This window comes from Protopterus annectens, chromosome 12.part0 (assembly GCF_019279795.1).
Source record: "Protopterus annectens isolate FY-2018-M chromosome 12.part0, PAN1.0, whole genome shotgun sequence".
Taxonomy (NCBI): domain Eukaryota; kingdom Metazoa; phylum Chordata; order Ceratodontiformes; family Protopteridae; genus Protopterus; species Protopterus annectens.
Window position 1 is genome coordinate 723,626,945 of NC_056746.1, and position 72,089 is coordinate 723,699,033.

Here is a 72,089-nt window from a genome sequence, read left to right on the forward strand (position 1 = left end):
TCATGTGGCGGGAACTGTTAATGAATGGCAGGTTGACCCAGAACCTACATTGATAGCATGATACTGGTATTCCCTGGTGTCAGTGGCATCTTTCCATACAGGGCATGTTTTCAGACATGGTATGTCCTTTGTGGGTTACATTTGAAGGCACCACAGGTGTTGCAGGTATTCAGTGGGGAACATGGGGAAGGTACACTGCTGGCATGTGCGTGCCTATTGGACTGATGGTCGGGGTGCCTTACCCACTGTAGCCCACTCCATTCACACCATGGTTACTACCAACATAGCAGCTGTTGCCTAGGCATGTGTGTGTGTGTATGAGACATGGGTTGAGAGTGTCATCTGGGTAATACTAGGGTCACTCACTTTGTTTGCCTGTTTTGATGTCACATGTAGGGGTATGGATATGCACCCCAACCTCTCAGCTGTTTCACATCTGTTATTCCTGTACAGTGGACATTGTGATATATACTAGGGCCACCATATAAGAAATTTGCAAAACCCACTTCCCATTGAGTCCACTTGTTACACACTCACCCCCCTTCACACAGAATATGAATTACAAACACAGACACACACACCTGTCATGTCAACTCCTACCTAACTAGTTTATTACACTACAGCCCTACGCAGTCATATGATGCACCACATAGATTACTGGAGTACTCCTTCCCCAAAGGTGTATATCACAGTGAATGACATCAGCAAGATTGCCAAAGCAGGGCATTTGAAGTGTAGTTAGTGTGATTAGCCTAAAATGCATTGCTCTCTGCCATGTGTTGGAATAGTACCCCTACCAGGGTTCTATAATATACTATAGCATGATGCTGTTACAGGACACACCATGGGGTTTGCTGGAGTGCCTTTTCCCCAAAGGTTCATTTCACAGTGAATGACATCAGCAGGATTGCCAAAGTAGGCCATTTGAATTGTACTGAGTGTGAGTAGCCTAAAATGCATTGCTCTCTACACAGACATAGAAACACACACAAAACATCCACAACTTCCAAGTGTGGGAATAGAACCCCTTCCAGAGTTTTATGTCACACTACAGCATGATGCTGTTATAGGATGCACCACAGAGATTGCTTCAGTGCCCTTTCCCCAAATGTTTATTTCACAGGGAATGACATCAGCAGGATTGCCAAAGTAGTCCATTTGAATTGTACTGAGTGAGACTAGTCTAGAATGCATTGTTCTCTAGACACACAAACACAATTGCTAAGTCTGAGATTAGAATGTCTACCTATTTAATCACACTACAGCAGCACACAATTATGGTACGCTCTATGGAGATTACTGGGCTACAAACCTTCCCAGAGGTGTATTTCTAGCTGAATGACATCAGCAGCCTTGCCAAAGTAGAGCATTTGAGTTGTAGGGAGTGTGACTACCCTAAAAAGCATTGCTCGCTACACAGACATAGCCAGACAGACACACATCCACAGTTGCCAAGTCTGGGATTAGAACTCCTACCTAATGATTTTATCACACTACACAGTTATAGGATAAGCCATGGAAATTACTGGGCTACTGTTTGCCCAAAGGTGTATTTCACATTGGAAGACCTCAGCAAGCTTGTCATAGTAGGGCTATGGGGAGGGCAGTGTGTGTGTGTGTGTGTGTGTGTGTGTGTGTGTGTGTGTGTGTGTGTGCGTGTGCATGGGCCATAACCCATTCATCTAGATGTTAATACACCACATGCGGGCACACACAGGGTCATATTTTACAGGTACTTGTATTCAGCTGCTAGATTACTACTGCCTTGTACAGTCATGTTGCACAGCTAGCACTTGCACCACATAGTCTGTAATGCTGACAGATACCGGTGGCTAGTATCTAAAGTGAGTGACATCTGAACCTCATGTGGTTGTGGCTCTTTGGCTGTGTGCTGGGTGGGACAGGCCTGGATGGCTCCTTGTCACAGTCACCCTCTTCCACACATATATGTACATCTACCTTTGGCTTATTATAGTTTTTTGTCCTTAGATATATGTCTGTATTCTTATCCACTGTGTGTGCAAAGCATGAGTGGTGCATACTGAGGAGTGTCTGCACTAGCATCTGCAACTGCCAGATATGTCTGATCCACTGATGTTTGCAGACATGGCCTTCATTTGTTTAAGTTTGGGAGCATGCCCAGTATGACCTTTCAGTATGTTGTTGACTGACATTGCCTACATTTCCCTAAGTGTGTGAGCATGCCCAGTATGCCCGTCTGTATTGAATGTGTGGATCGAGTCCATCTACAGGTAGCATACTGTTTCTACAGGGTATCCGTTGATCATTTGGCAATATGTGGACAAACTGTGCAGGGGATAGTGTGTACTGTAGGTGATTGTGTCTGTGCTTCTTTGGCTGCATGGTACTGCTGTTAGCAGAGATATTCAGATGTGTACTGTTATACACAGTGATGTTGTCTGCCGTCATGTACTGTCATGTGGACATTCTTGCTCACAGTGATGTCTTGGGGGACAAAGGTGATTGTGGCTGTGTCTGGTATTGTGGGCAGACATCTGCGCATTCAGGGTGTTATGCCATTCTGAAGGGGGAGCTGCAGACACTTGGTGCTGGGTATGTGTATCCGGTTCAGCACCTTGATACAGTACTGGCAGAGGATTCCATACTTGTATGCCCATCAGCATGACAGTATGGGCTGATCTTGCTGTGGCAATGCCTCACAGCTGTACAGATTTGCACAGGTCAGCCAGGGGCAGGGGCCATGGGTCAGGACATATACCCTATGGTGGTGTACGGGCAGGTGTGTAGCCATGCATGTATGTGTTTGCAGCCAGGGATAGTGTGTGCATACAGCTTGGTGTCAGACCCTGTACATTCCATGCTGCCCATGCTCCCAACCCCTCCTGTTATTCTAACCTCTTCTGTACACTATGCATACATTCTCTGATACTTTCCCTAAGGGTATTGCCCCATCATGGGTGTGTGTTAGTGTTGGTTCACAGTTCATGCAGTGGGACATAGTGGACATGTTACTGTGGTTTGCCCACATGGCCTCGCATATGGCTTATGTGGGGTGTGTTATGTTGTTATTTGGGTGTCTGTGACATAACATGCATTGGCAATACATGTGAGACACAGGCCTTTGGCAGATGCCTGTGGGGCATTAGGTGTTGCTGCATGCCAGATGTGGCAGGACGTTGCATTCTGTCAGTCCTACAGTTCCAGACCACCATACAGTATATTTCCCTGGGGTGACAGGGTAGGTGTGATAGGTGTTCATGCCAATACCTCCTGATAGTCTTGCTCAAGTGGTGTGAATGCTGGCAGGGTGCTACCTGCAACTAGGGACACACCTGCATGGGACACCTGCACTACATGCTGCAGTCTTCTGCTATTGCCCTATACAGGGGGTCTTACTGTACCCATTCCCCTTAGCAGGGATATGACCAGAGAGGTGCCTGTGGATGGTGTCTGCATGAGCTGAGTGCATGTGTGCTATGGACACTACTTGCATCTGACCCACAGATATGCATTGGGCAGTCCAGTTATGCTTGCATGTGCAGGTACATCAGCTGTTTCTCAATACATCAGTCCTACCTCCTTTGTGATCTGCAAGTGTTTAGACAGACAACACCAGTATCCCCCCCCCCCTACAAGATTGAATGATGTGATGCATACCTGTATGTATTTTTCCAAGAGTGTGTCCATTTCACAGTGACACAATATATACTGTATGTCTGGGGTCATTTCCCCTGTGTACTGCTTGTATATGTTGACCAACAGCCATGCCATGTCAAGTCTTTCAGATGGTGACACATATTACCACCATACATTTGCAATGGTTTACTGCTACCTTGTGTTGTACTGATGGGTATTGTGTATGGCACTGTAGTTGTGAGGACTTGTCCCTGTCATCAGCGGTAGTGGGCAATGGCCACCAGGCTTACCTCAGCATGCCTAGATACCGACCACTCTCACATGATATGGGACACACACCTACCTAACACACATATACCTGCATATTGTGCAGATGCTACAACCTATCCTGCTACCTTGGACACCTCTGTGCATCTGTGCTCCACTGGTATTAGACCTACACATACATGTTATTACATTTCTACATAGGCTTGTGGGGGGCACATCTGACTGTTATGATGTGTGTACATCACACTGGGGAGGGGGCACATCAGACCATTACTACATGTGTATGTAGGGTTGAGGGGAGCACACCTGACTGTTTCTGCATTCCTACACAGGATTGGGGGGCACACATATTTCTAACTTTCTACACAGGATTGAGGGGCACACCTGAGTCTTACTACATTTCTACATAGGATGGGGGGGGGGCAACTGACTATTTCTACATTTCTACACATGATTGGGGGGCACACCTGACTGCTATTACATTACTACATAGGATGGAGGGGGCACACCTGACACCTGTACACATTTGCTGTGACTGTACTGGTATGTCAGGTACTCCATTTCATTCTGTATTCTAATCTATCATGCTGACTAGAGGCATACCAGTGTAATACAGATCTTAGCTTTGATTTCCCTACATATTAGTTTCTGACTTTCTACCCTTCAGAACTAATGTCCCACTGCCTGACCTGCTGTGGTCTGTCTGTCTCTCTAGGCCTGGGGGAGGTTACCCATGGGCATCATTCAGAGGCCATAGCACAACCTTTGTTTGTGTTTGTCTACACCTGTCTACACCTGTCCTGCTGGCTATGACTGTTGTTGGGTATGTGAACCCCCTGACTGGCATGTGTGAGTCACTTACCTTGTGGCTGTCCCAGTATTGGGGGTGGTGCTGCAGGGCTGCCTATGTCGGATGCACAGAGTACACTCCCTATTCATGGTTGAGCACAGGTAGTGTCATGTTTGGCATCCCTTTTACTGTATGTGAGAGTCAAAGAGAGGTGTTATTCACTGGGTCCCTCCTGTGTCAGTGTATGTGCTATGCATTGCCTCTTTGCCAAGGCCAGGGCATACTGGGCATGCCTCCTTTTGCCTACTGGAGCAGGCTCAGGTTGTTCCTCCTCTTAGTCACTCTGTGCTTGTGCAGGCCTTGGCAAAGGTGGAGGGCTGTGTGGCCCTGCCCCATGCTGTTCCAGCTGCAGCTGTTTCTGCTTGATCATATTGTGTAGCATGGCACATACAATGACAATTTGGATATATGTAGCTGGTGAGTACTGGAAGGCTTCACTGGATGTATTCAGGCACTGGAACCATGACTTGAGCATCCCAAACACATGCTCTACTATTATTCTGGTCTGTGCGTGTGCCTCATTATGGTGTTCTTGTTTGGGTGTGTGTGCATTTCTGAAGGATGTCATCAACCATGGCTTCAGTGTGTATCCAGCATTCCTCACTAGGTGACCATGAGGGATATCCCCATTGGCAAATATCTGGTACAGCTGTGTCAGATGCCAGATGTGGGAATCATGGTAGCTTCCAGGGCAGCCAGCACACACATTCATTATTATGCTCTGGGCATCGCACATGACCTGCCAATTGATGAAGGGGAAGCCCTTGCAGTTGATGTAGACCCTATGCTGCTCACTGGGCGGTGTCATGATACATATGTGTGTGCAGTCTATAGCACCCACTACGTCAGGGTATTCTGCTATTTGGTGGAAAAGTTGTATATTGCTGGCCAACGTCTCACGGGTGTTGGGGAAATATACATGCTCACCGACATGTGCTGACATGGCATCCAGGAACTGGTGGAGTACCCTGGATGCTGATGCCTGTGAGATCCCCATCATATCCCCAGTTGGCATTTGGAAGGTACCTAGTATTCTTAGGCCTACACATACTTTAGTATTCACTGGGATGGGTTCCCCTCTGTCAGTTCTGTGTGTGAGGCATGGCTGGCACAGCTTGACAATTTACTGTAGGAGGTCCCTGTCCACCCTATAGCGCTTCACTATTTCCAGCTCATGTAGCCTCTGGTAGGTTACCCTGGCTCTGTACACTCTTCTTCATCTCCTCACTGTGGGTTGTTTGACAGCAATCATATCCTCACCACCCTCAGCCTCTTCCACAAGTTGTTGTATGATAGCTACTGCAGCCCCTATCATTTTGTTGTTTTGATTGTTAAAAGTTCCCCACTTGTATACATCAGTGGTGTAGAGTATTGGAAAACCAGAGGGGGAAGGTCTTTGCATAGTTTATAGTTGTGTTCTGGGCTGGGCTGGTCTGCTGCCTGTGTAATTGGCTGATTCTGATACATTTCACCTGCCAGCTATGCCAGTTCTCCCTGATTACCTTCCTACTGCTGTTTTCCCTTCCCATTGCCTTCCTGTTTAAGCCCAGAGGCATGCTACGCAAACAGAGTGCTCAAATGTGCACAGAGCTGCCATTTCCTGGTTTAACATTTATTTCTTCCTTTAAAACCCAGTGCACTGCGCGCACACCCGTTTAGGCAATGTAAAGAGTGCTAGGCAGCTTCAGACACACCCCCTTGCTTAGCTGTGCCAAGCTAGGAGCAAACCCGAGCCACAGGGCTCCAGTCCGCTTACAGTATACCTGACACACACCCCTATGATGTCTGCTACCACCTAGGCTTGCACCAAGCTATTCCTACTCTTACACTGTTGGGACCTGACAAGCATGCTGGGGAAAACTGGGATTCATTATCATTATCCTCATTTGCATAGGAATGCCTGCTAATGCATAGTTACATGTCTCACACTGAGCCTCCCCCCTTAGTAACCACTACTCACTGGCCATGTTGTCTTCTGCCTGCCATTGACTTGCATGGCAAAATAGTGATTTTAGTTGGAATGCTTATTTTCAGTTTATTTTATTATTTTCCCCCGATCCTATTTGAGCGCTGCTGCCCTATGCTTAAACAGCTGAGATCGACTAAAAGAAAAAGTAGATTTATTTTTATTTATTTATTTATTTTTTTATGTTGTTTTCAGTGCCAATGGTCTTATAATTGGCCATTGCCATGCTTCCTCACTGATATGCAGCCTTTATTTGGAGCTGTCACTGCTCCGTTTTGGATTTTGCAGAAATGCACTTGGTTACTAACCGAGTACATTTCTGCAGATTGCACTAGTACTGCGCCGATTGCAAGCTTCCTGGATCGCAAATTCACCTCATTTGCATGGATTTCTCCTGCAAATGGGGTGATTTGCATACAGGGGCTTAGTCCATGCAGGACTAGTGCAGGAGCGTTTGTGCATGCCCCTGCAGGCTGTTCCTGGATCGCACGGCAGACATATTGCCTGCTTGAGCTCCTGCACCAATCCTGCATGCCATGCAAGGCATACAGAATTCAGGGGTCTATGTAAAAGGCAGATTTTGTAGTTACAAATACATGTCACATGCATGGGTTACATTCCATACATAGATTACATGACATACTGTTCTACACACATAATTATTATATGTGATGACTCATGGTAATTTTAATTAGATATTGTAAACTTTATACCTATGCAAGTGCATTTTAGATTAACTATCATCATTACCATGCTCTGCATAATTTACACACTTAATATTTTAGTTATGTAGCAATCATTAATGATAGCTGTGTTGCCAGATTCATGATTGCAAATGTCATTTGTATTGAATGTTACATTAATAAAGAAACATAAAAACAAAATGCATCCAGCAGAGGGTCCTCCAGGTTAAAATCCACCTTTAATTCAATTGCCAAATAAAATACAGTATTGATCACTTTCATCCCTACACATCGGAGACTTCATCAGAATGCATATTTACATAGTTTCTAAAACAATTTAAATATCCTAAAGATGTTCACAATTACACTGCTCAAAAATGGCCAGGAGGAAAAAATATAAAAGTAAATTAAATGAAATAAAATAAATATAAAGACTATTTTTCTTTTTTATAAAATTTTTACCATTCTCCTTGATATGATATATAATATAATGTTCTTACGTGGTTTTACTTTGATCCTGGGGAATGTTTTTTACATGTTACAGCATGTCAGCTTTTTCGTTCAATATAGATGCTATAGATATGGAATTGTTCAACCCAGGAGGGAACATAGCGACTAATCTAAGGTGGCAACTGTACTAAAGGTGAATTTTAACCAGGAGGACCCACTGCTGAGTGCATTTTGTTTTCATGTTTCATATTTAGTTTTCTATTATTAGCACCACACCTATACTATTGTTTTTACATTAATAAAGAAAATCGAATGACAGTTATTCATCTGACCTCTTTAGTAAAATTATCTGTTAACTGGATTCGGACCCTGCATTACCTGTGCTCCTTCTCCAAGCTCACTGTAATTACACCTTGTGCCACAGAAACAGGTAATTGAGAGTTGCATTTTCTTCACTCAGTGCAGTACTGTCTCTAGTTCTGCTGGCAGCAGAACAGTATCAAGCTCATTTGCACAACTGAAGTCAGCGCAAATTAAGGTTTTTGTCTTTAGATATGAACAGTCATTGGGCATTACAAAGCAGTGCACAAGTGCAAAAGTAAAGAAAAAATTCTAAATAAAAATAAAACAATTCCAGGGTGTATATGTATGTATATATATATATATATATATATATATATATATATATATATATATATATATATATATATAAACATAGCAGTTATGGGATTAACCTGACGCATTCATCCTTTTAACATCTTTCTACATCATGTTTTGCATTTCTGTTACACATCATCAAACCTTCAGGTAATGACAATTATTGAGAAAGGGGACACACAACAGATGACATTAGTTAATTTTTGACAAAGCATATGCCAGTAATAATAGCATATATTTAAACAAAATGTATTGCTCTCATAATTACTACTTAGGAAATATAGATAAATAATCCAGTACATATTATACATATTTCCACATTACTCTTCTTACTGATTTTGTGCTGTCACACTTTGCAAACTGTCATATTTTGCATCATGAATATCAAATGCTATTAATATTAAGAATATTTGATTTTTTAACAGCAAAACATTTGTAACAGCAATTCACAAGGACTATAAGTAGCATATTTTGCATTTATCACACAGAATTAGGCTGCTCAATTTGTGTACAAAAAGACTGGCCAATACGTAATCTGACCCCATAAGTAAAAGTACCAGACATCTAGATTTGAACCTAGCACTACCTTTGCTGCTGCCCCAAGCTCAATATATTTCCAGTTTCTGGCACAGAGACATACAGTTGACAGGTGTGCTTTATTTATTCAGTACTGTCTAGAGTGCTAATGGCAGTGCTGGTGCTAGCCTCATTTACAGTACTGCAGTTCAAATTAATATGTGAAGTTTTGTCTTAGGAAGTGAACCATTGTTCACTGCTAGTGATTGCCGACAGTCAACAGTGCACATTGCTAAGTGGTACACTAAGGATGAAGCAAAAAAAAAGTACAACACTAAAAAAGTATCTGTGTAAAGAACATCTGGACATTAAACATCATTACTTTCACACAAACAATGCCCTCTCTAGATCTGAGTCTTGAAACCATGTCATTAACATAACATATTTGAGATTATTTTCACTATTTGCCACATACTCAGACATAAATAAAAAAAAGCAGATTATAATATACTCAAGCTGTGGCATATTTTCACTTTACATTGAAGGTCCAAGATAATGTAATTCTTAGTGATTTACCAGAAAAATGCAAGGGACAAAACACAAAGATGTGATAAAATTAAGGATGTTCTGCAAAATCTTATGCGACTATGAGATATGGTAGACAGTAGGCATAGAAGGAATGATCAGGTACAGAAACATAATTAATTCTAGATAGTTGCTTTGTGTGCACCAAATCCAACAGGGATCCTTGCCATGTGGTGGGCTTGGTCCGGCTAACTAAGTAATTACTTGCACAAAAGTTTGGATAGTCACATGTGATTTCAAACTGCAGTGCTATAGCTCACTTCAGACTTATAAAGTACTGAAAGATCAGAAAATCTATATAAGCAAATTAACCATCTGTACAAGATGCAGTAACAGACATCTCTATGTTAAAGTATTTAATGCAGAAACGAAAGTGAATTCCAGATCCTGTTGCATTACTAGGTCAATTGGGTTTAAATATATGACAATGCTTGGGTAAAAGAAAGCAAACAGAGTGCACTGCAACAGTCAGTGAAAGAAATGTAGAGTCGATTTTGCTTATTTTGAAATTGTGGGTAAGGGGAAAGATCATGAATTCATAGGTTGAAAAATTATTACCTGAGTTATTACAAAGATAGTGGGTAGCAGTTTAGAAGAGTTAAAGTAGACATTAAGTGGCAGTGTAGACATGTAGTACCATAACAGAGGTACACAATACAAATGAATGAAAATATATTTGAAATACAAAGAAAGCTATAGAGAGCATGAGCTCAGCTCTTCCAGACTGACTTGGGATATGGAAGCCAAAAAACTGCTGAAGACTGATTCAGAAAAACTAAAATAATTCAAAACTAATTTAAGTAAATATTCAGAAGTACAATATGGAAATATTGGACACAGTCCTGGTAAAACAGAATCTGTAGGTGATGCTAAATCCAAATTAGTTATCCTGTTCTGTATGAAGTGAGAAGATAGAGCAGGACGTACTAGTGAAACTCCAGAGAGCATCGCTATATGGTTGAACCCTTGCTAGTGCCCCATCATTTCCTCTAAGAGGCACACAGTACTAGCCTGTGATGGATCCATGCTTCTGCATATGGATTGACTTTCAGCTGCTATACTATACCGTGCTTGGTGCACCCATGTGCCTGTTGTGGTCTGAATTTCTGCTGCTGACATGATAACTACCAGTGACAGAAGCCAGTACAGCAGTAGGTCAGTCTGTCGCTCTCCTCTCAAGGTAAGTATGCTGACAGCAGTTACTCACCCCATTTCCTCTCTTTGGCCCCTCTAGTGTCTGAATCTCTACTCAAGCTCAGGCTGCTAGGTCATAAATAAGGATTTCTCCTTCTTCATTATGAAGATGACAAGAGAGAGTTGATTTTTAATGATGTGTAGTTACCAAAAGGGCAAACGCCCTTCCTTGTTCTTTTAAAGTCCACATGTGCAAGCAATATTCTTGTAATTGGGCTAAATCCTATTTAAATAAAGTGCTTGGTATTTTTTATTGGTTGTGGTTGTGCTGGTAACTTTTGATTTGTTTCAGTCATTATTCTTGTAATTGAGACTGCTTTTGTTACTGGTGGCAGCACTTGTGTGTCTCTGTTTTTTTACATAATTAAAAGAGATCGAAAAATAGTTGTATGGACTGCAGCATGTTAATGAAGATGCAATGTGTCCTGGTATCACTATTTCTGTGGGTGCATTGTTTGAAGCTCTTCTTTAATTAATTTGTATAATTAAAAGCTTCACATTTCCCTAAATCATGGGCATAGGGATTTTTTTCTATATTCTATATGTGCATTTGCAGACTATTTACAGTGCAATTGTATTCCTGGAAGTCATTTGATACATATCTATCTATCTGTCTATCTATCTATCTATCTATCTATCTATCTATATATCTGTGTGTGTGTGTGTGTGCATGTATGCATATCTTTATTTATATATATATATATATATATATATATATATATATATATATATATATATACACACACACACACACACACACACACACACACACACTGAAAGACAGACCCCCCCAACAGCTGAGGGGTGTCCAGAGTCTCTGAGAACAGTATAATGCATTAAACATGCATTTGTAGTCAGAGGCATGCTGCCATCATGTATTGACGTTTTTTTTTTCACTCAGTCAGGTGTTCTTTTTATCAGAGTGGAGATGATAGATTAAGCTACAATACAACTATCATGCCTGTCTCTTAATTAGTGAGAGGCTCAATAGATCTAACAAGGTGAAAGGCTCCCATTCACCTGGACACTGACTACATTTACTGACCTAACTATATTACTGCAAAAATGAGAATACACCTGCTTCTTCAAAAGTGAAAATTAATACGTTTTGCTACTAGCAGATTTACCCATCATAAAATGAAGACAGATCTGAAGTGCCCTTTCTCCAGCCATATTTTACTCTCACTCACACACACACACACAGCACTCACTGCAGTGGCTATTTCATAGAGAATAATGCATGTTCCTTCCTTCAGAGACGAGAGACATCAGCTTAATCACCCTGTCAGTTTAAAGCAGCGGCTTCTGCCACAAACCAACAATCTCCCACTAAATACAATTTTCTGCTGAACATGTTGGTATGCAGTCTGAGTCTATTAGAGTGTTCCCCAAACGCTGCTGATGGCTTGCCATATTGATCTCTCACAGCTGTCTATGGCTAACTGAAAGAATACATCTTCAAAGACAGGTTTCCTGCATCTAATATCTTTTCTTGCTGCTTTTGTAGCCTTTCAAAGTGCCAAGTTGCTTTTCAAATCAAGCCACTGATCATTTATCATAAATTTAAAAGTATTCTGTGATATAGTGCTTGTATTGCAATATGACATTGGATTTATTTTCAACTTTATTTGCTTATCTACAGTGTTTCATTTGAGAAAGGACTAGAAGCAGCAAAATAGCTGGAATTTATAAATAAATTACATACAGATGTATATAGAAAAATAAATGAAAAATAAAACAATAAAGAAATATGTTTCCTGGCAAAGCTGCAATATAGTTTGAGATCCTGCTGCAGGTCTTGACTGTTACTGCCAAAATAATAAGGAATAACAGGATTTGTTACACTGCTGTATGAATACCATAGTCTGAAAACTCAATTACAGAGTGAAGAGAAATTTCTCCCATGTGTAGCCAGAAAACTTTTAATTTATAATTGCGTTGTCTGGGATATCTTTTTGTTACTATAATGTATGCATTTCACTGTAGCATTTTTACACTTAATACACAAGTTCTTCACAAAACAATTAGTAAAAAGGATTCAGTAATACAGTTGCCATATGTTAAAATTCACCGACTAGACTAGACTAGCCTGGTGGCAGTATTCTCTATCCAAAATGCATACATTTTTTTTTCTGGCATTTGCCATCTGTGTGATTTCTATTTATACTGTGAGTCTATTTTATAAGCCAAGCAAGCAAGCTTCTGGAAGGAGGATTTTCTTGACTATTTTCCTAAATCCCTGATAATCACATCAGTGACCTTAGTGTACCTTAATGGCATCATTAGCTACCACAGAAACCCCACCAATTGTCATCTGCCACCTCCCATCTCTTAAGGTGAGCCCAGTGGTGTCTAGCCCTATGAAACTTGCATACCTGCATCTGAGCAATTAGCTTTTATGTATTACTGTTCACTTAAGGAAACATGGGACATGAATATTTAGTCATGACATTTTACTTTTAACTTTTTAAGTCTTTGTGGGTACATTCAAAAGGCTGAAGCATGCATGTCTACAGCTAGTGGTGTTGGTGTCATTGGATTGAATGGAACTGCAAAGACTTAAAAGGTAAAAAGTCATGGATATTCAGAAGCCATGCAGCTGAAACAATGTATGTCCTTAAGTAGTCTTTGCATATATCCCATGGGCCTCTACTGCAGCAGGTTTAAGGTATTACACAGTGAAAGCTCTAACTTGACTGGGTTTTCCTTGCAGTTTTTACTGATTTTTTTGTGTGACCTTTTTACTATTTGGTTTGGATGATATATAAGATAATTTGCAGGCACCTTAATGTTTATGGACACTAGGCTTATTTTTTAAACTCTGTGTTGCTAAGGTGTTGTAATGATGAGATCATTAAAAAGGATGAAACATGGATGTGTCCACACAGCTAGTGGGGTTTGGCTTTATTGTCCTAAAAATATTCACAAGAATTCAAAAAGTAAAGTAAAAATTAGTATTCTTTGATTTATATATTAATATGTTAGGGGGCTGGGGAAGTTGGCATAATGGTTAAGGTGTTTATCTCACAGGTAAAAGGTTTGATTCTCACCTTTGAGGAAAATTGGCTAGGCGTAAAATGGCCCACAAGAGTAGCTGGCCTAGTCCCTACATACACACACACACATATATGTGTGTGTATGCATATATATATATATATATATATATATATATATATATATATATATATATATATATATATATATATATAGTTAGGGGTGTGGGGGCACAACCCCCCCAATGGGAGGTGTGGGGGGGCACCTATTCTGGTTTTATATCATCCACATTACAATTCAGTATGTTGAAATTTAGCAATGTAAGATTTCAGTATTATGGGTTTCAGTCAAGTGATTTTTCAGTATTTTTAAATTTCAGTCTTATGGTCTCAGTCAAATGAGTTTCAGTCATATGAGGTTTCTATCATCTGATAGGGATCCATATATATATATATATATATATATATATATATATATATATATATATATATATATATAGTTTACCTTCATAACAGAGAAACACAGTGATGCGATTGCTCATATGAGCAAATCATAACCACGAATTTTAAAACAGCGACAGTTGTACATGTTCGAAAATCAGCAAATCGAAAATCCGATTAGTTGATTTTCGAACATTAATGTCGAAAAAATAATTAGATAAAGTGTAATGCACCTCCCATGTGGGGTCTGTGCCCCCCACACCCCCCTACTTTATTATTCTAACTCTGAGATCACACAACAGTGGGGGAAAAAAAAAAATTCCGACCCCCACTATAGTGCAATCTGCCCTGGGATGTCGAATGTGCAATGAGCAAATCTCACTGTGCATTTGTTCATTGCACATTCAAACATTTTTCCATTCGGCATTTGCAAAGTTTGCAAACTGCCATTCGGAAAATTGCTGTTCGCCCTTGTGCAATACGCACATGTAAAAGTAAACTATATATATATATATATATATATATATATATATATATATATATATATATATATATACATATATACTTACACATATATATGCATACATCTGCTGAACACATCTCTATCAAGCTATCTATCTATCTATACATATATACACATATATTTGTCTATATAGAGTCCTTGTCAACTCACTGAAAACCAATATGGTGAAAGTCATAATAATGAAACTATAATGTCAAAATGCTAAAATGTTATAACTTTGAAATCAAAACATCTACTCCCATACATGTGTAGAGAGCTGGTCTGCCCCACCCCCATTTTTGCAGGCACCAAGTTAGTGCTTGTTTCTGAATTTCACTAACAGAGGACTAATACTGTCTGTTGACTGACTGTGTACTGATACAATGTATGAATGCATATATCTGTGCAACTAGTAGGTATTCAACATTGCAAAGTTTTAACATTTTGACATTTCAGTATTTTACATTTACTATACCTCAATTCAATATGTTGTCATGTACTTATATGTTTATATGTGTGTGTGTGTGTGTGTGTGTGTGTGTGTGTGTGTGTGTGTGTGTGTGTGTGTGTGTGTGTGTGTGTGTGTAATAAATAAATAAATAAATATATATATATATATATATATATATATATACACACACACATAAATAAATCAATATAAATATATATGTGTGTGTGTGTGTGTGTGTGTGTGTGTGTGTGTGTGTGTGTGTGTGTGTGTGTGTGTGTGAGTGTGTGTGTGTGAAGTGTATACAGGTTTTCATATGTATCTCCATATATATATATATATATATATATATATATATATATATATATATATATATATATATATATATATATATATATATATATATATATATATATATGGTTCTACCTTACTACATCGACAATTTAAAACTTCGACAGCCACTTTTCTGACATGAAAACACCGACAGTCGAAATATCTGACAAGTCAAATAAGCGACATTGAAATATTCGACTAACCATCAAAATAATAATCGTAACAGAATGCTATCAAGTGAACTACTCAAATTTATTTAAGTGAAAGTGTAGTACACATAACTAAAGTAGTCAGTATACTCAAATACAATTTTTATGCAATCAAAGCACAGTTGTTTGCAATCAGAGCACAGTTTACACGTACTGCGATCCTGTTCTCACATTTTGATAAGCTACCTTCTAACAGCTTGCTAGCCATCCAATAGTTTGTAGAAACACTTGTCACATTTTCAAAAGTTTTGCAATAGCTTGCACTAACTCTACGTTTGTGTAATTATTCTTACTTGCGAGAACTGTTTCAAATTGCCTTTGCTTTACTAAAGTTTTCCTCCTTTTTGGTGACGAATCATACCCAGTTGACATGCTAACTCTCAGCTCATCCACACGATCCTGTTCATGAGTTAATATATGCATTAAATATCGCAAGTCAGTCCCCCTATCACCGAGCAGGCATTTTAGCCTTCTATGCCACGCCTCTACTGTGTTTTGAGTGCGAGGCAGTGATAATTCGTTTAATTCATAGACATTCCAAAAGGATATTGGAAACAAAGGCGGGAATCTGATAGTTGACGTTAATCTGGTGCTAAACTTACGTCATCTACCATAAACATACCACTCTGAGTAGTCAATAATATCTTTTCCTTCTTTTGGAAATGTGGCTTTTAGTTCTTCAAAAGTTAACTTTACTTGCTGTTCAGGTAGGAAAGCTAGTGCTACCAATGATTTTACAGCAAGTTGCAGTTCCTGTGATGTATTGTACGTAGATGTTAAACCTAGAGATTGCACCTTCCGCCACAAGTTCTGTCCGAAGTGGAAGAGACAACCTTTGGAATAGACTTCTGGAAAGTTTAATCTAATACTCTTTAAAGTGGCAATCTCAAAATCACATAGAAGGAACTTCACTTCCATTTCCAAACTACTGGCTGTCAGTAGAAAGAAGATACCATTCCACAAATAGTTGTATGCTTTCAGTGATTTCTTAGACATTAAAGCGTACACTGGAGGTACAGATCTGATGTATTTACCATAAGTGACAAGTGCGTGTACACTGTATAATTGGCGTATTGTAACACCTTTGCAGAAGAATGTTCCGTCCATTAGCCATATAGCAGAATGGCTTAAATCACATAAATTATCCAAAGTGCTAAACACTATCACTGTAGTATCACTTCCGTTGTCTACAAAAGATTTAGTAACGAATGTACCCTTTTTTGGTTTAAATTTACTGACATCTATGCTCTGCAGTGTTAGTGCAAACTTTTTATTAAGTCCGCATTTCAGGCGTCTGACATGATTCACTTGCTGCACCAGAGCTGCTCTTTGGGGAAGACAGTGAATTGTATTTAGTGAAGTAGATGCTAAAGCATCAACAACTACCAGAGCCGGAGTATCTCTACACATAGCAGCTCGGACTTTTAGGTCACTGCACACAATATAACGTAATTCTCCCGGGTCTGCAGCATGACAATGCGCTGTGGATTTTTCAAGCCTGTCACCTTCGGGTAAGCAAACAGTCAGAGCTCTACCCTTACAATTCTCATTCATTTTGAGTTTACAACACCAATACCTCTTATTATTTTGTGTACGCTCAAGGTAATGCAGGTAGTTTTCCACAATCAACATTGATTTCCCCTTCTGAGAGTCTACAGTTTTATATATGTTTCCCAAAACTCCTGGACAACTCAATTGAATACCTTCCATATTTTACTCGGTAATGAGAAAAGAGCACCTTCCTTAATAGCAATGTTTAACATTTATATCACGTACTTATTGCCTATTAACAGATGTATTTCACAGTTTGATTAATTGTTTCTTGCCCAATTATAGCAGTTAAATAGTGTCGATGTTAGCAAGTGTCGCTAATTTCAACTTTCGCTTATTAGAACTGTCGGTGTTTTTGTGTCGGAAAAAGTGTCTGTCGAAGTTTTAAATTGTCGATGTAGTAAGGTAGAACCATATATATATATATATATATATATATATATATATATATATATATAAAATATATATATATGTATATATGTATATATATATATATATATATATATATATATACATATATACATATATACATATATATGTGTGTTTTGTTCAGAATTTCGAAGCTCAAAACTTCGAATTTCATATGATCGAAGATCATATTCTCGAAGTTTCAAAACTTCAACATCCTGAATGGAAATCGGCATACAGCGTGGACCAGGAGATTTCCCTTGTCCTCGCTGTAATGTGATCTCAGACCTGGTGTATTTAAGTAGCAGGGGGGTGCAGCCCCCCACATGGGGGGTTGCAGGGGGGCTTGCCCCCTGCATATACATGTTTTAGTGTGTTGGGTGATGTTTTGGGGGGGTTTCACAATTTTGAGATTCCAAGATCTTGAGATTCTGAATTCGATATTGTGAAACTCGAGATTTTGGTATTTCGAAATTTCGTAGTGAACCCATATACATACATATATATATATATATATATATATATATATATATATATATATATATATATATATATATATATCTAAAATTAACCGCACACAAAAAAAATTTTTTGAACGAAGAGAAGAAATTTTAACTAAGAACTGAACTTCGTGACAATAAAAGCATTCAAAAAAATAGTAAATCACACCAACAACTCTTGTATAAGTTATATATATGTGTGTGTGTGTGTGTGTGTGTGTGTGTGTGTGTGTGTGTGTGTGTGTGTGTGTGTATATATATATATATATATATATATATATATATATTGATGTATGTGTGTGTGTGTGTTTGTGTGTATATATATATATATATATGTATATATATATATATATATATATATATATATATATATATATATATATATATATGGGTTCACTACATATGACAGAAAGTTCATATGACTGAAGCCCATCTGACTGAGACCAAATGACCAAAAGTTCATTTGACCGAAAACCCATATGACCGAAAACTTATCTGACCGAAACACAGCACTGGCAGGTATATGCCCTGTTCCCCACTGTAGTGCGACCCTGGAGTGAGAATATAAACTTAGGGGGGTGTGGGGGGCGTTGCCCCCCATATTATGCAACCAGTTTTTACTGATGTTATAAGTTTATATGTATTGTTAATGGATACACAGGTATATAATAGTGTCCCCCACACCCCCCTAACTTTGTATTCTCACTCCAGGATCGCACTACAGTGGAGAACAGGGCATATACCTGCCAGTACTGTTTTTCGGTCAAATGAGTTTTCGGTCATATGGGTTTTCGGTCATTTGGTCACAGTCAGATGGGCTTCGGTCATATGAATTTTCGGTCATATGTAGTGAACCCATATATATATATATATATATATATATATATATATATATATATATATATATATATATATATATACATATAGATATATATATATATATATATATATATATATATATATATATATATATATATATATATATATATATATATATGTATATATATGGGTCCACTTTGAAATTTCAAAATACCAAAATCTTGAGTTTTGAGATACCGAGCTCAAAGCATCGAGATTTCGGTATCCCAAAACTCAAAAGTGGGCCAAAACCAAAAAAAAAAAAAACTAAAATAATGTGTTTGCAGGGGGCAATGCCCCCTGCACCCCTCACACCCTCCCTACTTAAATATACCAACTCCAAGGTCACGCTACTGTGAAGAGAATGGATAGTGCAACAGGAGCATTACCGTTCTCTTCACTGTAGTGCGATCTCGGAGTCGGTATATTTAAGTAGGGGGGGTTGGAGGGTGCAGGGGGGCTTATGGCTTTTTTTTTTATGGTCCCCTTTTATGTTTTGTGATACCAAAATCTCGATGTTTTGAGTTCGGTATCTCAAAACTCGAGATTTTGGTATTTCGAAATTTAAACATGGACCCATATATACACACACACACACACATATATATATATATATATATATATATATATATATATATATATATATATATATATATATATATATATATATATATATATAGATATATATATTGCTCCATTACAAAATGTACAATAAACAGTGACCTATCAGTGATAAAAGGGACCATTATAACATCAGATGATGTTAAAAAAACGTAAGAGGAGCAGTCATAATATTTCAAATAATACCCCTTAAAGTGTAACACTGTGAGAAGAAGGAGAAAATAGGGATACAAAATTTTCAGACTAAGTGGCACTTTAAAACAAACCTAAAAGCAATTACTCTCTTTTGGTTAGAATTTCTTTTTCACTTTTTTTCTAGTTTTTCCTATTGTTTAACATATTCTCTTACTGCCTCAAAAATATCAAATGAACATCTTGGGGGCAAAATCTCGGTATGGTACAGACATAAAAATATTTAGAAAGACTTTTCTAGTGTTCGTAGACTTCTTTTCAAAGATATTAAATAAGAGCAAAAACACTAAACCCCGGATTTATGAAGCCCGTTAGAGCATGCAGGATTTGTCTAATTGCTATATTTGGCAATATGTCTGCATGCGATCCAGGAACGAGCTCCCGGGACGTGTACGTGAACTCTTAGACTAATCCTGCACGGACCGAGCTCCTGTATGCAAATTACCCTCATTTGCAGATGAAAACCATGCAAATGAGGGTAATTTGCGATCCAGGAAGCTGGCAGCTGGCAGCTGGCAGTGCAGGACGAGTGCAGTCTGCAGAAATGTACTCGGTTGGTAACCGAGTACATTTCTGCAAACCACAAAACGGAGCTATGACAGCTCCAAATAAAGGCTGCATATTATTGAGGAAGCATGCCAATGGCCAAGTAGAAGGCCATTGCATTGCAAAATGTTTAATAAAAAGGGAATGACACCTCTCTCCGACTCGCACATACAGTAAAAGGGATGCCAAACATGACACTACCTGTGCTCAGCCATGTATGGGAAGTGCACTATGTGCATCCGACATAGGCAGCCCTACAGCACCACCCTCAATACTGGGACACCCACAAGGTAAGTGACTCACCCATGCCAGTTGGGGGGCACATACCCAACAACAGTCGTAGCCAGCAGGATAGGTGTAGACAAACACAAACAAATGCTGTACTGTGGCCTCTGAATGAGCCCTATGGGTAACCTCTGCTCCAGCACTACACAGACAGACTACAGCAGGCCAGGCAGGTGGATGTAAGTTGTGAAGTCTAGGAAGCCAGAAACTAATATGTAGGTAGTGACACCTAAGATCTGTAGTACACTGGTATGCCTCTAGCCAGCATGATAGGTAAGTCCACAGACTGAAATGGTGTACCCGACATATCAGTACAGTCCTAGCAAATGTGTAAATGTGTCAGATGTGAGCCACCATCCTACTTAGACTTATAGTAATAGGCAGGTGTGCCCCCCACCCCTGTGTAGACATGTAGAAACAGTCAGGGTGCCCCATTGCTATGCAGAAATGCAGCAACAGTCAATGCCAAATGACCTATGCAGAAACAGCATGCTACCTGTTGGTGTACAACATACTGAAAAGTCATACTGGGCATGCTCACACACTTAAACACATAAAGGCCATGTCTACAAACACCAGTGGACCAGACATATCTGGCAGTTGCAGTTCTTATTGCAGCCACATGTCAGTATGCACCACTCCTGCCTTGCACACACAGTGGATGGGAATACAGGCATATATGTAAGGACAACACATGATAATAAGCCAAAGGTAGATGGACATAGATGTGTGGAAGAGGGTGACCATGACAAGGAGCCATCTGGGCCTGTTCCACCCAGCACACAGCCAAAGGGCCCCAAACACATGAGGTGCAGGTGTCACTCACTGCAGATACTAGCCACCAGTATCTGTCAGCATGACAGACTATATGGTACACGTGCCAGCTGTGGAACATGACCGTACAAGGAAGTAGTCACCTAGTAGCTGTATACACGTACCTATGGCATATGACCCAGTGTATGCCTGCATGTGGCATGACAACCCCTACATGAATAGGTTATGGCCCATGCACACACCACCCTCCCAATTGCAGTATCATGACAAGCCTGCTGAGGTCATCCAATATGAAATACACCTCTGGGAGAGCTGTAGCTCTGTAATCACCATGGCGCGTCCCATAACTGTGTACTTCTGTAGTGATAAACTAGTTAGGTAGTAGTTCTAACCCCAGACTTGGCAACTGTGTGAGTGTTTGTTTGTGTGCATGTCACTCTGTCTCTGACTGTGTAGAAAGAAATGCATTTTAGGCTAATCACACTCCATACAATTCATATACTCACCTTTGGCAAGGCTGCTGATGTCACTCAACTAGCAATACACCTCTGGGAATATTAAAGCCCATTAATCTCCGTAACACGTCCTGTAACTGTGTACTGCTGCAGTGTGATAAAGTAGTTAGGTAGGTGTTCTAACCCCAAACCTGGCAACTGTGTTGGTGTGTGAATATGTGTGCGGCTGACTGAGTAGAGAGCAATGCTTTTTAGGCCACTCACACTCCGTACAATTCATATACTCAACTTTGGCAATGCTGCTGATGTCACTCACCTGGAAATACAACTCTGGGAAAGTAATAGCCTAGTAATTCTTGTAGAGCACCCTGTAACTGTGTACAGTTGTCATGTGGTTAGGTAGGCAGGTGTTCTAACCCCAGATGTGGCAACTGTGTGTGTGTGTGTGTGTGTGTGTGTGTGTGTGTGTGTGTGTGTGTGTGTGTGTGTGTGTGTGTGTGTGACTGAGTAGAGGGTAATGCTTTTTAGGCCACTCACACTCCGTACAATTCATATACTCAACTTTGGCAAGGCTGCTGATGTCACTCAACTAGAAATACAACTATGGGAAAGTAATAGCCTAGTAATCCCTGTAGTGTGTCCTGTAACTGCATACAGTTGTCATGTGATAAAGTAGTTAGGTAAGTGCTCTAACCCCAGACTTGACAACTGTGTTTGTATGTGTGTGTCTAACTAAGTAGAAAGCAATGCTTTTTAGGCTGCTCACATTCTGTACAACTCATATACTCAACTTTGGCATGGCTGCTGATATCACTCACCTAGAAGTACACCTCTGGGAAAATCACAGCCCAATAATCTCCATAGCACATACTGTAGCTTTGTACTGCTGTAGGGCGATAAAGTGGTTAAGTAGATGTTCCAACCCCAAACTTCGCAACTGTATTTGTGTGCATGTGTCTCTGTCTGTCTTAGACTGAATAGAGAACAATGCTTTTTACGGTACTCACACTCCTTAGAATTCATAAACTTAACTTTGGCAAGGCTGCTGATGTCACCCACCTAGAAATACACCTCTGGGAAGATTATAGCTCACTAATCCCTGTAACGTGTCCTGTAACTGTGTACAGCTGTAGTGTGATCTAGAACCGTGGTAGGGTTCCATCTTTACCCATGGCAGTTCTGGATGTTTTGTGTGTGTTCCAATGTCTATGTGTGGAGGAATGCATTATAGACTACACACTCACAGTACATTTCAAATGCCCTACCTCGGCAATCCTGCTGATGTCATTCATTGTGAAATACACCTTTGGGGAAGGATTTCTCTAGTAATCCCTGTGGTGTGTCCTATAATAACTCCATGCTGTAGTATGATATAGACCTTGGTCAGAGGTTCTATACCCTCACATCAGTTGTGGATGTTTTGTGTGTGCTCACTGTCTGTGTTGGGAGCAATGCATTTTAGGCTAGTCACTCACAGTACAGTTGAAATGACCTTCTTTGGTAATCCTGCTGATGTCATTCAATGTGAAATACACCTTTGGGGAAGAAGTACTTCAGTAATGTCTGTGGTGCATACTATAACTGCATAGTGCTGTAGTGTAATAAACTAGTTAGTTAGGGGTTCAACTCCCAGGCATAACAGGTGTGTGTGTGTGTGTGTGTGTGTGTGTGTGTGTGTGTGTGTGTGTAACTTGTATCATGTGTGCAGGTGGGTGTGAGTGTGTGACATCTGTGGGCAATGTGGAAGGGGTTTTGCTTGTTCCATTTATGGTGGCCCTACTATATATCACAATGTCAACTATACAGGGATAACAGATGCAAATTAGCTGAGAGGCTGGGGTGCAAAGCCATATCCATACATGTGACATCAAGGCCAGCCACTTCTTTGGCTGTGGGGGGATGCCTATTCGTACAAGACGTATAGTGTGTGGGGCTTCTCAACCCCATTAATGGTGCATGTGGACATACATGTATTTGTTAATCTGCTATTGCTATCTACAAATGTATGGCCATATATACCTATACAGAGTTATACATCTGCTAATATATATATAACTATGTCTGTATACACCTACATATATATATATATATATATATATATATATATATATATATATATATATATATATACATATATGGGTCTACCTGACATCATCGACAGCGGAAAACACCGACAAGCGAATCGCGAGCACCAGAAGATCGACAATGCAGAAGACCGATGCGATGGATGAAAACACCGATGCCGAGGATGCCGGCATGGGAAAAGGCTGTGTAAGTATGCGGTAGTGACGGACGTTAGGGTGCGAGTAAGGTAAGTGTGGATATTGACGGTCTGTGGGGATAGGGGTGGGTTAAGTGAGTTAAGGTTAGGGACTGGGTTAGGTAAGTGTGCTATAGTGATAGTCTTTGGGTTAGGGGCAGGTTAAGTGAGTTAGGGTTAGGGCGTGGGTTAGCTGAGTATGCGATTGTGACGGACCTTAGGGTTAGGGTTTGGGTTATGGTTGTAGATAGTTGTGTATGTGTGGTTTAGTGTGGGTTTGTAGGGATTTTGGTGTGCTTGTGTTGTGTGTGTGTGGTTTTTGGACAGGGATGTGTTTTGTTTGTTGATTGTTGTTATTGTGGTGTGTGCAGTGTATGAGGTTTCGTGTTTGTGTACCGTCGGTTATTTCGTTGTCGGGCATGTGAGGTTTCGTGTTTTTGCACTGTCGGTTATGTGGTGTTGGTAATTTCATTGTCAGTGTTCTGGGGTTTCGATTATGTCAGGTAGAACCATATATATATATATATATATATATATATATATATATATATATACACATATATGTATATATATATGTATATATATATATATATATATATATATATATATATATATATATATATATATATATCTGTGTACACATATGCAATGTGCTGTGTATATGTAGACATATAGGTGTAGACACATATGTGTGTCGATTTAAGCATATGCATGTATATATCTGCATATATATTGATATATATATATATATATATATTCATATATATATATATATATATATATATATATTATATATATATATATATATATATATATATATATATATATATATACATATCTAGATATGTTGTATCTGTTTAGATATTAATATAGGTACACACACATACATCTAGATGTTGGTATACATTCTCTGTACTGTTGCATGACTGGAGTGGATGATATGTTTCTGCAAACATCAAACCTCTGTCTATCTGTCATGGCTTAATGGTAAATCACTTTGTCTATGGTGTGCAGGGTCCTTGGTTTGAGCCTTGCAAGAGCTGTTTATTTTGTTGCTGTGCAGAACATGGCCCATTGGATACACAGTGATTAGTGCACTTTAAAGTAGATGTAAGCAGGTTTGTATGGGTTTGCGTGGAGCTAAGCAATGCCTACACTGTTTTAAGCAATTCAGTAGCTAACTCTGTATAAAAAACTGTAACCAGACTTTAGCAGTACTTACCTCTGCACAAACGCACGCAAACCAGTGTACAACTGCTTTAAAGTGCCTTAATCACTCTGTATCCATCGGCCCTTGTTCTGCCTAGCAACAAAATAAACAACATCTGCTAGGCTCAAACCCAGGACCACGCACACTATAGCCCAAGTGAGTTTCTTCTAAGCCATCTCAGATATACATAACTTTGCTGTATTCACAAACATATCATCCAGCCCAGTCATACAACAGTACAGAGAATGTATGCCACCATGTAGATATATGGTGTGTGAAAATATATTAATGTCTAAACAGATACAACATATTGATATATGTAAATATATATACATACATACACACACACAGACACACACACACACACACACACACACGCACACACACACACATATATGTAGGCAGATATACATATATATATCTCTATATAGGTATATACAGGCATACATCTGTAGATAAAGTGGGAACATAGCAGAAACAGATATGTCCACATACTCCATTAATGGGGTTGACAGGCACAAACAACATACGCCATAAAGGAATAGGTATCCCCGTCCACACAGCCAGATTTCAGCAGATCTCATAACCAAGAACTTACACGGCAGGGGCACAAGATGTTAATAGTACTCCATCTCACCTGTATGATGTCATGCTGGTATCAGTAACATTTTATGCAGTACAGTCAGGCTCATAATGACTCCCATTTTGCAGTCATCTGTTACCTTTGTTAGTCAGAGTCCCGACTCCCGTACTGTTGGCCTGTACTTCAGCTATGTAGATGCCAAACAACAGTGGTCCCAGGACTGAACCTGGAGGTACTCCACTTGTCATTTGTCTGGGGATGGATTTGTTGTCAGTTACACCTACAGTTTGGGTTCTGTCAGTAAGCCATGTCGCAAACCAGCAAGTGGCATAGGGATGTATGGCTAGATTAGTATGTTAATCTATGTTTCCAGACTGGGGGATGGTGTTGAAGGGCTTGGCGAGGTCCACATAGGCTTTGTGGACTGTCTTACCCTCATCAACAGCTATGCAGACTGAGTCAAAGCTGTCAATCATTTCAGGAGACAAGACTGGCCCTCCATGAGCCCAGTCTGTGTGGGATCCAGTGTTTGAGGGTTGCCAATGTCTGCGTTCAAAACATCCCTGATAATGCATTCCATGGCCATGGAGATCAGGCTCATCAGACTGATATGACAGTAGTTCCAGGGATCACAGGTGGATCTCTCCTTGTGCAGTGGGGTAACTGCAGCTGTGCACCACTCAGTGGGCACCAGGCCTGATGCAAGGCTATGATTACACATGACAGTTAGATGAGTTGCCATTCCATTTTGTAGTTCACGTAGTACACAGTCCAGGATGTCATCTGCTCCCATGGATGCTGTATTCTTAGTTGTGGGCAGTGCATTTTCTGCCTATGTGGCCATGATTACTGGGCAACGGAACCCTTTCCATTTTGACATGGGCCCTTTTGGGGGTGTGAGGAGGTCAATGTGGCACTAAATTAATCTGCCAGAATATTGGCACATTCCGTGGGGTCAGTCTATGTAATGCCATTCTGTTGCAGCTCAGGGCATTTCTGAGCATTGCAAGTTAGAATTCGGACATAACTGCAGTCCCATGTACTGTTGTGATGGCTGAGTGGTTAATTACTGTGACTGTAATGTACAGGGTCCTGGGTTCATGACCTGCAAAGGCAGTTTATTTCTGTTCTGGCCAGAACAGCGGTTAATGCGTACTGACTAATTAGGGCATTTTAGGTTAGTCACACTCAATACAATTCGAATGCCTACTTTGCCACTTTTGCTGATGTCAATCACTGTGAAGTACACCTTTGGGAAAAGAGTATGCCAGCAATCTTTGCGGTGTGTGCTATTACAGCGTAATGCTGTAGTCTGATATGGAACACTGGTAGGGGTTCTATTCTCACACATGAGAGTTCTGGATGCTTTTGTGTCTGTTCCTATGCTCTGTGTATTGAGCAATGTATGTTTGGATAGTCACACTCACTACAATTCCTTCACTCTACTTTGGCAGTCCTGTTGATTTCATTCAGTGTGAAATAAACCTTTGTGGAAAGAGTACTCCAGTAATCTCTGTGGTGCATTCTGTAATGGCATAGTGCTATACTGTATACTGTAATAACTAGTTAGGTAGAGGGATTCTAATCCCAGATGTGACGTGTGTGTGTGTGTGTGTGTGTGTGTGTGTGTGTGTGTGTGTGTGTGTGTGTGTGTGTGTGTGTGTGTGTGTGTGTGCGCGCGTCATAATGTGCTGATGTATGTCATTCATGTCCTGTCTGAAGGTGGTTGTGAGTGTGTAGCAACTGGGCCCAATGTTGAGTGTGTTTATAAAATTTCTTATATGGTGCCCCTAGCATAAATCACAACATCCACCATGCAGGGATAACAGATGTGATATCAGTACATAGTCAGTCATGGTTTCAAAACCTGTGACTGGTAGGTGTGTGACACAAACATGCTCACCTTTTACTCCAACAACCCACCCTGACTTATCTTTGCCTCTATCTGCCTCTCTCACTCCCTCTCTGGTGGATATGGAGACTTACACCTGCTTTGCTTAGGCAGTGGCATGTGTATTGTCAGTGATGCTCATGATCAGCTGATGGCCTCTGTGCAGATTACAGCCCTCCTCTAGCTGATTGCATGTGGAACAGCTGTGATAACATTCCCATAGCCAATTGCATGGAAACACACTCCAATATCTAGGAACATCTTGTTGGTGTTGGGCCTTTTTGTTCACTGTGAGCAGGAACTAGATCTGTTCTTTGGCAAATAGCATCACAGATGGATTGTGTACTTACCTCTGACAGCATACACTGTGGAAACAGGCCAACACACAGGAAGGGGATGTGCCTGTCCTGACTACAGACTGTAAGTGCTGCTATACTGCAGTTGGAGTACTATTGGTTTAACAGGGTGTGTGTGGATATGGCTGTCCTACATGTTTTAATACTTGTCATGTCAGTGGTATGTTTAAGAGGAATCCCCATCTGTAGGGTCATCTGCAGACTCAGCAGTGTGTGGTGCCTTGTGTTCCTTGTGTTACCCACAGAGCACCTATCTCTAAACTGCAGAAGTTAGTGTGAGGATTGCAGTCAGTAGATAGTGACAGCCGGGAGAGTTACTGACGTCATATCCCTCATAGGACATATGTTGCATCAAACCCTGTTACGACAAGAAATGTATGAGGTCATCACAGTGGCATGTCAATATTGGACCTCTGTTTGTGACTCCAGCCACAACCCTGTCAACCTTTGTTGGCAGACAGTATTTCTTTGGACAATGGTCTTAGAAGCACAGTGAAATTTTGTAAGGGGAATTGTCAGACCAGGATGGTTGTTTACTTGGCAATTTGTGCCCATTGTCCATGTTTTTACGTGGGCAAAACAGAACGGGCACTTAAAGAAAGGATATATGAACATAGAAGCGATATTAGAACTAAAAAGGAAACCAGTGCCCTCTACAAGCATACTTTGGTTTGTCAACATACTCCACATTTTAAATTTGGTATCATTGATTCCGTCAATATCGACCTAAGGGGTGGGGACAATAAGAATTTGCTGTTGCAGAAGATTAAATGGCAATTGAGACTCAGGTCAAATATCTATCCTGGTCTCAATGAGTATATCAATATAAAGGTGATACTGGTAGGTAAAGCTCACAATGTATAAAATTATATCAAAATCATATAAGCATCCAGCCCGATTCTATACCAGATAAAAACAGATTAAAAATAGATTAAAAACAGATTAAAAACAGATTTACATATCTATTTGGTTAGATATGTACCTTTGGGAATTAGGGGTGAGTGTCCAATTTAGTTATGTGGATTACTCACTTATATTATTCATAATATTTTCATCTTGGTTGGAAACATGTATTAAATACAGGAGTTTAGAAAGGACCCAACTTATTGAGATTCAATGTGTCTTTTTTAAAATTTTTTTGTAAAAAACTTTTTTTAAAAATTCTTAATTACTTAATTGTTTGATTTTATTGAAAGATTGATGGGAGGGTTTTGTATATATAAAAAGTATCTGTACCAGTGTGATTTATCTGATGAAGTTTGCCTTGTAGCAGATGAAAGTGCTTATGTTTTATTGTGATCTTCAATAAACAGACTTGTTTTCTCATCTTGGTGGAACGGATATTCACTTATTGATCCTTTCCTGGTCACTTTTTGGTAACTTGTCTACTTTGGTTCAGGTCTGTTTCGCCTCGGGAGAAATACCAGGTTTGGATTTGAATTGATTGTTTTTAAAGTGATTTTTGGCACTGGTATTTTCGATGGATCACTCGCTTAATGATTCTACTATCCTTGGGTTAGACAACATTTTGGATTCTAGTGTTACCCTACTTCAAACTCAAAATGAAGTTTTTCAGCTAAGAGAGGAACTTTCATCCCTTCGTGGGGATTTAACTAAATTAATTGAACTATTTACTCAAAAAGAACCGTCCGAAGGAGCAATTGCCGGTTGCAGGAAAACCTCTGTGGGTCCGACGTTGCCTGTGACGTCATCACCATGTTCCTTTTATGGCGAACCTGGCGAGGGGAGGAATCCAACATGCGGGGACCAGCCTAGGAGGAGACACACGAATCCAGGCGCTCCATTGCAACAGGATGGCAAGGAATCGGTCAATTCTTCGGAAACAGGCAATAACCTTGGCTTCAACCGGGTTACGATTCAAACAGGTACTGTTCCTACCCATTCATTAAATCAGCAGAATCAGGATTCAGTTCCAGCAGTATCACGGACAAATTTGGGTGCAGGTGTTGATCGCCAGGCTTGTTTTTCAGATATTCTAGAAAAGAGATATGTTTTTCTTGATTCCCATGAACACGTCAATGAACATTTTCCTAGGAAAAATACTCATACACATGAAAATCAAGCTCTTACTCTAAGGGACATGATATATGGTTTTGAAAAATCATTGTACAAATATAAATGTTTACAAATTGAAAATAATTATTTACATTTGTGTCTTAACAACAAGATTGTTCCACAAGGGTTACGGGTTTTTAAGTACCCATTTGGAATCATTTATACAGTAAATGTAATGAAGGAGTTTCAAAGCTTTTTTGATGAATGTGGGTTTTCCTTGGTATTGAAACTGATTAAGTATAATGATGTACAGATCAACAGTTTATTGACAGAGTTGAACAGTGTACATCAAGATATTGTTAAAGATTTGTTATTTGATCAGTACCAAGAATTATATGATAAGATTCTTAGGAGAATTGATATCAGGGTTGAAAAAGTGTTTGAAAGAAAACAGAAGAAGTTTTTCAGGGATCAAGGACAGTATTTTGCAGGAAAGAGTTATCCTAAGCCTCTTTACACTACAAACCATGTTTCTGATAAAGATACCAGGGAGGGACAATCCAGAAAGGCAGGCTTTCCATTGCAACATTATAGGTTGCCATCTAAGCCAGAGAGAAGCTTAACACCTAACAGGAACCAACATAGGGAACCAACTGGTTACCATCAAGGGGCACTTGATGAATTGGATTCCTTTCAAGAATCAAATGAAGTTTTTTTAGGTCCACGGAGGTCAGAGCGTTTAGCCAGCAAAGCCCAGCATGCTCCAATGTTGGACCCCCATCCCATTTTCCATGGGAAACATTATGGTTGGAAAGGCAGAGGGAGAAGGGGCAGATAGATTCTATCATTATACACCCTGATGGTATAGTTTCTGAATACCAGGGGTATAAAATCTATAATTATACGGATTTGGTTTTGGATAAAAGGCATTTCCTGTTGTTTTCTAAAGGATTCAAATTTGTTAAATCCTCCAAAGGTGATTTAGCCCAAATATTGATTGACCTTAAATTATATCTTAGGAAATTAAATTTAAGGTTAATTTATAACAAAGAAATCTCCAGTAAGAAATCTGAAGACAGGAATACTTATGGAACTACTAGAAGGAGTGTTTTTAATCCACCCCTTCACCCCGTTCTGAGTACCTTTGAAAATATAGTCACCAGAGAGATATATGATAAATACGGTAACAATGAAAAGGGTTTTAAGTACCATTACAATTTGAAACAAGAAGAAGCGACACTGTTGGAAAATTTAAAAAGAGATAACAATTTACGATTTGTGGAACCGGACAAGGGAGGGGGGTTGGTTATCTTCAACCAGAAAGATTACAAAGATGTTTTAACCAAAATTCTGGTTCAGGAGAATACCTACATCAGTGCATCCTATAATGAGATTCAGATTTCTTATCACAGGATTGATTTGCTTCTGGAAGAATACGCTTTAGAAAAACGTGTTGATTTAGTAATTAACCATTTTCTTAAACAAACCCACCCCATTATTCTGGGGTTTTTTGGTATACCCAAAATTCATAAAACCATTCTCAACCCTCCATTTAGACCTATTGTTTCAGCCATGGGATCGAAGACACATCCACTAGCTGTTTTTATAGATCAGAACATCAACAAGATAGTCAATCACCAGGAACATCTTATTAAGGACTCCTGGGATTTTTTAGGAAAGATTAACAACAACCTATGGTCCAAGGACAGTTTATTTATAACAATTGACGTAAAAGATTTATTTTCTTGTATTCCCAGGAAGGAGGGTTTTGAGAATTTTGAGGAAAGTATCCATAAGTATTCTGAATTGCCTTTGGACAAGAAACTTTTGATATTGGAATTAATGGAGGTGGTGTTGGACAACAATTTTATCATCTCTGAGGGTGAGTTTTATAAACAGGTGAGTGGTGTTGCTATGGGGGCGGCTTGCACCCCCATTTACGCCAACCTTGTTTTATTGGAATGGGAAACCAGATTTGTTTTCCAGAGCAAATTCTTTAGTAATATTAAAGCCTATTTCAGATTTTTGGATGACATTTTTGTGATCTGGGAAGGGACTCCAAAACAGCTTGAAGATTTTATAGTTTACATTAATGGTGCTACATCTTTCTTGTCCTTCACACACCAAGTACACAGCTCCAGTATTAGTTATCTGGGCATCACCCTTATTAAGACCATCGAAGGTTTCAAATCCAGGATACATAGAAAATCTACTTGGTGTAACAGTTACCTCCATTTTGACAGCCAACACCCATATTTTCAAAAAAGAAGTATTGTCAAGGGGCAAGCTGTCAGGGTGACAAGGATGACATCGGATTTTGATGATTTCCTACAGGAATTCAACCTTTTGGGTGAAATGTTCCTCGAGAGAGGTTATCCAAAAGAAATGTTAGGTGAAATCCTGGGTGAAGAGTACCAAGGATGGGGTACCTATTATAAACCACTACTTGGCCACCAGTTGTCCTGCCAGCCCCAAATGTACAGGAATGTAAGGATTTTATGGGAGCATGTTCCATTGAACACAATAACTTTTCTTCTTTTTTCAAAAAGATTTTGCAGGACAACTGGTCTATTCTTAAGACCAATTCCGATATAATGGAGGTGGTAGGAAGTAAACCTACCTTTATACATAAGGTGGGTATCAACTTTAAGAGAACCCTAGAAAGAAAGGATATATCCTCCAGGCATGACAGGGGTACCCATCCATGTGATAGATGTACCCAGTGCACTTGTATCCATTTGGCAGACAGTATTTCTTTGGACAATGCTCTTAGAAGCACAGTGAAATTTTGTAAGGGGAATTGTCAGACCAGGATGGTTGTTTACTTGGCAATTTGTGCCCATTGTCCATGTTTTTACGTGGGCAAAACAGAACGGGCACTTAAAGAAAGGATATATGAACATAGAAGCGATATTAGAACTAAAAAGGAAACCAGTGCCCTCTACAAGCATACTTTGGTTTGTCAACATACTCCACATTTTAAATTTGGTATCATTGATTCCGTCAATATCGACCTAAGGGGTGGGGACAATAAGAATTTGCTGTTGCAGAAGGAGATTAAATGGCAATTGAGACTCAGGTCAAATATCTATCCTGGTCTCAATGAGTATATCAATATAAAGGCGATACTGGTAGGCAAAGCTCACAATGTATAAAATTGTATCAAAATCATATAAGCATCCAGCCCGATTCTATACCAGATAAAAACAGATTAAAAATAGATTAAAAACAGAAGAAAAACAGATTTACATATCTATTTGGTTAGATATGTACCTTTGGGAATTAGGGGTGAGTGTCCAATTTAGTTATGTGGATTACTCACTTATATTATTCATAATATTTTCATCTTGGTTGGAAACATGTATTAAATACAGGAGTTTAGAAAGGACCCAACTTATTGAGATTCAATGTGTCTTTTTAAAAAATCTTTTTAAAAAACTTTTTTAAAAAATTCTTAATTACTTAATTGTTTGATTTTATTGAAAGATTGATGGGAGGGTTTTGTATATATAAAAAGTATCTGTACCAGTGTGATTTATCTGATGAAGTTTGCCTTGTAGCAGACAAAAGCGCTTATGTTTTATTGTGATCTTCAATATACAGACTTGGTTTCTCATCTTGGTGGAACGTATATTCACTTATTGGTCATTTCCTGGTCACTTTTTGGTAACTTGTCAACCTTTGTACATATGTCATGCAGTATGGGGTGCATATGTTCTGTACACCATATTCAGTGACAGCATATCTGGTAAGCCAGTGAGATATCAGACTGCTACACATGTTATGTATAGTAGGGGTTATATTTGAGGACATAGCCTGGGCATACTGTTTTTGTCTGTACGGTACCGAGTTATGTGTAAGTCTGGTAATTGTCAACAGTGTGTGTATAGTGCATATGTACCTTGGCTTGTGTAGAGACTGTGGTAGATGTCATTGTTCTTGGTCCTGTTCTATCTGATGTTACATGCTGCTCCACTGTATGTCACCCTATCAGCTTACATGTTTGTAGGGGTGAACACACACATGTCCCAAACCACAGACAGCCATCGGACAACATAGTGTTGCAGCCCAGTATATGCAGGGTTATTGTGGGAGTGGCTTATATGAGGATGGTGTACATCAGATAGTCCATATACTGTGATAGTACGCTAGCTTACCATATGTGGCTGTGACTGTGTTCACATTGGTTGTGGTTATACACTTTCACACAGGTGTCTGTTACTCTTTGATGTGACATGCCTGTAGAGCCTGCTATCTATGCAGGTAAATATGTATTCCCACATAGGAGATGTAGCCCAGTGTTGAGTCAGTCTGCAAAAGTATACCAGTATGTAAATGTTATACCCATGTACATGGCTGGTAACATCCACATTGACAGGCCTGGTCCACATGTCTTGCATGAAGGGGTCCTGTGTATAACCCTGGACTGACCCGAGTGTGTCAGACTGTCCACATATATTGGCCATATTGCAGCTGTAGTCCACAGGGGCATTACTGTGCTAGCAGTGGTACTGTACTATGATGACCATAGGATGTCTGTAAGTAGCCAATGGCGCACATGTTAACAGCAGATATGGTCTCCCACACAGACCATTTCTGTGAAAATAATCCCTATTACAGTAGCAATAGTCTACAAACATACCTGCACTACATACGTGACATCCCCTTGCACTGAGATTTTGGGACTATTGGGGCTGAGGTAGGGCTCCATTCCATGTGCAGGACATATGGTTAACATATATGTATAAATAAGTATACATATATCCGTATAGATATATACACATATACATATCTTGCTTACCGTATGACAACAGTTTTACACATACGTGCCTGTGTTCCAGCCTCTGTCCTCCACCTACATACCAGGCTTTGCACATATGACATGCTGTCAGGGGTTGTTATGTAGTGGGCTGTGTGCATCTCATGGTGTCATTCCTGCCATCACTCCACTGCTGTTGTGTCCCTCATGCATACCGGGGGGGGGGGGTTGTGGCCAAGTATGTGTGGGTTTCACTTACACAATACATGTGTGCCCTAATGCACTCCAGAGGCCAGTGTATGTTACAGTGGTATATGACCCAATATTAGTGAGTGTAGGGGGAGGTGCTCTATGACTAACCTAGGTTGTTACAACATGTGTGGGTATCTGGGACAGGCTGCTGGCTGCCTTAAAGTATCTGGATGTACTTTACCATACAATCCACCTTGGTTAAATGCAGGCCTACTGCCTCCTGCCATACAGGATGTTCTGTTTGTCAGTGTGATTGTGATGGTGTCAGGTATGCCTTGTTATATAACACATACATCCCATTGTGTCAACTGGGGTCTATCACCCCTAGGGATTGTGTACAGAGTGTAGATAGAGGCTGCTGACCTATACACCTGCATTATGTACTGGTGATTGTCTAGTATGCTGTGGCCCAGTCTGTCATTATTAATGTGCTACTTGGAGGCCTCAGCCTGGACAGCAACATATGTCAACCTTTCCAGACTACTGTCTTAGTATAACTGCTTCACAGTTGCATTACACTGCTTATATGGATGTTAGTGTCTAAACAGCTATATGACATGGCATATCCAACTGTCATAGTGCACAAATAAAGCTTTCACATTCATTTATGCACACTTGTGTGCGGAGTTATACCATTTGATATCTCTGTGGTTGTATTTTTTAAGGCCATGAATGTCATTCGTATGGGTGGCTCATACAGTTTCCAGTTGGTAAGGTGGTGACTGTAGGAATACTGGCTGCTCTATATTGTGTGCACGCACTACATATGTATATTACTGCACAAATCTGTGTGTGTGTGTGTGTATGTGTAGTTACATGTATGTATGTATATATATATATATATATATATATATATATATATATATATATATATATATGTGTCTGTGTATACATATATGTGTCTGTGTATATGTATCCTAGGGATGGCCATGTCATGTCTGGTCGTGCTTATGGGATCTGCAACACTTGGTACTGTATTACAGGGGGGTCGTGCTTGGCTAGGGGGGTATACCTATATGTACCAGACATATATTGTGTGGGGCCTCTCATCCCCATTAACATTGCATGAAGACATATATGTTTTGTTATTTTCCTATTATCTACAGATGTATGTCCGTATGCACCTATGTAGGTATATATATATATAAATATATATATATATATATATATATATATATATATATATATATATATATATGCATGTATATATATCAATATGTTGTAACCATTTAGACATTAATAAATTTACTCACACACTTACATCTACATATTGGAATACATTCTCTGTACTGTTGAATAACTGGGTTGGATGATATGTTTGTGAATATATGAAGGATATGTATATCTGAGATGGCTTAGTGGTAAATAACTTTGGCTATGGTGTGCAGGGTCCTGGCTTTGATCCTAGCAGAGATTTCTAGACAGAACAAGGGCCGTTGGATACAGTGTGATTAAGGCACTTTAAAGCAGTTGTAAGCGGGTTTGCGTGGGTTTGCATGATGGTAGGCACTACAGTTTCTTACACTCACTTAGCTTCTACTTTGCTTAATCTGTGTAGGCAATTCTTACCCCAATGCAAATGCACTTAAACACGCTTACTAGTGCTTATATATGCTTACTACTGCTTATTTGTGCTTAAACATGCTTACTAGTGTCGTATTCATTATGACACTGACATTTCACATGTGCATTTCATGCAGTACTCCAGTTCACCCCTAAATGTTATTATGTAGGTTATACAGGAAAATGATGTGAAATTATGTTCATATACAGATTTTATATGGAGAATGATATGTACTGTCATGGAAATCGAACCAGGAATGCCTGTTCATTAGACGGATGCTCTAACTACTACAATATTGCTGTGCTGCTTCATTTGCATATATATTCCTTGTTATCCTCTTCAGCCTTTTCAGCTGCTTTAACCATAGCTAAGTGATGGGCACACCCATGCACCTATGATTAGCTGTACTTGGGGTTTTAAAAAAAATAAATAAAAGGGTCTCTTCATTTTATTTAAATGTACTGCTGCTGTTAAACACATGGGGACTGTTGGTGGGGATATGCAGACACCTATGCACAGTCTCGTTCATTTAGTTACACTTTCTTCTGTTCTACTTTGCAGGGGTGTGTTTATTCTGAGACCTCTGCTCTCAGACACGACCCCCTGCACTCGTCCACGCTCTGTGTAGGATATGGAGCTCAGGCAGTGCGCCTTCATTATTATGCATGGTGCACTGCCATCCTCTTCTTAAACTGCCACTTCCGTGCAAGATTAGATTAGTCCTGCATGGAGGTTTAGTACATCCGGTGTTTTGTTTTGGAAAATATTATGGCTAGAATGCCAAATCGAATAGAATACTGCATAACTGCTGGATTAATGCAACTGACACAAAATGCTTCACTTTTTTGCAAGTAGTACTTTGCCTGAAATGAGCTTATAATCAATGTCTAACTAGAATATCACAGTTTCGAGGTATTTGATACTAAATAATGTATTTATCTGTAAGCATTTCTATCTGGTACAAAATCAAACAAAATGAAGTACATACAATGAATAACCACTGCAGGCAATGGGTAACCATGTATTCTGTATGACTTAACAGACCAGAAATGTGATGTGACAACTAGGAAGTGGATAAAAATCTGTGATTGCTTGTGGTTAAGAACCATGAAATTAAATTCTATCTGGTCCAAAGTATAGCAAACCCAATGTTTCATTGCCAAACCGTTGTTGAGGTTGGACAGGCATAGCCTTTCATTAGGAAAGATGAAGAAATTTTCTGCTACAGATGAGAAAAGTAATGAACCACTTGACAAAGGACAGAAATAACAGTGCATAAAGTACAAAAATTACTGTTAGAAGAATATGTATTAATGTATATGTTTAGTGCTTATTAGAAGCTAAAAAGGTTAACACATTTCATTCTATTTTATGTACAGCTCAATTCTGTCTGAAATTATAAGATGCTTTTCAAACTGCAGTATGCTTTCTGAAATTGCAAGTTGCTCTCTAACCTAGTATTTTCTAGCACAGCAAAATTCATGTTTATGCCTTTTGGAAATGTACTGGGAAGCAGGTGATTATCTGCTAGGTCAGGAAAATGAATGAATAGTGAATGAATAGAACAATACTGTTTTCTATAATGTGATTGAATATGAACAATCAGCCCTGTTCGTGTTATGAGAACATGCACAGCTGCAGAAAAGAAGAGATATATCAGACAAAAGACTGCTTGAAAAAATGAACTGTAATCTGTACTTGCTTTGTGCTCGAATTAGCCATAGTACCTTGAATGGTAACATTGCATAGTAAAAGTTGTATCTGACCGGTGGTCGTCAAGGCCACGTTATTTTTCTTAGGAAGTTTTTTTTGTAAACTTGATATGCCAGCAGAAAATCATGGACAAACAGCTGCTGAGAAATAATATTGAAAGAACTTGTGATTTATTACGTCAGCTTAGTAGGCAATACCTTGTAAGAAATGTATAAAAGTAGTTTCACTTCCTGATTCTTGTTAGACAAACTCTGTATTAACACGTTTTTGTCTCCTTGCTGCAAGATTAAAGTGCCTTAACCTGAACCTGCCGAGTGTTGATCATTTTGAAGTTATTTTTCCTTTGACAGATTGGTCCTTCAGACCGGAACTCTCTCTTCGCCTCAGGTCAGATGGGCCAGGTGGCATGAAACTGTACGGGGAAGAGACCACATCAGGTCTTCTGCTTTGAAAGACCTCCGACTGAATTGTCGTTCAAAACAGGCCAGCCACTTTTCTGATCTGTGACTGGAGGACGAGTCGGTATACGAACCAGAGAGGATCAATCATGGAGGCTCAGGTAAGGTGACATTTACCTTTTTTCTGTTTTAGATCAGGCACTTGATTGAAAATATCTGTCAGGAGATTTGTATTGCACAAGTCAGGGACAGAAAGATTGCAGTCTTGTTATAGATCAGGGAAACAGAATAGGTAAGACAGTTCTTCTAGATAAACTGTGAAATAGCAAATCGTGGTACCATGTGAGAATAAGAAGGGTTACGTAACATTTTTAACAGTCAGAACAATATGGGTAAAAAGTGCACAAAAAGTTCCCAAAACCCACCGCTAACAAAAGATGCAAAATATATGCAATCACAGCGTGCTGACAATATTAGGTACTATACAAAATGGGTTAATAAATATGAATTTAATGGCAAATTAGAAAAATCCTCACTTATTAAACTTGTCAAACAGCTTAAAGATGACGCAAAAGGTCAGGTAAAAAAGCAACGTCAATTGGGGGTTCCTCAAGCACACAGGTGGATTGAGGAAGTAAACCGTAGGGAGCAAAAAAGCAATAATTCAAAAGCTATGTTTCTAGATAAAGAAGACAATAATTTGGTAATGGCATCAGCCGCTCCACCCCGTCCGCTTCCTGCACCGGAATATGAAGCGAGTGGACAAGCTGGTCCACCTCCGCTATACCCGGCTGTCACTGTAAAGCCAAGACCGTATGTTAGAGATCCCATCGAGACTAGGTCTCGAACATGTAACTTAAGAGGAGATATTGAGTTATATGAAATAAATAAAAATTCACGAGCTATGAGTGAAGAAGAGATATGTCCACTCATATAAGTACCAAATCCGCAGGCAGGACAGGCAGGACAGGACCCAACTCTTCTAGTATATAGGCCGTGGACACCGGAAGACATCCGGAAAGCCACAGAGGGAATTCCCCATCCGAAAGTTAATTTTAGAAAATTCTTAGAAGACTTACAGGGCATGAGGTTAAGTTATCATTTGAATGGAGAAGAAGTAGAAAAAGTAGTCAGGCAGATCGTAGGTCCAGATTGGCACATGATCAGTGGCAACTGGAATCCCCATGGCGCAGAGCATAAGCCACTCCCCCATAGCAACCCAGAACTGGATAACAGAGTGAAAGGTCTAACAGTCCGAATCTCTGAGAAATGGAAGCCTAGGGCAGACTGGACTTGCATTAATCAATGCATCCAACAGGAAGGTGAAACTGTTGACAGATATTATGCTAGATTATTAGAGTGTTTTAATAACCATTGTGGAATGCAGGTACCTGAAGATCAAACACATGATTCCCCATATGAGCAGCAATTAAAGAATGCATTTTTGAAAGGCAGTATTTTGCCTATAAACAGCTTTATTACAAAGCACATGGTAGACCATCGTACAAGTAGATTACAGTCACTACTTGAATATGCTAGGCATGCCGAAAGGCATTTTAACAGTAAAAAGAAAAAGAAAGCTCAAGTATTTGCGGTAGAAGATGGAACAGAAGTTTATGTAGTACAGTCCGGGAAAAAGGGCAAGAAAAATGCCCAGGGGAGCAAACAATCTGATAAACGATCAGAAGAGTTTGAAGAAAGAAAGAAAAGGGGTGAATGTTTTAAGTGCGGGAAAAGGGACATTTAGCAAGGGATTGCAAGCAAAACAAGAAGGCAGCCATGGAAGATAAGGAGGGTGTGGACTGACTATATGATAGTCAAGAATCACTAGAAGGGAATAATCAAGAAAAGACAAATGCAAATGTGATAGAGGGAGTAGAGAATGTGATAGAAGAAATAGAGGAAGAACAAGAAATCACTGATGGTGAAGAAAGTGAAATTTTAGACTTGGCATTATTGAGCCTAGAGCTCTATTTAGCAGACACAAAACCAGAAGTTACACTTTTGGTAGAGGGGAGGGTGGTTAAATTCCTGTGTGACTCAGGGGCTTCACGAACCCTGATATATCCTTCCAAACTACCAGAAAATTCAGAATCCCTTGATTACATATTAGTGAAAGCAGCTAATGGACAGCTGTATCGGGAGCCACTCTCCCACAACATAGCAATAACTGACCCTGTTTCAGGGATGACCCAGAAAAGCAAAATTGTTGTTTCTGCAAAATGCCCAGTGAATCTTTTGGGCAGAGATCTTATGCAGATATTTGGTATAGCAGTAGTACCGACTATGCAGGGAATGGAAGCACAGCGACAAATGGATACTTTTGTGGTGCGACCGGAGGGTGAAACATTTTATTGGTACAGCCAGGACTTAGTTATGACTGGTCCAGGGGCAGTAACCGAAGAACTGATGAATGTAGCCATCAGTAAGTCCCCCTCCCTTGACACTGATAAACAGCATTTGTTGCACTGTACTCTGTATTATTGTAGCACACCAGGACCTGATAAGAAATATGAGCAAGAACTGTTTAAAAAACATGCAGACAGATTAGTATGATGTAATCTGTACTGGGACACAGAAGGGAAGAGTGTAGTCAGCTGTTCATTGCCCCAGGAATTCTTTGCACTCTATAAATCCAATTGATTACCACATGTCAGTTTAACCAAAGACAAGAATGTGCAATGGGCAGATCTTGGAGAAAAAGTCACAAAGTGGGAAAAGCAAACAGAGTTAGAATTGTTAGAACAGGGAATACAAAAACAGAAGTTAAATTGGATAACGCAGACACACCCAGCTGTACACTTGCAGTCTAGTGAGGACAGCTGATTAGCACTCTTACTAGAAGAGGAATAAAAAGCTTTACGAAGCATACCAGAAACTCTCTGGTCAACAGGAAAATCAGATGTAGGACTAATTCGTACAGCAGGACCAGTTACTATTACCCCAAAATCAGCATTCAGACCTCAAAAGAGACAGTATCCCTTAAGAAAGGATGCAGCAGTAGGAATCAAACCTATAATAGCAGCCTTACTTAAGGAAGGAGTACTGGTAGAATCTCCCGAATCGCCATGTAATACACCCTTATTTCCTGTTAGGAAAGCAAACGGAGAATAGCATATGGTCCAAGACTTACAAGCCGTAAATGATGCAGTAATACCTAGAGCATGTACTGTGCCAGATCCACACACCCTATTGAATGATTTGAAGCCTCAACAGAAGTATTTTTCTGTGGTAGATATTAGCAATGCGTTTTTTTTTTATACCGATACACCCTGACAGCCAACATTGGTTTGCATTCACATTTCAGGGAAAAAGGTATACATACACGCAGCTACCACAGGGGTATTGTGAAAGCCCAACAATATTTGCACAAGAGATGGCAAGCAGCTTGGCAGGATTTAGCCCACCAAGAGGCAGCCAAATTTTACTTTATGTAGACGACATCCTGCTAGCAGCCCCCACCCAACAAGAATGTAAAGAAGATACCATAGCATTATTACAATTTTTAGTCACACAAGGGCATACAGTAAACAAAAACAAATTGCAGCTTTGGAGAAAGCAGGTTAAATACCTGGGATATGTAATATCCAAAGAAGGCAGAACATTAGATGAAGATAGAAAAATAGCAATTTTGCAAGCACCCAAACCGACTACCAAGAAGGAAATTATGTCCTTCCTGGGCACGGCTAATTTCTGTCGGAGTTGGATTCCAAACTATGCCTTGGAGTCTGCTCCACTGACCAATTTGATATACAAGAAGCCTATGGCAGCACAAGACTTATTACAATGGACACCAGAAGCAGAATCAGCTTTCTGAAAACTGAAACAACTGATAGCATCCTCATTAGTTTTAGGATTACCAAACTATCATAAACGTTTTTTCCAAACTGTAGATTGTAAACAAGGCTACATGACATCAGTGTTAACACAGCAGCATGGGGATAAGCAATGCCCCATAGCTTATTATTCATCACAGCTGGACCCAGTGGCATGATCCCTGCCCCACTGTGTACAAGCTGTAGTTGCAGCTGCAATGGCAGTACAGGCTTCGGCCTCAGTAGTGTTGTTCCACCCTCTCACATTGAGAGTGCCTCATGCAGTCGCAATTATTTTACTGCAAGAAAAAGTAGCATATCTTTCTCCAGCTAGACATCTTTCTTGTATGACTATACTCCTGAGCCAACCTCATATGACAATTGAACGATGTACAACTTTAAACCCGTCTACCTTGCTCCCAACCCCTGCAGATGGCACACCACACAGCTGCCTGCAGGAAATTGAGCAAAAGACGCTGCCTAGAAAAGATCTAATGGATGTACCCTTGGATGATGCCGAGGTGACATATTACGTGGATGGCTCATGCAGAAGGGGTCCTACAGGACAGAATCTAGTAGGGTATGCAGTAGTTTCTGATACTGAGATTTTAGAAGCAAAGTCTTTACCACACAACTTATCTGCACAAGCAGCAGAATTGATTGCTTTGACAAGGGCATGTACCTTGGCAAAGGGTAAATGTGTGAACATTTTTACTGACAGCCAGTATGCTTTTTCTACTGTACATGTTTTTGCGCAGCAGTGGAAAAATAGAGGAATGATAACATCTACTGGTAAACCGATTAATCATGCGCAATTTATTTTAGATTTGTTAGAATCTATTCAGTTACCTCAAAAAGTAGCTATTTGTAAATGCGTAGCTCATACCAAGCAACAGGATAGGATTTCAAAAGGTAATGCGAGAGCTGATAATGCTGCAAAACAGGCAGCTTCAGCTTCAGAAGTATTTCTTTTGAGTGAGGAATTACAACCTTCTGAGATTTTAGATTTAGAAATGTTAAAAACAATGCAGACACTTACTACAAATGTAATGGATAAATGGATAAAATGAGAAGCAATTCTTGAGAAAGGGCTGTACATCTCCAAAGAAAGGAAACCAATTTTGCCATATAACTTGTTTAGATATGCAGCTTTGTTGAGCCATGGGCAGTGCCATGTCTCAACAGGGGGGATGGTACAGTTAGTGAACCGGGTGTTCACTGCATATGGATTTACAAACTACACAAAAAATTTTTGTGCAGCATGCCATGTTTGTATCAGGCATCATGCACAAGGGGCATTGAAGCCTAAGCAAGGGAGTTTCCCAACACCACCGTACCCGTTCCATACTATCTGTATGGATTTCACAGAACTAAACAAATGTGAAAATAAGAAATATTGTCTTGTCATTATAGATATGTTTTCCAAATGGGTGGAAGCTTTTCTGACCAAAAATACAGATGCAGCTACCGTTGCAAAAGTCCTTGTTAAAGAAATTATTCCTAGATTTGGCATACCGGAAAAGATCTACAGTGACAATGGCACACACTTTGTAAATCAAACCATACAACAGTTGAGTAGATATTTTGGAATTTCCTTAAAGAACCATTGTGCATACCACCCCCAATCTGCAGGATTAGTAGAGAGGCATAATGGGGTTTTGAAAAACAAACTTAGAAAATTGATTAGTGAGACACAGAGGAACTGGGTGCACTGCCTGCCTTTGGCACTGTTGAGCATGAGAACTGTTCCAAATGCAAAGGGGTTAACTCCTTTTGAAATAATGTTTGGGAGGGCATATTATATACCTCAGTGGAAACCTCTCATGCCTGCAGACCAGGAGGCTGAGAGTTCACTTGCAGAATACGAGACGTCTTCTAAGTAATAAACAACTTTTGCACTTGAATTCTGTTTCAGATAAAGAACAAACCAGACCATCGGAAGCAGCAGTAGTCCCAGGCACATGGGTCTGGGTGAAAGTTATCAAGAAAAGAAACTGGACCACACCAAAATGGGAAGGGCCGTACCAGGTGCTACTGTCAACACCCAATGCAGTCAAGATTGCAGAGCGAGCATCCTCGATTCATCTGACACACTGTAAATTGGTTAAAAACTTTGAACTGGACAAAAAACTTGTTACTGTTACACAAGGACAAAATGACCAGATATGGAGCAAGTAGAAATGCTGAACAACCTCAGAAGTATTGTATGATCATTCTGTTGGCCATACTGATAACATTAATTTTTTTGTTATGGCCTTTCCTTTTTCCAGCCACATGAGCTGAACTAAATAAATGTGAATCATTCATAGACTGGCATCCGAACTTTAACACTTACCAAGCAATTAAATATGTGTATGCTGAAACTTTTAATGTTTCGAATTATTGGATCTGCACAGCTATACCAACAGCATACGGGGGATTATTGATGACTGCTGTCCCCCTAGGGGTCAAGGAGACCTGGGAAAATTTGCTTTTTGATACTACAACTGTAAAATCAAAAGACAAAATAGCATTGTACCTGCCTGTTACACAAAAGGGAATTGTATGTTTTTACAAAAATTATACTGTTCAGGTAGGTTGGAGTAATTGTAATGTGACTATTCCTTACAAATGTTATACCAAAGCCAATAATGCAGGTTATATCTGTGATACAAACTATGACTCATATCTCGAGTCGATTCATAAGACTTTTGATGAAATACAGTGTAATCTTGTTCTTTTAAAATAACTATCTATTATTGATAAGAAAATGTTTAATGCAGGGCAAGTATATATTAATACTAAAGTAGAGCACTGTTATTTTGTTTGTGGGAAAAAGGCATACAAATGATTACCTGAGAACTGGTCCGGCAGTTGTTTTTTGGGTTACCTGGTTCCGGCCATACGAAACACTGCAGTTTTGCCTCAGGGAAGAATTCAAAATGTCAGAGTGGTCACCAAGAAAACCAGAAATCCAATCAGAAGGCCTGAAAATCCAGTGGGATGAATCGAAGCAGGCTGGAGAAACGATAATTCCATAAAAAACAAAGACAAACTGACACACATGGACTTGAGTGACACTATTATATCGTGGGCAGGTATAGCCCCTGCATATGGCGCAGTGAAATCTATTTGGGAGCTGAGAAAACTGTCCAAACTTCTTGAAGTAATGAGTAATGCAACTTTTTCTGCTCTCGAGTTAATGACTGATGAACTGAATGCTATGAGAACTGTGGTGCTTCAAAACCGCATGGCTCTTGACTTCACCTTAGCAGCAAAAGGTGGTATGTGTGCTTTAATAAAAGAGGAGTGCTGTTTGTATATTCCTGATAAGCAGCATGAGATAAATGACCATCTTGAGGTGAATCAGCAAGTGTTGACCATGACCAAACCAGTCCCAAACCCACTGACGGACTTTTTCCAGAATTTGTTTGGGGGGTGGGGTAGCATCCTAATGAACGTCCTGATTGCCATTTGTGTGAGATTACTTCTATTAGGAGTGGGTGTTTGTTGTGGTATTCCCTGCATGAAAAGATTGATCAAAGATTTTACAGACATGTCAGTTTCTGAGACTTTATATCAAAGTACTGAAATTGAAAAACTGCTGAAAAATGAAACACTTTCATAAGTTTTAAACTGAATGACTCTCTTAACTGCAAATTCTGAACAGAAAGAGGTTAGGAGAAGAAGCAATTGTTTATGCTTTTGAAAATAGAATAAAAAGTATTAACAGGGGGGAAATGTTAGAAGAATATGTATTAATGTATATGTTTAGTGCTTATTAGAAGCTAAAAGGGTTAACACATTTCATTCTATTTTATGTACAGCTCAATTCTGTATGAAATTATAAGATGCTTTTCAAACTGCAGTATGCTTTCTGAAATTGCAAGTTGCTCTCTGACCTAGTATTTGTTAGCACAGCAAAATTCATGTTTATGCCTTTTGGAAATGTACTGGGAAGCAGGTGATTATCTGCTAGGTCAGAAAAATGAATGAATAGTGAATGAATAGAACAATACTGTTTTCTATAATGTGATTGAATATGAACAATCAGCCCTGTTCATGTTATGAGAACATGCACAGCTGCAGAAAAGAAGAGATATATCAGACAGAAGACTGCTTGAAGAAATGAACTGTAATCTGTACTTGCTTTGTGCTCGATTTAGCCATAGTACCTTGAATGGTAACAATGCATAGTAAAAGTTGTATCTGACAGGTGGTTGTCAAGGCCACGTTGTTTTTCTTAGGAAGTTTTTTTTGTAAACTTGATATGCCAGCAGAAAATGACGGACAAACAGCTGCTGAGAAATAATATTTGAAAGGACGTGTGATTTATTACGTCAGCTTAGTAGGCAATACCTTGTAAGAAATGTATAAAAGTAGTTTCACTTCCTGATTCTAGTTAGACAAACTCTGTACTAGCACATTTTTGTCTCCTTCCTGCAAGATTAAAGTGCCTTAACCTGAACCTGCCGTGTGTTGATCATTTTGAAGTTATTTTTCCTTTGACAATTACTTTCAAGAGCTTCAGGCCATATTGTATGGCACAGAATTACTAACAGTCTTGTATTGTTTCCATGTTAAGGCAAATTTAGACAAAATAATTGGATATGGCTGTGTCTTGATTGCAAATGCAGAGGAAATTGTATCAATGACCTGTTCTGTCCTTTCAGATGTCCATCACTTGTTGACCTCACTCCCATCTGACCATACCAAATGTTTAATAGAGGATGTCTAGGTACAGGTCACTATGAAAGTTTCAGTTTTATCTTGTCCTGCCCTAAGAAGTGTCTTTTTGCTTGAGTTCTCCTGCATTAATGATTATTTTAGTTTGGCTTATCATGCAGTTTTCAAGTACACACAAATAACTTTTTTCTTAAAATTGAACAAGTTCAAGATAATCTTAAATTAGTCATGTGGCACAAAGTATGGAGACCTGAATGTGTCCCCAATGACTGGGATTTGGCAGGGTAGAGGATTGAGTAAAGGGATACAGCCTATTCACCTCTCTTGGAGGGTAGGGAGGATTTCAAGCACTGGAGATACACTGGGTGATATGATTTTACTAAAGGAGTCTAGGGAAACTACTGCTCATGCTTTAAGTGGAGGGCCATAGCTGCCTGGTAGGAGTACCACTTATGGAAATAAATGGAAGCCTCCTTAGTCAACCCACTGTAGATTGTGTCCATCAGTGGTTCACCAGTTGCATTCAGAAACTAAGGCTTAAAACAACAACATTCTGAAATGAGAAGGGGCTGCTGATCATAGATAACTGTTTCTTGCAACCATTTACACCTTGCCAGAAACCAGTCTTAGACTGTACCCTGAGTCAAGCCTAGAGAGAGAGAGAAAGAGAGAAAATCTGTGAATGCTCACCCAATCATTCAGGTCCATTTGAAGGAAGATAGTGTATCACATTGCTTAATTTGTAGGGGGACTCTATTCCAGAAGCAGGGAAGTGCTGTCTAATGAGCCTGTATTTCCACCATGTTTTTTTTTGCTGATAAAGCTTTAGATCCTTGGTTCTTGAATTTGTGGGACTATTTGATTTATGGAGATCCAAGAGATCCAAGACTACTGGATCCCTAATAGTGTAGCAGGTTAGGCATAGATCTGTGCTTAGGAGTTTATAAAATACTGAATGAAGGAATAGATCTTCTAGTTCTTTTGGTAGTTTAGGGTATTTAAGCCAGTAATTCTCTTTGTTAGGCCCCTCTAGGGTCTTTCTGGCCATTTGATACATCTAGTAAGGCACAATACAAAGGAGATGTTATATTCTATAAGTGACCTTATCAATGCTGAATATAAAGAGAAAATTATCACTTTAGAAATAATATCTGTGCTAAATAGGAGGACTCCTTGACTACTGTCATTACATGATGATCTAAGAAGAAGGAATTATCAATATATATACATATATATATATATATATATATATATATATATATATATATATATATATATATATATATATATAGGGAGAGTCATATACTGCGGTGGTGGTGCTGTGGTAGCGTTGTCGCCTCACAGTTAGACGTTTCCCGTTCGATTCTCAGTTAGAGCGTCTTCTATGTAGTGACATGCATGAATGGGCATTCCTTCGTTGAAGGTTGTGTGTTAGGCCCGGCAAGTCAGTATGTAAAAATCTACTGCCACTCATTAGCGGACCGGAGTTCCGCTGTGGTGACCCCTAACCGGTAAAAGCCGAAAGACACAAACAAAATATAGGGAGATTCATATACCTTTAGTAATGTCATTTGCAGAGGATTTAATTTTGGTGGTAAAAGATATTAAATGATCCACAGATGTACTGGAATGTATGGAAGCACAGTTACATAACATAAGATTAATTGAAAGAAAAGTAAAGGTTTTGGAGAAATTTCAAGGAATGTAGAGATTTTTTTTTAAATAGAAGAATATTTGAGGCATTAGACATTGTTTTTGATGCTTATGAATTCATGAAAAGGCATGCTTTAGCCTAAGTTATTTGAGAAGAAAGTGTGCTTAAAAATACAATAATTCTGTGAAAGTTAACTTATATGGTTTCTATTCTAGCTTTCCCTGTGGAGTTAAAGTGTAAATTACTGCAGACTGCATTTAATGTAGTATGCAGTTCTAGAATGAACCTGATTAATAGAGGAAGAATGTATAATAAATTAGAAAAATTGGGTTTAGGGCCTGAAATCCAGTAGTTTCTTCTTTGCATATTTATAAGATGCAAAGGATTATAAAATGTAAAGAAAAAAAGATAGTGGCAAAATCATTAAAGGTAAAATACATTGATATATGGTTAAATAATAAGCAGTGTAAAAGAAAAAAAAAAGGAAGGAAAATGGAATTAGTACAGTGGAAGAGAAAACTGAAAATGTGGAAAAATATGGTATAAAAAGGTTATGGCAGAATTGTATTATGTAAGTCATTGGAAATAATTAGAACAAGATTTGAAAGAAGCAATTAAAAAAAAAGAAGAAAAAGATTGCAAAATCAGTATGAAATGCAATATTTTATCTGGAGAGTATTATTAAAAAAATTGACGGTTAAATGGTCAATGTTATATAAGGCTGTAAATGACAGACTATGTGCAAAATGTTAAGTAAATAAGAATATTGATGGTATATATTCATAATATCTTTCAGTAGTTAGATGATGGGAAATTTTGAAGAAATATGGATGGATGAAGGGTTTACAAGAAATGTATATGGAAAATAATTTATGGATTCTAGGGGAGAGGGAGGACAATTATGATCTAAGCGATGGGATTTGTATGAGGCTTATCTATAACATACTGCAGGTAAGAAAAGAAGAAATTTTGTGTAAGACAAGATTTTGATTATTGCAAAAATGTTAGAGGTTTAATGTTATGATTAATTTATGATTTATAAGTTACTGTTTCAGATTTTGTGGCTTTTTAGTTTTATTTTATTGTGTTTTAAGTATTTAATTTACTTTGTGAGTTTTTGTTTGAAGTTTTTCATAAATACAAGACCTGTACTCTTTTTGAAAGATTTTTATGGTATTAATTTCAGCAACAACAGCTACCACCAACTCAAGTAAATGGGACATCAGTTTAGCATCTCATCTGAAGAATGATTGCCACAGTGTCAGCAGTCCAATCATCTAGAGTGGAAAAAGAGCTCACAGCCTTTGGGTCTTACAATATCAAAGGTGACTGTGCTATCTGTTGCACCACTGACATTGTCAGGATAATGGACCCCCCCAGGAATGACACCAACTATTTAGCCAAATGTTGATGCCAATTATATATTTTTTATACCTAGGCTTCCTTCTTGGCGAATGAATGATTCTACTCAGGACTAGAGTCCTGTCTACATTTGTGACATGCATGGACAGTTCTGAGAGTTATCTCTTTATATTTCTCAGGGTTTTGCATCCGAACTCATATGGACCATCACCATGCCATAGTCATATTTGTTAGGTGCAAAGGTCTTAAAGGCCTTTGAGATATCACAGATCCTAGTACCTGAAAGTCGATTCACTATCACCATGCTTTTGGCCAGTCTAGTGAGTGGTGAATTAGTGTGACTGACAATAGAGTCAAAGGACAATAAAACACTTTTGTTTGCATAATGGCCTGGTGTGCTGCATGTGTGATGATTTAAGTCTTGGTGACTCCTTGTTGAATGTCTACCTGAAAGTGACTTGGTGTTGAATTTTCACTCAGACCTAATTGTCAGGTTTTTAGGAGGCTTTGGTAAGGACTTTTTACAGCTTCAGAGAAGGATTTTTTAATGTAGGCTGGTGTTGAGTGTGGTGGATGTGTGTGTGTGTGTGTGTGTGTGTGTGTGTGTGTGTGTGTGTGTGTGTGTGTGTGTGTGTGTCTGTGTGTGTGTGTGTGTGTGTGTGTGTGTGTGTGTGTGTGTGTGTGTGTGTGTGTGTGTAGCTCACAGTCCATTTTTTTGTCATTAGAGTAAGGTCCCCATATTTTTAAATATTTATATATCTAAAAATCATAATTTCTTGTGTTGAGTTACAGTTCATTATATGTGAGCATAAGGCACTTACTTCACTGCCTAAAGATACCAAGTGTTATGAAGCAAGCAACAGATGGAAAACAAGCAGTCTGAACCTCCATTTTAGTCCAGAGATTTGGATAATTAATTAGAAGTTATTGAGTTGTACTATGGAAGAATGTAACTAAGCAGATTTTCTTATGCAGGGTTTACAGTGAGGTTACCACATAAATGAAATGAGTTAAATTAGATTTATTTGGTAGAGGTACACTGCCTGACTAAATAAAATAATTTAGGTTAAATAACAACTGTGTCAGAGGACAGTGCATACTCATAAAGCAACTGCAAAGTATGGGATACATGTATTTATTTATTTATTGACATTTGATTATCAGAGAAGTCCAACTGGGTATGAATCCATTTTTAGTGGAGGCCCGAGGAGAAAATTTCCAAAGTTTTACAAAATATTTACCATCAACAATTCTACAGTCTTTAAAAATAATACAAAAAACAACTACAGTTTAAATAATTATACCAAATTAGACATAATATGAAAATATTGATTAAGAATAGATACAATTTATATGATAATGATTTAATACTTAGAGAAATTTTAGATAGTTTATAGAGAAATTAAACTTAAGTTAGTATAATACAAAAAGGAATTGCAATAAAAAGTGAGAAAAGTGGGTTTATGTTGTATTTAGAGAGAAAGCCTGAGAATAGAGGAAGAGAGTGAAGAATGGAATGTAAGATAAGAATAGGTATTTGTTCACATTTAGAGATGTAGTTTATCCTGGTGTTGAGAGCATAGCTGCTTTGAGCAACACAGTGCAGCTGTGGGCTACATAAGGTAATATAGAGCAGATGTGGGCTACTTAAGGCAATACAGAGCAGCAGTGGGATCTATAGCCTGCTTGGAGGATATGTACTGCACAGTGCAGCTCATCACACAACTACAGCTAGCTGGCTGCATCTCTAGGTATCACTACCTACACTAAATAATATGATTAGGGAGAGTACACATTATAAGATAGTCTGAAACAAGATGCCTGCATCTATACGGGGCACAGTGCAACCCTGCTGCACTAAGCATTGCACTGCAAAAATTTAGGAAATTTATAAGAACACTGACATAAGGAGAAAAAAAACTCAAGTGAGCACACTGGCCAATACCAAATTACACACTTAAAAATTCTGCAGTAGTTAGAGGCCTGGACATGGCTTGGTTTGCTTTCTGATCTGACTAGTGTACACCAGAAGCAGGTCTTAACTAGATTACTAAAAATAAATCCACAAAAAAATGTGTAGCTGTCTCTATAAAATAAAAAAGTGACAATGAGCCAATTGACTTGATATGGGAACACTCTGATCCCTTTCAGCCTGAGATCAGCTGTGACTACTACTATGCACTTAATGAACACATGAGAGATGTGGAGAGATGGAAGGAGAAGGATTAGAACTGGTAATGATGACTCCAACCCAAAATGGAGATACTTTCCTGATGGTTTGTTAGTCTATATGTGGAGATAAGCAGCCGGAAGATCTATGGACTACTTCCACTCCCCTTCATCCTGGTGGTCTAGGCAGGTCATCCAGTCACTTTCTTTTAGAAGCAGAAGGATTGATTGCTCTGCAACCATCTGGAACATCATATTTTTGACATAGAGGTTTAGGTTGCTTAACTCATTAACAAAGATGTTATATGGAATGTCACACCTGTAGCAGCCTCCATGCATCTTACATTTCAAAGTATTTTCTGAAAAATAAAATTAAAAAGCATAATATAAACAAATGTAAATATTTTGTAAATGATAAAAGCTATTAAAAGTGTACAAATCACAATTATTTCAGTAAGAACTATTATTTACAGTGATAATAGCCTTTGCATTCATTGCCTTTTCTATAAATACTGTAACATACAGTATTATAATACACACAAACCCCATTTTTCTAAACTTTTGTAAACAAATTTTCATATCTTGAAAACTATCCTAAAAATATATTGTCAGAAGATTTTTGTTAACCAGACATAAGCTTTCACATGACAACAAGAAACTCTTCTATAAGTGCATGTTTATTGAGATATTTACAGAAATATTAAAACACGTGATCTCTCAAGATGTGCAACTTACAGTGCATATTTTAAAGACAGTCCCTAGGACTCCATGTAGGCTCCGTGTAGAGCCTACACAGAATGCATCCATGTACACGGCCATGGTTCCTCCTTGGCAGTGCATCATACATATTAATTATGGGGCACTGCTGAGGGAAATCACAGCAACATGGATATTGAATCCATGTAAGACTGACTTTACAGGCTGTCCCTTAATTCTGGAGTGCCCAGACAAATTCTGGACAGTTGGTAAGCGCAATATGATACCTTTCAGCCCATTAACCTGAACCAGAAGGTGTACCAGACATTTTGTTTCATTAAATTGCAATTTTATTTATTCATTTATTTATTTATTTATTTATTTATTTTTTATGTTTATGTGCTTGTTTGCACGGTGTGGCACATTGCTTAACTATGCTTAGTTCTGAGAAAATATACACCAAACATCCACTAGACATCTAACATATCATTGTATGGCCACAATGGTGCAGTGGTTAGTGTTGTTGCCTTCCAGCAAGAGGTTCTCCAGTTTGATTCTCAGCTGGGGTGCCTTCTGTGTGGAATTTGCATTTCTTCCCTGTGGTCATGTGGGTTTCTTCAAGGTGCTCTGGTTTTCTCCCATACTTCAAAGACATGCATCAGGTATATTGGACAGTCTAAAATTGCCCCCTAGGATCGTGTGCGAGTAAGTAGCATGGATGAATTACCGCAGCAGTGCTAGCCACCCAGTGTTGTAAACCTTGGCTCAAGATGATTGTCACTGTTGAAGTGACACCCTGACTCCATGTGCAAAAATTGGAAAAACGGGTTGAGGAAGGATGGCTGGATTTGCTAGACATCTAAAAATAGAAACTGCATGCATTCAATGTTAATAATTTTTACTTTTTCTTTTTTTTATTTTTTTGCATGTGCTTGTATGAATGATACAGAGCGTCGCTTAGCTAAGTATAGCCCATCATTCTTAAACAGTAGACATCTGCTAGACATTTAAACATAGACACTGGATGCACTCAATATTAATATTTTTTTTACATGTGATTGCACAATGTGGTGCATTGCTTAGCTAGGCATAGTGAGGTGTACTTAAGCAGTACACCTCTGCTAGACAGCTAAAATAGAAACTGGATGTATTTAATAGTTGTCAGTTTGCCATGCTTAGCAATGTGCAAACCCATGCACTGAAGCTGTGCTACACTTACAGGCACTTTCCCAGTATATCTGCAGATATTCCAGGTTCCTTCACTCTCCCAGTGGCAGGATAGGCTGAGTCATGCCCTACAGTGTAATAGGTCCTGGGCTTGAAACCTGGGTAGTAATGCTTTTTATATATAGTGCTATGAAACAGTGTCAGGTGACTGAAACATAATTTAACTTTAAATTAAATAATTGTTACATTTAGAAAAGGTTAGAAAAGCTGCACATTGCTAAGCTTTCCTTAAACACAGACTTGTGAGTTTGTGCGATGCTAAGTGATGCGGCGCTTTTTGAAAGTTACAGTATGCCATGTAAGGACAGGAATGCAGCCTATATAAAGGCCAATAGGTGGGAATTTCACATCATTCCTTTGAGCCTGACCTTTACAGTGGGTATGGTTGCTGGAGTTGGAGAGGGATTGCGTTTTCAGGCACAAAAGTGGGATGTGCAGAAATCCAAAGTTTTTAATGGACTCCTGGTAGAGAGATATGGACCCCGCCTGCTGTAGGGCGAATAAGAGGCTTCAAAGTGCAAATCTCAAGCCTGGGATCATTTGACCAGAGTTCTAAGCAGTGCTACAGGTATCCCCCGCACTGGTGAGCAGTGTCGTCACCACTATGATGACCTGAAATGTAGGAAGAGGTGAACCTTGGGCAGCTGGGTCCAAGATGCTAGAGATGGGTGCAGCTCACAGATATGTGAGTATGTTTTTCAGCAATTTATAAATATACAAGCTGAATCTGTGTAAAACTGGTATGCATAATGGTTTACTTCTCTTACCACAGCTGCAGAACAGAGGGCTTGCAATGTGCAGTTCCATGCTGGGCATCTGGACAGGATGAGGCAAGTGTGTGGTAAGTAAGAAAATCATCAAAGTAATAACTTATTGCATAACTTAATAGTACAGTAAAGTAAATGCAGATTGTGCAGTCCTAACAGTCAGATATGAAATAATGGGACATCCTACATCTTTATTAATATGGCAGTACATAACTGAAATGGTAAAGGAAGTAAGCATGCAGTACTGTGTATCATAGCTTCCAACCATCAGTTATGTTGTAGTCTACCCAGATTAAGAGTCATTGTTCTGATCTGCTCATAGTCTGAAATATGCTGTAAATTACACTCAATAAATGAACAGGATATATGGGTAAGTTAACAGACGTCCTAGACAAATATCCATGGTCTGAATGCCAGATTTAAAGTGACATTAAGCAATAAAGTGTAAAAGGAGATGGTGCTTTAGTAAGTAGTGTTTTCAGATAAAGTGTTCATTATTCTTATGGTCACTGCTTGTGGGTTCCAATCCAACACCAGATACAGCTATGCATGTGTGTAAATGTATGATTTCACACATGTCTCAATAAAAGTTTTAATGGAGATGGTGCTTTGATAATTCATTATATTCAAATAAACTGCACATTATTCCAGTAGTCACTGCTTGTGGGTTCTAATCCCATGACAGCCAAATGAGAAATGACCAGATGTCTAGTGTAATTAGTGTACATGAACACACCTCTCAACTGTCACTTTTTTGCAGAATGCAATGACTACTGCCCCATATGTCTGGTTCTTTGATTTGAAGATATATGACATTATTTGGAATGTGATTTAATGGCAAATCTGTTATCAGAACACCTTGCCACTAATGTATGAGCACACTATGTAAAAATGTTCTCTGCAGTTGTGCCTTTCTACCATCATTCAGTATGGCTTGGCCCATAATGTCCCATGCTAACAGGTCGAGAGCTATGTACATGCAACATCATCTATACAATATTAGTAGTCACTATTTTCACAACTGAAATCTAACATATGTAGAAGTATGTAGTAGTAGTCTGCATAGTTATATTATCTGCAAAGTTACTAATGTTCTTTTTTATCTCTCACCCCACCCCTTCTTTTCTTTAATTTATTAATTATATTTATTATTATGATTTGATATTGATATATTATTTGTAATTATCTCTTATGTTGTTCTTATGTATAATATAATGTTCCTTTGCTGTTAAAATACTTTCATTTACATTATTTATTGTTGTTTTCCTCATTATATTCCTTTCTATTTCTTTCCATTACTCATTATTTTGTTCTATTATGTTAATAATTACATTTGTTTTGTTATGCTTATTTTTACTCTATGTTTATATTTACTTTATCACACATGACAAGTTAGGCCTGTTCCAGGTGATCCACCTACCTTGGCTTCCCGGCCACGGTACCAGCGTCCAGCACATTTCGGCCACAGCCTGGTGGTGACCCATCTGCTGCTCCTGCACTACCTGCTCTATCAGGTAGTTCCACATCACAGGCTGGGGGTGGTCCCCCATCTGGGAGTGGAAGTGGAGGGGGTGCTTATGTCACTCATGATGAACTGCCAGGCATGGTGCATGGGCTGCTGTGCCAAACTGTTGGTGCACACCTACTCCATATGTAGAGCATGCTGTCCATTGTGGTGGGGCAGCCTTACCCCAGCCACTGGCATCAACCACTGCCTCCACAGGAGCAGTGAAGATGAAGTGCTGACAGTCCAGTGAGTGAGGACTTGAGTCACACTGCTACCGTGTCTGTTTTCCATAGGACTGGGATTCCACAACACCCTCCCCAACCAAGGTGTTCACCCCCTCCTGTGTCACATACCAGCTCTGTCTGCTGTCTTTTCTGTTCTTAAAAGCTTCCTCACCTTCCCAACTTACCTTCCCCAGAAATACCTATGTCCCTTACCCAAAATTCCACTCTCGCCTTAATAAAATGGGCACCTGTCCCCCATCATAAAATATCATCCCATACATAGCCCTCCATTGTGCACATGTCCACTGGACACACTTAATTTGGTCCAATTGTCTTGACAACACACTTATGTTGTCCTCACCCCTGTCTCTGGGGGTGACAATGCAAATTCAGCTAAAAAACCTGTTCAAGCGCACAGTTGTTGCTGTACAAAAATGGATAGATATGTTTCTTTCCTACACCCTTCCTGCACCTACCTACCTGCCTTTCCCTGTATTTCACCCCTGCTTGCACCACATTTCACCATTGTCCTATTTCCCAATTTTTCATTACTTTAAAGATTTTTTTGCATGCTAAGCTAATCTAAATGGTTCTATACTGATATATGTTTGTGAAAAAAATCTTAATCATGTTCAAATGTACACCCATGCCCTATTTTGAACCTAGGACCATCACACCTGCAAAACAGAGAATTAACCCACCAAGTCAAAGAGCAACTAATTAACACAGGTCTTTTAAGCAATACATAGTAATTGTCATGTTCCCATCATTAAGCATGTTTAAGTGATGCTGCGCATTGCACCACATTGTGCAAATCTGCTATGAGATTAATAGAAAAATAGTAGTGCTACTGGGACTCTGGTAGAGAAATACATCACTATAAAGCCATACACATAAGAATAGATGCAAATGAGGTATCAAATAGCAGGTAACTGTGCAATTATATCTACAACATGTAAAAATACACCTGCTACATGAGTAAAGGAAAAATAAGAGAGTAGCTGTGTCTCAGGTAGAGAAATGCATTACTATAAAGCCATGCACATAATAATAGCTGCTAGTGAGGTATGTAACAGCAGGCCAGTGTGCAATTATATGTACAACACATAAAAGTACACCTACTAAAACAGTGGCTCAGTAGCTCAATCTGTTAAGGGGTGCGAACACGTTAATTTCTGGTCCTGGGTTCAAATCCAGCTGTGTCTATCATTTAAAATACATGTCTGTGTACATTACCAGTAAACATTTGATATTTTTGACTGTCTCATCACCTATTAATCCACCCAAAGCAGTATAGATGGAATGTCTGCTTCTAAATAATGGCATACAAATTCCTACACATAGGACCACATTTAAAGTATTCCTATTACAACACTTGAATATCCATAGAATGTCAGGTCATGCAGCAGTACGAATTCCCAGAGGACTTTGAAGAATGTAATTCAAACTAAGCCCAGTCATAGCAGACTGCAGCCCACAATGATTTGCTAGTGATATTACAGAGAACCACAACAGCACAAGTTACATACACACATGGAGCTTGTGCTAGAAGCAATGGTTGCCAGCACACACATTACAGATGACTACCATGACATTACACATGACTTGTCAGCATAGCCGGCCTTAGGCATAGGCCAACTAGGCAGCCGACTAGGGTGCTGCTCTAGCAGGGGCATTTTCCCAGTATTTATTTGGTGTAGGTAGACCAGGATGGGGGCACCAGGTGTTGTGGTGGGTGCACCATGGAGCCCTTTTGCCTAGGGCACCAGTTGACCTAAGGCCGATCCTGCTTGTCAGTTATCTGACTGGTTGACATAATGGTTAATGTACCCACTACCTTGTTCTAGGATACAACAAGAATGTTTCCCTTCACTGTGTTAATGATACCTTTGGCTAACTTACTTACCTTAAACACATACCTTACTTCCCAGTAGGATGACTTCCCTCAGTTAGGCTCTGGCTGTACAACAAGGCTGCCACAGGTCACACAGTTACTCTTAAGTTTTGTTGTGCTCCACATTCTGCAGCCTTTATAACTATGCCTATTGCCTGCGGCAGCAACTTCAGCCTGTAGCACACACATCTTTATGTAACAAGAAGCTGCTACAAACATTCACTTTGTGCTGACATAATCCCTACCCCATTAATTTCCAACCTAAATCTGAGAAAGGGTATGGAATCTACATTGAGGCCTTATATATTGTTGAGTAGTTGCATGGGATTGGCTGATTATACTGCAAATCAGCTGTGCATGCTGCATGTAGCATTCCTGAACCACAGACTGGTTCAGAGGAAATCACCTGCTAATGAGACCCATCTTTAAAAGACAATCACCTATCTAGGGGAACCATTTTGTATGAAAGTTAGTTTGTATGATTAAGTTGTTCACACAGTACTCATGTAGCTGTATCTTTCAACAGAGGAGTTTTGTACTCCATCAGGTATGTAACCATTTAGTTTTCAGCATGAAGCATATGTTTGAATATGATTAGGTGGAATGGGGATTACATCAGTAAACCTTTCTTACAAAAGTAATGATGACATGCCAGTGATCTCCAGTTGTGTTACACCTACAGAGGATGTAGAGTACAGCAAGGGTTTAATGCTCTGTATTAACTAGGTACACATGTCTCCTGGATACCTCCTTTGTTGCAGTTGTAGTAGTACCCTGCTATTTGTTTGGCACTGTTGTTTATACATATGTTATGAGTGGGGATTTCACTGCTATGGGGCACACTACAATAGACTCCTTAGTTTGTTGTGTGATCATATGTGAATATCTGTCATGTCACAAACAGCAGTGGGTCACTATTGCTTCTATCCTACTTGCTTCCACAACCTTTCTATGTTTGCACCCTGTTAATTAACAGATATGTAATAGGTTCATAGGTTCATAGGTTGGTACTAGGCTATCAGCCCTAGGGCCTATACAAGCCTAGCCATAACAATTCCCTGGCTATTTCTTCCCACATTATTTACTTTCCTGGACCCCTGTCTAGCAGGGCGACTGACGTGATCCCTGGGGTGAATTTCCTTTCTCCCATCCAATCATCAAGGTTCCTCATGAATCAAGCGGGGAACCCAAAAGCCTTTCTTATTGCTGTATCTGTACATACTGTACTCCGACAAATGTGATCCTGACATGTTCTCATTTATTTGTATTTCAGGAGATATCATGCATGCCGGACACTATCCACCTTTCACTTAGGCAGAAAACTACCTTATTATTCAGACCTCGAGACAACATCACCAAGTCCTGCTATCCAGTGGGAGGGCAAATAGGCAAGCATGCACAACCTTGTGGGATGAACTGGTGCACAACATTAATGTTGTGGGTCACCAGAATCACATATATGAGCAGGTGCAACACCATGTGACAGATAAGATCATCTTGGCATGCAGACATGCAGCGGACATAGCCAGAGATCATCAGGTCATTGGTGGTGGGTCTGCAGCAGAACAACTTCTGTCAGCCACTGAGTAATTCCTGGTGAACCTTGCAACACAGGACAGCTCCCAGGCATCCATCACCCCATATGTCGTGGAGGTAGCTGCAACCATTTCCACTCAAGCGGAGCATCCAGGTATGCTTAGTTGGATCATCACTGGAATACTGCAGCAGTCACCATGCCCGGGTGCACATAGTGTTATGTGGGTGTCAGGTGTTTTGAAGGGGTAAGGTTAGCTGCAGCTTTAAGCTCATGCACAGTTTGTGACCCACATACCTGTTAACTTAGCAGCTAATGTAAATGTGAGATATGTTGGAGTATTAGCCTTGTTATACTGTCATATGCACTGTTGTGTACATTACCTCTTCCTCACATTTTTCCAGGACCATCTGGAAGAGGAAGAGGCTGTGCTCCTGCTGCTGGTAAGTACAATACTGTTTTGTCAGAGATGAAGATTCAGTTCATTGTATTTGGTCAAGTGTCATTACAGGTCTGCTGGATGGATTGATGTACTCGCTGCATGATCGCCAACTGTACAGATTCATAGGTTCATAGGTTCATAGATTAGTACTAGGCTAACTGCCCTTGTGTGCCATTTTCAGCCTAGCCAATTACCCCATGTGAGAATCAAACCCTGCACCTTATGTTTGTAAGGTAAACACCTTAACCATTATGCCAACCTCCCTCCCTCCCAGATATATTCTGACTGTACACAGTTTAGAGTCATACCTATGCCATGTAGGTGTGACCACTGTGATGGATTTGACAGTATTGTCAGGACATTACAGATTAACTGTCAACTGTGCAGAGTTTTGCAGAATGTCAACAGTATACATCATTTATGTTTTGCTCATGAGATTCCTGTTTAAAGAACATTTATTTCCAAATGATTCCAATGTTGGTTAGAAAATAATGTCCTCATGTCCTACTGCATGAGGTTGTGAGTTGTATAAGTGTGTAATACTGAGAGCATTGTATACAGCTTAACATATATTGCAACATAGTACTGCAGAGCATAGTAGTGCTGGTGTTAATGTAATGCTTTTCCCTTTTTATCACAGGTGACTAGGCAAGTTGGTCTTCATCCCCTTCACAAGCTGATGTCAGTGTTTCCTCAGACTCTGATGATGATGGTGGGGAAAGTGAGGCACAGCTGGGAGTTGCAGGGGCTGACTTTGACACAGACGTTGACATCCCTCATCTGCCCTCATTATCACTATACACAGCCAGTATGCCTATGCATACCCAGTCCCCTGTGGCCACAGATATTGGACAGTTGAGGGGTGGGGACACTGAACAGGGAAGTGTGTCTACTGTGGCTTCAGTGACTGTTGACAATGGCCATAGCCAAACAGTTGGTGAGCTTCCACACAGGTGGATTCATAGGTGTGGGCGTAGGAGGCTTACTGTCCCACCACTGCCTGTTGCAGGTGTCTCATCTCATGCTACTTGACCTGTTTTGGGCCATCATGGAGGCACAGGCATATTCAGAAAGGAACTCCAGATGAATGCTCAGGGTTATGGATCCACAGCAGTCTGACATGTGTGACTGTCTCCAAGAGATTGCTGATATCCTGGATCAGTTCTTTGACACAGTGGAAAGACATTGATCTGAGAAAGATCGCACACTATCTGTCTTGCAATGCATGTTGCCTATGATGGAGCATCTGGCTGGAGTTGAGCGTTGGCCTCATGGATGTAGGTCAGCAACTATATCTGCTGAAATTCAGCATGGCCATGGACAATCATGCTTCCATAGTGGCAGTACACCAAGCACTTCAAAGGGGAGTATGTTCTCCACACCAAGGTGTGGGCTTGTGGTCCTGGGGGGGGTCCCCATGGAGGACATGTTCCCGCAGTCACCAGTCACCCTCAGGTAGTAGCACACATCTGAACTTGGGCATGGAGGTGCCAGTGCAACTCTTGGCAGAGCCAGGTCACATTTTCTGGGGCAGAGATAATGAACTGTCAGCTCTACCATGCACGGCTCAAACCTGTCCAACATACAGACATGTAGGGCTAGCACTGAGTTTGGCTGTGTATGCTTAGACACTCACACACCAATGTCACATTCAGGTCACCTACAGACATACATGTCACTTTACCATGGTCCATTCTGCCTGCATCCCTTCCTGACTCACACACAAGCTTGCCACCCTATTGGGTATTCCTAAGCCTCCTGCATCCCCACAAAACACCCTGTGCAAGTGATGATGCCTGTGCCACATCCCTCTCATCTCTCTCATGAATGCAGGGAAATAAAGTTATATGTCTGATGCACAGGGCGACTATCTACATTAATATGAACTTGTTTCATCCAATGTTGCTGTTGACATGCTACTTGTACTTTTTATTTTCTGAATTTGTACGTTGCCATTTATAATAATTATACCATAATAGTGTGTGTACATTACAATGGATTCTATTGTAATGGCTGTATAGTCACACAATGACAGATGTCACATGGAAATATTTATGTCTCACTTTCAGGATTGTGAAGGACACTCCTATGGGTACACATCTACAATCAACCCATCAACATCAGAGCACAGATGTCAGCACACAAGACAAATGTCAGAAAGGCAATACAGTATATGTTCTGAGGATCATACGTTCATATGTGTTTAATATGCTAATGAACACAAGGGATCCCAAGTCTAGCCATGCATCCCTAAACACTGTCAAGATATGATACCATTGATAAGTGTAATTATGGTTTTGGGAGCTGAAACATCTCCAAGATGGGGGTGTGGGAGTGAACCATCAACAGTTTCTGTGTCCATTGTAGACACTGTTCCACAAACAGTTATAATTGTCCTGTTACCCATCCAATTGTGTAATGTGCACTTGATTTGCGTTAAGGTAGAAATGTGCTTGACATGGAATCGGAGCCTTTTCCATATTGGGTGTTGTCTCTGGTTTACATACCTGTCTCTCCAGCATGTTCTATATATACCACAGTCAAGGTGTAGGTCTTTAGAATAGGTAATTCTGGTGCTACTTGTTTCATGCATATACAAGAGGTGCACAGTGGGGCTCAAAAATATGCCATATGCTGCCCGACTGAAGAAACTCCAGCTCTATTCAGTCGCATACTGTCTGCTCAGAGGTGACCTGTGCCTGACATACAAGGCCATGTCCAACCCGGAATTAATGGATCTGCTCCACCTCAAAAAATCCAAATCCACCAGAGCCACAAGAGCAAGAGACTTAAACCTCAACACGGATAAATAGGATGTGCTGGAGGGACAGATTCATCACCCAGAGACTCCCTATGTTGTGGAACAGAATCCCGGTCCATGTGAGACAGAGCACCTTGCTGGCTCTGTTCAAGAGGAATCTTGACCAGTGGATGGGAGATCGTAGGTTTACCCCGGGGATCATCTCTGTATCACTGCTGGACAGAGGCACGGCAAACTAATGGGTATAGTATTCTTCAACCTAAGGGGTGGTGAAAGCCACACAACTCTGGCTAGGCTTATAAATGCCCTAGGGCAGATAGCCTAGTATGAACCTATGAACATATGAACCTATGAGACTGCCCTGTATGGCAGGTATACACTACCCCTCCAAAGCATGTATGAGACAGACTACACGGATAGGTCCTTTACGCTGTCTGCATAGGACATGTTATGCACACCACATAGTGCTTTACTGAGGAACCTCTGTGGAAGTTACAGTTGTCAGATATGCCTGGCTAATTACATACCAAAGGAGGCATTCCATCAATGATAGGCCTGTTGCATACTGATAATGGTGGAACAATGGCCTCCTTGGTTTACATGCCATACCTTTATTTATAGGTTGCACGACATAGAGTGATGTGCACAATATTACAGACACATGGCAGGCAAAGGATAAATCACTATTTGTGTCCATAAGTCACTGACTACTTGGTCAACTGTTCGAAGTGTGCTGGCAATACAGAGGTTACATGGGGTGGATGACTTCCCAAAGGATAGTATTGTTTATTTCTTGGAATTTTGTGTTAGCCCATAGCTATGACAACAACCGTATGTCTTTGTCAGCCCTTCCATAGAATATTAGTGTCAGTGTGGAATTCAGTGACAGCTCCTCATTTGCATAAAGTCAGCAATGACTAGAATGTTGGATTGTGTGTCGGCTTGACTTATGGGCTTATAGGTTGGCCCTCCATGACATATTGCTCTATGTGCTGATATGTGTGTTGTTTTCACACAGTGCATATGGGTCTGTTGAGGGTATTTGTAATCTGGAGATTTCTGTGGTTTATGTTGGTTTCATGTCAGTGCCTCAGCTCATGTCTGCTTTGGATTTTGTGTGATGGCTGAGAGGTGTGTACCACTACCTTAATGACATTAGGAGTACTTTTATCTAAGAGATTTACTTCCAGTGACAATGCATATATACAGTCCTCCCATACCATATAATTTTGTTTGATAATTAAGTGGCTGTTGGTAAATATGTTGCAATTTCTACACTGCCTCAGGCTGCCCATATCCAACAGAGGGGTGAAGGTCACAGTGGAAATCCTAATATCCATGGCAGCAGATCCTTTATTATTGATTACACAGTTGTATTCTGTATATCACTCAATGTCACAAGTATCTGTTCTGTAGCTATGGAGACAATGCTTGACAGTATATGCTAGTTATCCTGCATGCAAATCAATATTAGAGTTAATGCCATCATTGTTTCTGAGAAAAATGTCACCCAAGGTGTCTGGTCCTGCACAGAGCACCAAAAAACACGGGAAAGGAAAGTAATGCATACACCCTGTAAAGTTAAAAATGGCATATTTAGGCAATTATTCTGAAGTTACACACTATTCAAGCAGTGCATACTGGAAAAGAGCATTTACCTTATGAAGGGTACTGAAAAGAGGGAAGTTGCCTAAACTGTTGCTGCTTGGCTACTACTACTGCTGGTCTCACCATGGCCTCACTGTGGTAGGATGCAATGCTCCTATTCTTTGTCTCTCACCAGAAGAAAAATGTTAGCACCTAGCTCAGTATTTGAAGCAGGCCACAGCCTGTTTGTTGATCCACACACTTGTCACACATGATGCAAGTCTCTGTAGGCTTGTTGTAGCCTTTCCCAAGTAGATGCTTTAATTAGCAACCAGACCAGTCATTTGACGTTTGCATGTATTATGCCTTGGGTTCCAAAGCTTGTAGCATTTGACTAGGGTACAGACATGATGGTGATTAGGAGCACAGCTGCTGCATCACAATATAAGGTGATGTAGATGTCCAATATTGCTCCATCAAGCTCCACAGTGGCTGTGATCCATGTTAGGTGACAGCTTCACAGCAATTCATGCAGTCTGGCCTTTAACAGCATAATGGTGATGATCTGCATGACATGGATGTGCCTCAGCTCATGTCTGCTTTGGATTTTGTGTGATGGCTGAGAGGTGTGTACCACTACCTTAATGACATTAGGAGTACTTTTATCTAAGAGATTTACTTCCAGTGACAATGCATATATACAGTCCTCCCATAGATGGGTGGTCACCATTGGGCAATGTCTCTGTCCCTCCCACATGTCCTAGGTATGTCATACTGTAAATGTATGTTCACGGAACACTAAACTGTGTTCCCACATCATTTCACACAACATACATTTGCTGTCTGGTAGTTTGACAAACATTGTAGACTTGCAAGGCTACTGTAATGACAGCAAAGTTGGACAAGCTGTCTGTGTATGCACAGATATGCACTTCTTCACTGCCAAGAGTGCCTACAGAGAGTATGTGTGAGGCTGTGAACCCCAAAGGTGAAGCAGCATGACCCTTACTTTGCTGGGGTTGTACATTGTCACATTTGTAAGCATGCTTTTCTGACATGCCTAATAACGGGATTATCATTCATTCAAATGTCACAAGCCTGGCAAAGCAGTGTACTCAATCTACCATGCCATCCTACACTGTCAGGTACTGTTTTCCCTTAGGATGACAACATAAATCTAATAACATGTTACATGTAAGCATCTCTCAGCCCACTGCCTAACTATGACCTGTTGTGACATATACACAAGCAATAATCTATTGCTAATGGCATTATCCCTGACTGTTGCAGAGATGTGGACATTGTCCTCCAACCTCTACTCCTACTCCATACAAACACAACATGTGTGAGTTGCATCTACATTAAAAACCTTGTATCCATGCTCTCTCACACACGTGACAGTACATATGACAATGAGCGAGGTGCCAACATGCCCACCACACCTCCTACTCCACCCAAAGCCACATCACACATACCTACATATGAGGAGGTCCATACCAGAAACATACCTAATCACCAGATACCTCACAAACAGCAATGCAAGCACGCTACACATAATAGTACCTCTGCAGAACAGAGTACACATAATAGCTAATGCACCACTGTGTCACTGGTCAAACCCTTACTGCAAAACACAAATTTAAACATATTAGTAATAAGTGATTATATCGTGAGTCAGATTGATGTCCCTTCACCAGGCTAGATAAGGTAAAGGTCACAGCCAGCTGTCTGTCAGGTACCTAGATATAGCATATTTCACATAGCCAAACATGTCAACAGGTACTGCTATGACTACATCATAGTTCCTGTTGTTGTATAAGACTTGACACATACCTCTCTGGACTGTGTGATGACAGACATGACTGAGCTCTCACACTATGTGTCTCAGGCAGGTATGTCCTTAGCCATCAGCTGCATTTTCCCTTCAGCTAGGATGATGCCTCAATACAAACAGAACATGATTGACTTCAACAATAGGCTTAGCATTTGGTGTCAATGTAATGGTATCTACCATCTGTCAGCCTGGGATGACATACTCAACAGACCTTGATGGTTTGCCACAGATGTTCTTCTTCTGTTACCCCTGGGATTTCAGATACTAGCCAAAGTTTTTGCCACCCCATAGTGCCCTTTTTAGGTGGTGTCTCAAGGACAAATTTTCCAATGTAAACACCCATTTGTACAAACAACCTCAAGTGTATGCTGCTAAATGCTAGGAATGTCAACAGGAAACTGCACTCTCTGGAAGCTGTCTTCTCCTTGGAACATGCAGACCTTTGTGCAGTCACAGACACCTGGTTGAAGGCTCTGGTGACCACAACAGCCATATCAGGCTACACCTCCTTCCACACATGCAGACCTCAAACTGAAGGCATGCAAGCTAATGTTGGCAGTGTATAAATATTCATTAAAGACACATACACACCCACATTGGTTACACAGTATGATTCTATAGATCCACTTCCCATACTATTGACTGTGGGCCACCTATTCAAGTCATTGCCAGCTACAGGAGCCCCTCCATGAATCAGGACACCCACTCTGCTTATTTGGATCTACATGACTCTATCAAGATATATCTGGACACCATGGTTGGGGGTGACATTTACTACCCACCGACTGGGTAGATTAGTCGTGCTCAACCTCACTTGCCCAAAGGTTACTCAACATCATTATCTCCATTGGCCTGGACCAGTTGGTTGACACCACCACAAGGAGAGCTATCATATTTGATTGGGTGCTTACCAATATGGGTGACCACTGTAGCACCCCCACTGTGAGGTCTTCCTTGGTGAGATCTGACCTCAAATCGGTCTGAGCTAAAGAAGATATTATACCTGACACCCCTCCTTGCCACAAATACACAAAAGACATTCACCAATCCAGATTATAACCCCCTGTGGGTTGGTATACATATAGCTTCACTACACCTTCTCCCTCAGATATAACTGGCATCTATGCTGAGATCTACCCCAATGCTTCATACAAACACCTGTATGACTGCATTGACTCAGCTGTGCCTGACATGTGCACAACAAGCTTTAGTTGGTGAAGCAAACTTGCCTGGTGGACAACTGCCAGTAACAGGCTTTGCAATAATAGGAAGACATTGCTGTCTAAAGGTAGGAGGGAGGGAGACACCCTAAACTGGAAACACTCCCTCCTCACCTTAAACTAGGAAATAGGTGTTGTGAATTTCTCCACAACAAAGTATGGGCCCAAATTAGCCTCCTCCACAAAGGACAACTACAAGGCATTCTATAGTTACATCTGTAACCCAAAAGGAAAGGCCCACATGTGTGCCAAACTCATGGTTAATGATACCTCATATACAGAACCTGTAAACATAGCTAACCTATTGGCTGACAAGTTCTGTGAAACCATCATTCCCCTGTCTCCATCACATGTTTCCCATGACATCCCTAACACCTGTCCCCAACATTGTATCTGTAAAGACCAGGTCTTAAATGGCCTTTCTGTGGACAAATACACAGCAGCTATGGGACAAGATAACATCACAGGCTGAGTCCTACATGGGCTCCAACATGGAGTACTAACACCATTGGGAACTCTTTGCAATCATAGTGTGACCACCAGCTTCATTCCAGCTGAATGGAAACAGCCAACATTATCCGCTTGCACAGAGGTGGTGCATCCACTGACCATGGAAACTATATAGCTATTAACCTGACTAGCCATATCTACAAGGCCATGGGGTAAATCATCATGGATCTTATCAACAAAGATATAGGTAATCTCCACACAGTTGACCCTACACAGTTTGGATTTGTCAAGGGGGAGTTCATGCCTGTTAAACCTGGTGGATAACTTTGAGACAATCACCTAGGACCCGAATGAGGGAAAGTCTGTGCATATAGCCTACTTGGACTTAACCATAGCATTTGACATTATCTCCCACTCAGCCATCACTGACAAACTATCCCAACTAGGCATCAGCCTTTATCTCATTAGAGGGGTCATTCACTGCCTCAGTGATAGAGGTCATATAGTCAGAATAGGGGATTCCACCTCCAGTAGTTGAGATCAAAACAGTGGTGTTCCACAAGGTTTAGTCATGTGTCCTGTACTGTTTGGAATCCTTTTCTCCACAGTACAGGGACAAAGTACATGCCTATGGCTGGCAAGATTTGCTGATGCCTGCAAACTGGGAGTGGTCATAGAATCTCCAAAGTATGTGAACTTCCTACACAAGGGCCTTACTTGAACCAATGATTGTTGTCGAATTCTTGGCCTTAGAAGCAATGCAAATAGATGTATTATCATTGCTTTCTGTAACAGTGATGTTCCTACTAAGTACCACATAATTAGCAAAACCTGACATACATACTCGGGGGTGGGAGACCTGGGCACACAGGTTTACACCTACCTTACCTTAGATTGCCATATCTCCACAGTGGTAAAAAGGGCATTCTATCATACTCATGTAATAAGAGAGGGCATTGTCTCTAGAAATAGTAGATATTGTAACCTCCATATCCTCTTCCCTTTGCAAACAAATAGTTGAGTGCAACGACCCTTTTGGTATGTACCTATCCAAGCACCTGTGGCTATTGGAGAGACCACATTCCTCACAAGGGGAATTCAGATCTTCAGCATGTGTCCATGGTGATCATCCAATAACAATGTCACTTTAGTTTGTGACATACAGAGTACTCAGAGGTGATCTCTGGCTTGCATATGAGGCAATCGCTGACCCTTCTGTATTCTAAATGCTGCATATCCATAAGTCAAATGGTATACGAGTTATTCGCTGTATAGACCTTAACATGACATGTGACATTAATACAACCTACTGGAGGGAGACAATTGTCTGCCATGATTTAACATACCTTTAGAACAGATTTCCACAGTATGTCAAACAGAGCACCCCATTGGCCCTCTTTAGATGCAATCAGTATGACTGGATTGGTGACCGTACTTTCACCTTGGCAATTCCAAATGTGCCCCTCTTGGACAGGGACAATTAGTGCTGATCATGTGCATAAGGGTAACAACTTGGCTGTGATTCTAAGGGCACTAAGACCAATAGTAAAGTAAATTCCAATGAGCCTATGATCCCATAGGCAGATGTAAAATGCTCTGAGATCCACACACATAAACTTGGCTGCAATGAGAATGGTACCACTACCTATTTAGATATTCAGAATGCTGCACACATACACCAAGTTAACTACTATGAGATTAGAACCCCTATCTATCTAGTTTCACTCACTACAGATCATGGCACTTATCACACATACCACACCTTAAGTCTGACATTAATATGGCTTTAGGTAGTCTTATGGTAGAGGACATCAGCAGGCCTTGTAGAGGATGAGAGCTTGGAGGCCTACATCAACTGCATGAGACAAAAAGTACAAAACAGTGCCAGCTTTGAATTAAGTGTGGTATGTACACAAGTTCTTTGGTGGGAAATATACATGCATACACACTGCAAGTGGGCCAGAGTGAGATTAGAACCCCTACCTATCTATTCTTACACACTACAGATCACAGTACTTAACACATGAGCCACAGCTCAAGTCTGCTTTGTCACTGATGCAGGTGAAGTAATCTTAGAGAACATAAACAAGGCCTATGTTGAACAGCTTTGGTGGCCTGCAGAGTCACATTGCTTCCTGCTGTCATCTGCAGCTAGAAGCCTAACAGTCAGAAAACTGTTTTGTAGCCTTGCTATGTGACAACAGCACCAATTTTGGGCATATGTATCTGTTTGCATTTTGACCAAGCAACAAACTAAGTACACTTTTTTCAATGCTACCCTAAGCATTAAAAAAGAGTACTTTTACTTGAAAGCTTTGCTGTTTTAACCTACATTTTATTATTAAAGCTTTGATGTCTGATGGTTGTGCCCATGTTTGTTGCTTGGTTGGTTGATTTTTTAACACATTGAGCTCATTTGGATGCTAAGGAGAGTTTTTTTATCTTGGCTCTGTTTGCATTTTTGATGGGCAAACCTGTGGCAAAGCTAAATTAGCCCTGTCAATGACTGTGCACACAACATAATACAGTACACACCCTGCTCATTTATTGATATATGTGTGTTGAAATCCAGCAGACACAGGTGGCTGTAGTGAATGTAGATGTTATTGCTCCCATAGATAAAAACATATGACTTGACTATATATTTACTCATTCATATGTGTTGCCATACAGCTTCAAAGTTTCTACATGCTGTAATAGGGAGACATGGTATGACCCACCACTGTCCTGATGTTTGCAGCAAGTACACAGGTTTGACTCATGCTTATGTGTGTTTCACACAAAATTGTGGTTTGCTGTCAAATGTGGTATCATTTACACATGACATGAGAGAAAACTGCCAGAACTCTGAACTTCAGATGTCCCAATAGTCCCCCAAGTACAACACATTTTATTCTATTCATTTACACATTTTTTGTAAGTGCATTATCTAATGTTGAGCCCTTCCTTTTGGTCCTTCGTCCAAAATTATAAGTGTCACAGTGCAGCTTTATCCTCCCATATCTGGGTATGTAGGGCAATACAGAGACATATATACACACATATATACAAACATATGTACATAAATATAATATTCATATATATATATATATATATATATATATATATATATATATATATATATATATTTTTAACAAAATTGTGCGAGGAGCAATAGATTTGCACTCTGCTTAATTAAGTGTATGGGCATACACAGTGGCATTTTTGGCTTGTTTGGACATTGCTAAGCAGTGAGCTATTGGGTGGTGCATTGCTTACACCGGAGACTTACTGTTCCATAAACTCACTTCACTCCACAGCTACCTGTACTCCAGGCCAGGATTACAATATGATTAGAAACACTCAAAGCTGGGTCTACCTATATACTCAGGTTCATA